Source organism: Cupressus sempervirens, chromosome 10 (genome assembly GCF_028749045.1).
Source record: "Cupressus sempervirens isolate cs-2001-9-10 chromosome 10, ASM2874904v1, whole genome shotgun sequence".
NCBI lineage: Eukaryota > Viridiplantae > Streptophyta > Pinopsida > Cupressales > Cupressaceae > Cupressus > Cupressus sempervirens.
The window spans coordinates 609920405-609992493 of NC_143127.1; positions in this window are offsets into that span (position 1 = coordinate 609920405).

The window sequence follows — 72089 nt, forward strand, 5'->3', positions numbered from 1 at the left end:
CTCTAGTAGAGATACCTAATTTTCTCTTAGATCAATGGGCTAATTAATATCAATTTGATCCCATATCAAAAACCCTTGAGATAGGTCTTGGTACATACTATGTGTTAGAAAAGGATGCTCTTGTCCCCAACCTTATGAAAAGAAAAGAAGATATGAGTGGGATATGGAGTATGTATTTTGATGGATCAAGGAATAAGAATGGATTAGGGGAAATTGTGATGTTGATTTCTCCTACACAAGTAAGGTACTAATTCTCCTCTAGACTCTAGTTTAGTTGTACCAATAATGTGGCTAAGTACGATTACTTGTTTAAGGGTCTTCTACTGGCTCACCAAATAGGAATACAAAACTTTATTGTATATCGATAAAGTGAGTTGGTGATTCATCAAGTGAAAAATGAGAATATCACAAAGAATGGCTTGTTCAAGTCTTATAAATATAGAGTATGAGATTTTCTTGAAATTTTTAATGCATTTAATAGTTAGAGCATCCCTAGAAAAAAAAATAGACATGCTAATAGACTTGAAACAATAGGTGCATCTTGTGATATCTCTAAGAACCTTAAAATTGAAAAGAAGCAATAGATTGAAATGGTAGTAACACCTGCTATCCCTAACAACAACACCAATTGGAAATTTCTTGAATCAAATGGACGAATTGTAACTTTCTTGTAGAATGAGGTAGTATTCTCAAAAGGAACCAATCTAGGTTGGATAACTAGTATGGCGATCAGATCGTTAATCTTAGTTCCAACAAATTGCCTAAGGGTCTCATTACCCTAGAGAGTATCTTCAATTGTGATGACCAAGAAAGAGGTAGAGTCATGAAATACACTTTTGACAAATGTGAGGCCTCGCTCCAACCCATCCTAGCATAGTTGATACATTATTATTTTGATACTAATGACTTGATATGTCAACACACTGTTGAATACATTGAACATTATTATGTTATTCTATGTTGTGTGATGTTTTAGTTTTAGATGTTTAATTATCCTATTTAATGTTTTATAAACATGTATACTAATGATGAAGTAAAAAGAGTGAGTGAAAAATTGGGACTATGATTAACACTTTGATTATACAATTTTAGTGGTTAACTATATGAGCATAAAGGAGATAAATAGTTAATTAATTGAAAGTTATGTTTTGAGTTATGTGATTATCCTGATGAGTTATATGTGTGTATGTGTGCGCGCGCACAATTTTCTTGAGATATTGATGTGTGCAATTAGTGTGCAGGATATTTTAGCCAAGAAATCTAATGGAGAATTGAAACTGAACTCTATGTACTATTTGTGGAAACTAGACTTGAGTCTAATAAAAGATGTAGACCCTGTAGTTTGTATTTTATTTGTATCATGAATTTAATGAATGTATCATTCTATAATCAATAAGTGTTAATGTTTTGTAATAGTGATTTGATAGTGTTGCTCAACATCGGTGACTTGTATATGCATTTCAACATGATAGTTATCATTAATCAAGTAACCTAAAGATCTAAGTTGGACTAGGTTAGTGACATTTTTACTAATCAATTAATAATCAAGATTAATTACCCTAATTAGGATTAGTGATTAATTTGCATTTTTGAAGGTTGTTAGAATGTCAAAAATTTGCAAGCTTTTTGTTAGGTCCCTTAATAGTTCTAGAGGCCAAAAATCATGAAAACTAAGTATCTAAGGGGTATGGGTATGGATTGGGAGAATTTTCCACCCCTCTAGCCCCTTTTATTGACTTTTATGGCCACCCAAATATCCCATTTTTGCTTTATTGTGAAAATTAAATGTTTCAGCATGAGTTGAATAAGTTAAACTCTACATTGAGGTTAACCTTATGAAAAGTTGAGTTAGAAGACTCTAGAAGCCTTTAGGAAAGTGGGGGAGTTATGACATTTTGGAGGTGGTTGAGTTAGTATCCTATTTAGAGGCAAATTTGAGAGAGGAAGAGTGTTCACCCAACCTCTAGTTTTAGAAAGCAATTCAAGATTGAAGGAGAAGGAAGGGAAGCTCATCTCAAATTTTTAGTTGTCATAACCTTATTGTGAAGGTAGGAACCCTTCAAACTCATTTGGTTAATGTTATGTTTCATGCTTAAGTCATTTTGTTTACATTGTATATCCATGTATTTGTTGAATATGTTTGAGACAGATTGAAATGAGTTTTTTTCTTAAATATTTTTTCTTAGTATTTCTTCTTTTGATTTTTGAAAGGATTGTATGGGTTGTATTGATATTACTCATCCTCGGATAGGGAAAAAGTGGTCGTATATGGGAGGAGGTTTTTAGTTGGACTTTGATAGTGGAGAGTCTCTCCTTAGGATGAGGAGAGGGAGAGAGTAGGGTGTTATGGGCCCCTACTCATCAGCATAAAGCATATTTTGAGTTTTGAAATTAAGAGATGGAAGAATGGATGTTCTTGTGATTATAGCCCCGAAAGGGCACCTGTTATGGTGTTGTGACTGATGTCTCCTATTTGAAAAATCTACCTTCTGCCTAGTCTAGTTCAATGATGAACCTATTGGGAAAACCTAGATGGGAGTAAATGTTTGTTTTGTCTTCATATTGATTTGATTGTCTCCCAGTTAGTTTTGTCCTCTCCATGATTACATTGATGTGTTGTAGACTTTGTAATGGTTTTCCTGTTATGGAGCCAACTAGAAAATTCAAAGTTATTATTTGAATTCAATTATGTTTGGAGACTTCTCCTTGGGATTGTAATCCTATATAAAAATGTTATTTTTTAAACTTATTGTTGAAATGGCCATGATGTTAGGTTTTCTTTTTGCTTCTTTCTCGGCAGAGCCTTTGAATCAAGTGGTTCAATAAAATAATTGAGAAGTGGTTGGTCCACATATATTGATAAAAAACTTTAGTATTCTTGCATATGAGATTTCTCGTATTTTAGTTTTGCATATGTTTACTTGAATTTTGACATAATGATATTTTATCTTACTATAGAATTTATATTCTTTGACATTGCATTCATTTGATTAATGTTCATTGGACAAATTGGTGAAATATATAAAGTTATGAAATTTTGAAACCAAACTATGTTAAAGAAAATTTGTATTTGACTGGTACTTCAATTTCATAATTATTCTTGAGTATGAGGAAGTTAAATATTCCTATTCGTAATTCTCAGGCATTACATTTAACCCTATGTTATATTCCAATTAGAAAAAATAAAAATACCCCCTTGTCATAAAAATAATAATTTGCATTCAAATTAACACTTAGAAAAAAAATCATACCGCTTTGTCATAAAAAAATAATTTGCATTCAAATTAACACTTAGAAAAAAATAGACCAAAAAAAAAGGGTTTACCACTTTGAGCAAATATGCCCCCTGGAATTTGTATGGGGAAAAAGTTAAATGTCTTTCTTTCAATAGAGCATCATAAAGAACCTCTTTAAATATTTTACTTGAACATAGATAGATATTTTACTTGAACATAGATAGATATTTTAAATTTTAATTAAAAAAGAAAGAGAAAGGAAATTCATAAAATATATTCCTAATATATATCGTACCCACTAAACTTTTTAACATTAATACCCTATCTTATCTCTTACCAAAATCACCTAAGCTACCACTTACCTTTATTCTTTCCTTATTCCAAGCATTGAAAACCATCTTTTTAGCTGTCATAAACTTGGAATATGGGCTAGAATTAGTGTTTGTAGGCATGTGCTCGTTGCATTAATCGAGAAAGGTAAAAGTTTTTAGTCAAGTCATGTATTAATGGTGCCTTGCTTTATTGTTTAAAAACATTCCCACTTTCCTATTTTTTCGGCCATGCTCCTTTTTAAGCTTTTTCCTTGGTCTTGGATCCAGATGGGGTTAGTTGATGTTAGATGGTAAAGGGGATGTAGTTAGTATTTGCTAAATTAGGTTTTAGTATATTTTATTAGATAATGTTAGAAGTTAGTAAGTAGTGTAAAGTTTAGTCAAGTAAGATTTCAAAAATTTGATTTAAGTAAGTTTTAAATTTGATTAGTATAGTTTAAGTTACTTTTAGTAAGATAGTTATTAGAGTTATATGGTTAAATTGTTATGTTGTTTTAATTTATTAAGATAATTTTAGTAATTAGTATTTTAGGATTATAATTAAAATTATTATTTATTATTATTATTATAAGATTAGTAATTATTATTTAATATTAGTTTAGATTTAAAAGATATTTTGTTTATGTTAGATTTTATTTTAGTATTAGTTTAATGTAGTTAGTTATTGTTTTAAATATTAATATTATATTTTAAAGAGTGTTAACTTTTCTCATTAAAAGTTAGTTGTTTTATTACTTGTTTAAGTATATGTTAGTTAATTTATTTAATTTTAAATAATTAGATGAATAGTTTATGAAAAGAGTTTTAATTAAACTTTAAATGTTAAGCAAATAATTGGATTAAATTAGTATGTTTTAATGTTAGACAATGTTAGTGTTTTAAATAGTCCTTTAATATTAGTAGTTTTAATAGATTTAAATGTTTTGTTGATTTATGTATGGGAAATTGAAAGGTAAATAAAAATAATATATAGTTTTAGATTAATTTAAAATTAACTAAAATATATATTACTTTGTCATGAATGCTCAATTTATATTAGTAATGTTTAGGGTGTAATGGACAACATTAATTTTATTGATATTTTTAACTAGTGGAATTTAAGATCGACCTTAAAGGGATGAGTTAGTTTGCAAGATAGCTAGTGGGGGTTGTTAGACTGGGGTCCATTATAAAAAATATATATATATAATTATATCAAAACCCTATTGTGTCATGTAAGTCTAGTGAACCTTTATCAACATAGTCATTTTATGAAACTTAAAAAAAAATTGTGTGTTTTTGCCCCATATTTTGGGCATGACATTTTGGTCTCAAAGCATATGTTTCAACACTAGGAACCTAAAACCATTATGCTTCAACTTAATCTAAACTTTAAATTTTATAGGATGCCTCCCATTACATGAAGCAACCAATGAGACAGAGGTCATAAGGTGAGAGGTGGTAGAGCAGAGCAGGAGGATGGACAACCATCTCCAGCTCCTCCACCACCACCACCACCTTGACCACCAACACCACCACCATCGAACCTAAATCAAGATATTTTGGTTGCCCTCCAGACATGCAAAGGCTACCACCCATAGTTCAACTAGAGCAGTAGATTCCTAAAGAGGAAGCACAAGGACCTAGAGGAGGTGGGCTTGGTGGTAGAGAGGAGTAGGAGTCCCTCATTGAGGCAGGTAGTGGGATCGAGCGAGTATGAGGGTGAGTCAACACATCAAAGAGGACCACAACTTTGATAGACCTCCTAGACATGTAGGAGATGATATTAGAGAGTTGATATGACTCCAACCACCATACTATACCGATTCCACTGACAAAATAGTAGTAGAGGCCTAGTTATAGAGTCTATATGGTACTTTAGATTATGTCCTTATGGAAGTAATTTGAAGGAATGTCTAGCAGTCCATCAATTAAGGGGAGATGCCTCCAATTGGTGACATCAAGAGGAAATTATAGGGGAGTGAGGATGGATACCCTCACATGGGAGTCATTCTTGGTTAGATTCTGAGAGAGGCACTTGTTCGAGCACATCAAATAGAATCAAATAGAGGAATTTCATTCTCTACATTAGAGGGGCCTCATAATAACTCAGTATGAGAGTAGGTTTCTTGAGATCCTTCCATATGTTGAATACATGAAGGATGAGAAAATGTGAGTACATTGTTTCATCATGGGCCTACATTTCTCACTCTAGGGTACAGTCCGCTTGGCCTTCCCTACCACCTTCAGATAGGTAGTTGAGACAACATTAGTTACTGAGGATACTTAGGGTAGATAGGAGTCATAGGATTGATCTCAGAACAAAAAATCTACCTAACAGAAACCCTATTGGAAAGGAAATTAGAACTATACAACAAGGTCCTCTAAGGGGTAATAGTCTTAGTAGAAAAACCCACAATAGTAGCAAAAACCCTCATAGGGTTATCAAGGCTCCAATCCCAAGTAGTGGTAGTCATAGGGTCCCAAACATGATTAGAAGGTACATGTCTCATAGTCATAGTTGGTGAAGAATCAATAGTCTTCTAGGGGTAGATATAGTGGATCTAGTAGGTTAGGGGGCCCACAATAGTCCAAAACATAGGGTTTATAGTCTTATACTTAAGGAATGTGCTATAGTTGTGGTGGCATGGGTCATATAGCTAGAGAGTGTATGCAAGGACAGTCATTAGGTAGCTAGAGAGGGGTTATTTTAGAGTTGACAGTTGGTGATATGGGTAGATCCCATAGAGTTTTTGTAGTGGTTGAAAACTGCCAGGCTGAGCATTAGGCCATAGTTATCAAGGCTATAGGTATAATACAGGGTCCTATGGTTGCTATTTTATTTGATTTCGAAGCTACTAACTATTTTATATCTCTATATATAGTGAATCATTGTGAGCTAATGGTAGTTAGACAAGATTTCAGTTGGAAAGTAGAGTTAGCCTCAGGAGCCAAGGTATCAATTAGTTCCATAGTTCATAATTGCTAGATTCAAATTGGAGACATGAACACAATGTCTAATCTATGCATTACCCCTCTAGGTTCTTATGATTTTATCCTTGGCATGGATTGGCTTTATTCCCATAGTGCTAAGATGGATTGTTGAAAAAAGAAGGTTGAATGTGTGGACAAATATGGGATCTCTAGAGTGATCTTTGAAGTAAAAAGGCCAGTATCCCTTTGTATAATTTCCACTATTTAGCTTAGATGGTGCGTGTGAAAGGGATGTCAGTTGTTTGCTATCACCATTAGTGATAGAGATAAATATTTAGAGAGAGAGCCATCCCACAAGGATTTCCCAATCTTCTAGGAGTTTCCAAATGTCTTTCTTGTAGAGCTTCCTAGTATGCCTCCACCTAGAGTAGTGGATTTTCATATAGATCTTGTGCCAGGAGCCAAGTGAGTATCAAGAGCACCATACAGGATGACTACTCATGAGCTCAGTGAACTAAAGACTTAGTTGGAGGAACTCTTAGAGAAAGGGCATATTCTACCTAGTGTGTCACTTTGGGGTGCACCAGTGATCTTTGTAAAGAAGAAGGATAGATCACTTAGGTTATGTATTGATTATCGACAATTGAACAAAGTAACCGTCAAGAACTAATACCCACTTCCCAAGATTGATGATCTCTTTAATTAGTTACAAGGTGCATGAGTATTTTCAAAGATTGATCTAAAGTTAGGTTATCATTAGTTGAGGATTGTGGATAGTGATATCCCCACAACTACATTCTATATTAGGTATGGTCACTACAAGTTCACCATGGTACCATTTAGCCTCATGAATTCTCTAAGTATATTAATGAGCCTCATGAATGGAGTATTCCATACCTTTTTGGATAATTTTGTGGTCATTTTACTTGATGACATTTTGATTTATTCTCATAATGAGAAGAAACATGAAGAGTACTCAAGACAAGTGTTACAGAAGTTGAGAGAGAATTAGTTGTACGACAACTTGGCTAAGTGTATATTCTATAGACCTAAGATACATTATTTGGGTCATGTCATATCAGGTGATGGAGTCTCTATAGACCTATCATAGATTAGGGCCATCATGGATTGGCCAACACCCACTAATGCCACTAAAGTGAGGAGCTTTATAAACTAGTAGGCTATTACTAATGCTTTATTGCAAGATTCTCTAGATTGGCACACCCAATCACATCTTTTAGAAAAAGGGGAAGAAGTATATGTGGATAGAGAAGTGTGATAGAGATTTTCAAGAGCTCAAGAGAGCCCTCATGAGTGCACCGATCCTAGTAGTGTCAAATCCTTCTATGGATTTTGTGGTGTGCACAGATGTATCTTTGGATGGTACAGGGGTAGTCCTTGTGTAGGAGGGATGACATTTTTCCTTCAAGTCTAGGAAGTTGAAGACTCGTGAACTCATTTACCCTACTCACAACCTAGAGCTCATAGTAGTGGTTAATGCTTTAGTGAGGTGGTGACACTTCCTTCTAGGTCATAGATTCAAACTTCATTTCAACCATAAGAACTTGTAGTACATATTTACTCAGTTAAACCTTAATGCTAGGCAAAGAAGGTGGATGGAGTTCCTTTTTTAATATGATTTTGATGTTCATTACATTAAGGGAAAGGACAATGTGGTTGTAGATGCCTTAAGTAGAGGGAACCATGAGCTTTCATCTATGACTACTTGCACCAATTTGAGAGAGTAGATCCTACAACACTTGCTAGTGGATGAGCTTTATGCAAAAGTTTGTTAGATGGTGCATTCTTAGAGACCCTAGGAAGGGAAGTATTCAAAGTATTCTTTGGATTCCAATGGAATCTTACACCATAAAGGACATATGTATGTACCTTCCATTGGTGGCTTGCATGAGCTCATTATACTTGAGGCTCACACAACACCTTATGTAGTGCACCCCAGTGTTAAGAAGTTACATGCAGATCTAAAGCAATTATATCACTAGCCAAGCATGAGAATCTAGATTGCTAACATAGTTGTGAGATGCCTCAAGTGTCAAAGGGTGAACATAGAGCACCCTCATCTTAGTGGACTTCTTTAAGCTCATGAGATTGTAGAGTGGAAGTGGGATGCTATATCTATGGATTTCATTATTAGTCTCCCCATGTCATCTTGCTGCCATGATGCCATTTTGGTAACAGTTGACATGTTGACCAAGGTTGCCCACTTCTCACCCATGTGTACTACATACATAGCATGAGACATAGCTCATGTGTTTTTGTAGGATATTGTTAGACTTCATGGCATTCCCTGTAAGATCATCTTAAATAGAGACTCATTGTTCACTTCATCTTTTTGGAGATAGTTATAGGCAACATCGGGAATTAGGCTCAATTTTAGTACAATGTGCCATCCTCATACCGATGGTTAGACCAAGTGAGTGAATTAGGTTTTGTAGGACATGCTACGTATGTGCCTAATGGACCATCAGGTCAAATGGGAGGAATACTTACTTCTTGTTGAATTTTCCTATAACAATGGGCACCATTCCTCCATAGATATGCCACCTTATGAGGCCTTGTATGGAAGACCTTATAGAATGCCCTTGATTTTGGATAGGATAGAGGATCAAGTATCTATTGGCCCTTAGTTAGTCAAAGAGATGGAACAATAAGTGACCCTGACGAGATAGTGCTTAAAAAAAGCACAAGATAGTGCTTAAAAGAGGCACAAGATAGGTAGAAGAAGTATGGTGATGTGAAGAGGATAGATTGAGAGTATCAGGTTGGAGATAGAGTCTTCTTGAGGGTGTGACCACACAAGAATCTAATTTGATTTGGAAAGGGCTCTAAGATGGCACCCAATTTATTGGACCATTCAAGATCCTAGAGAGGATAGGACTAGTTTCTTACCATATAGCTTTGCCACCTAACCTATCATGCATCCACAATGTGTTTCACATTTCAGTACTTATAGGATACATTTATGATGAGTCTCACATTATATATTGGATTGCCTTGCAAGTGGAGTCAGATAGGTAGTTACCACTAGCGCCTATTAGTATTATTGCCTGAAAGATCGTAGCTCTTCGAGGTTGAGAGCTGGAATAGGTTAGGGTCTAGAGGGATTATGATGATGAGGTCACATATTCATGAGAGGAAGAAGCATAGATGTGATCTTAGTACCCATATCTTTTTTATGAACTCTAGGAGGAAGTTCATGCCTAGTGGAGGAGGATGTGAGGCCTTGCCCCAACCCATCCTAGCATAGTTGACACATTATTATTTTGATACTCATGACTTGATATGTTGAGACACTATTGAATACATTGAACATTATTACGTTATTCTATTTTGTGTGATGTTTTACTTTTAGATTATTAATTATGCTATTTAATGTTTTTTAAACATGTATACTTATGATTAAATATAGAAAGTGAATGTAGAATTGGGACTATGATTAATACTTTGATTATAAAATTTTAGTGGTTAAGTATATGAGCAAAAAAGAGATAAATAGTTAATTAATTGAAAGATTATGTTTTAAGTTATGTGATTTTCTTGAGCTACTAATGTGAGCAATGAGTGTGTAGAATATTTTAACTAGGAAATCTAACAAAGAATCAAAATTGAACCTCATGTACCATTTATGAAAACTAATGTTGAGTCTAATAAAAGATGTAGATCTCATGGTTTTTATTTTATTTGTATCATGAATTGAATGAATGTATCATTTTGTAATCAATAAGTGTTAATGTTTTGTAACAATGATTTTATATTGTTGCTTGACACTCATGACTTGTATATACATTTTAGCATGATAGTTAGGATTAACTAAGTAACCTAAAGATCTAAGCTAGATCAGGTTAGTGACCTTTTTACTAATCAGTTAGTAATTGAGTTTAATTACCCTAACCAAGATTAGTGATTAATTTTCTTTTTTGGAGATTGTTAGAAAGTCCTAAATTTCTAAGCTTTTTGTTAGGTCCCTTAATAGTCCTAGAAGCCAAAAATCATGAAAACTAAGTACCTAAAGGGTATGGGTATGGGTTGGAGGCATTTTCCACCCCTTTAGCCCCTTCTTTGACTTTTATGGTCACCCAAATATCCCATTTTTGCTTTATTATGAAAATTGAATGTTTGACCATGAGTTGGATAAGTTAAACTCCACCTTGAGGTTAGTCTTCTAAAAATTTGAGTTAGAAGAATCTAGAAGCCTTTAGGCAAGTGGGGGAGTTATTGCATTTTGGAGGTGGTTGAGTTAGTATCCTATCTAGAGGCAATTTTGAGAGAGGAAGAGTGTTCACCCAACCTCTAGTTTTAGAGAGCAATTCAAGATTGAGGGAGAAGGAAAGGCAGCTCATCTCAAATTTTTAGTTGCTATAACCTTATTGTGAAGGTAAGAACCCTTCAAGCTCATTTGGTTCATGTTGCGTTTCATGCTTAAGTCATTTTGTTTGCATATTTATGTTCATATGTTTGTTGAATATGTTTGGGAGGGATTGAAATGGGTTTTTTCCTTAAATTTTTTTCCTAAGTATTTTTGCTTTTGATTTTTGAAGGGATTGTATGAGTTGTACTAGCATTTCTCACCCTCAAATAGGAAAAAAGTGGCCATGTATAGGAGGAGGTCTTTAGTTGGACTCTAACAGTGCAAAGTCTCTCCTTAGGATGAGGAGAGGGAGAGAGTAGGGTGTTATGGACCCCTACTCGTCAACACAAACCATGTTATTATAGCCCCAAAAAGGCACTTTTTGTGGTGTTTTGATCAACATCTCCTATTGGAAAAATCCACCTTCTCCCTAGTCTAGTTCAATGATGAATCTATTGTGCAAATTTGAATGGGAGTAGATGTTTATTTTGTCTCCATGTTGATTTGATTGTCTCCAAGTCAGTTTCATCCTCTCCATGATTACATTGATGTGTTGTAGACTTCATAATGGTTTTCCTGTTATGGAACCAAGCCAAAAATTCATAGTTGTTATTTGAATTCAATTATGTTGGAAGATTTCTCCTTAGGATAGTAATCTTGTGTAAAAATGTTATTTTTAAACTTATTGTTGAAATGGCCACAATGTCGGGTTTTCTTCCCATTTCTTTCCCAATGGAACCGTTGAATTAGGTGGTTCAATAAAATAAATGAGAAATGGCTAGTCCATGTATATTGATAAAAAAAATTGAGTAGTATTCTTGCATATGAGATTTCTTGTATTTCAGTTTTGCATATGTTTACTTGAATTTTGATGTAATGATATTTTATCTTACTATGGAATTTATATTCTTTGACATTGTATTCATTTGATTAATGTTCATTGAACAAATTGGTGAAATATATAAAGTTATGAAATTTCAAAACTAAACTATGTTAAAGAAAATTCATATTTGATTGGTACTTCAATTTCATAATTATTCTTAAGTATGAGGAAGTTAAATATTCCTATTCGTATTCTTAGGCATTACATTTAACCCTATGTTATATTCTAATTAGGAAAAAAAATTTACGCCCTTGTCATAAAAAAATAATTTTCATTCAAATTAACACTAAGAAAAAAAAATACCCCCTTGTCATAAAAGAATAGTTTGCATTCAAATTAACACTTACAAAAAAATGGGAAAAAAAAAAAAAGTTTACCCCCTTGAGCAAATATGCCCCCTGGAATTTGTATGGGAAAAAAGTTTTGAAAAAATCTTTCAATAGAGCATCATAAAGATCCTCTTTAAATATCTTATTTGGACATAAATAGATAATTCAAATTTTAATTAAAAAGAATAAAAAGAAAGAAAATTCATAAAATATATTCCTAATATCTATCCTACTTACTAAACTTTTAAACATTAATACCATATCTTGTCTCTTACCAAAATCACCTGAGCTACCACTTACCTTTATTCTTTCATAAACTTGGAATATGGGCTGGAATTAATGTTTGTGGGCATGTGCCCATTGCATTAATTGGGAAAGGTAAATGTTTTTAGTCATGTCATGTATTAATGGTGCCTTTCTTTCTTGTTTAAAAGCATTCCCACTTTCCTTGTTTTTCAGCCATGCTCCTTTTTAAGCTTTTGTCCTTGTCTTGGTCCCACGTGAGGTTAGTGGATATTGGATGGTAAAGGGGATGTAGTTAGTATTTGTTAAATTATATTTTAGTATGTTTAATTAGATAATGTTAGAAGTTAGTAAGTAGTGTAAAGTTTAGTTGAGTTAAGTTAGATTTTAGAAATTTGATTTAAGTAAGTTTTAAATTCGATTAGTATAGTTTAAGTTAGTTTAGTAAGATAGTTATTAGAGTTAGATGCTTAAATTGTTATGTTGTTTTAATTTATTAAGATAATTTTGGTAATTAGTATTTTAGAATTATAATTAAAATTAATTTTTATTATTATAATAAGATTAGTAGTTATTATTTAATATTAGTTTAGATTTAAAAGATGTTTTTTTTATGTTAGATTTTATTTTAGTATTAGTTAAATGTAGTTAGTTATTGTTTTAAATATTAATATTATATTTTAAAGAGTGTAAAGTTTTCTCATTAAAAGTTAGTTATTTTATTACTTGTTTAAGTATATGTTAGTTAATTTATTTAATTTTAGATAATTAGATGAATTAGTTTATGAAAAGAGTTTAAATTAAACTTTAAATGTTAAGAAAATAATTGGATTAAAGTTGTATGTTTTAATGTTAGACAATGTTAGTGTTTTAAATAATCCTTTAGTATTAGTAATTTTAATAGATTTAAATGTTTTGTCCATTTAATGTATGGAATATTGAAAGGTAAATAAAAATAATATATAGTTTTAGATTAATTTAAAATTAAATAAAATATATATTACTTTGTCATGAAGGCTCAACTTATATTAGTAATGTTTAGGGTGTAATGGACAACATTAATTTTATTGATATTTTTAACTAGTGGAATTTGAGATCGACCTTAAAGGGATGAGTTAGTTCACAAGATAGCTAGTGGGGGTTGTTAGACTAGGGTCTATTATAAAAACAAATAAATATCAAATTATATCAAAACCCTATTGTGTCATGTAAGTCTAGTGAACCTTTATCAACATAGTCATTTTATGAAACTTGAAAAAAAAATATGTGTGTTTTTGCCTCATATTTTGGGCATGACAACAAAGATGATTATATGCCAATTGTGGTTGCTAATGGAAAGACCTTAAACATAGGGAAGGTATGCTCTAAAGCTGAGAAAAAGAATTTCATTCACCTATGTCAATAATTTAATGATATATTTTATTGGACATATGATGATTTAAAAGGGTTTGACCCAAGGTTGTTTCAGCATACCACAAACTTAATTGACAGTGTCAAACTAGAGAGACAAAAACAAAGGCCATTTAATCCTAAAATTGAGCCATTAATGAGAAAAGAGATATCCAAGCTGATTGAGGCTAATATAATTTTCCCTATCAAGCACTCATAATGGGTAGCAAACCTTGTCCTTGTTAGGAAGAAGAATGGAGAAATTAGATTATGTGTGGATTTTTGGGATCTTAACCAAGCTTCTCTTAAGGATCACCATCCCCTTCCTTACATGGAGCAGATACTATCTAAGGTTAGTGGTTTAGAGAGGTTCTCATTTCTTGATGGATTCTTTGGTTACAATCAAGTATAGTCAAAAATTCTGATAGATACAAGACTCCATTCACTACCAAATGAGGCACCTATGCTTATAGTAAAATGCCTTTTGGATTGACAAATGAAGGTTGTACATTTCAAAAGGAAATGGAGATGGCCTTCAAAGACATGATTGAAAATTTTGTATTGGTTTACCTTGATGATATCATAGTATATTCAAAGAATGTGGAAGATCATTTGGTCATCTCAGACAAGTGTTCATAAAGTGTAGAGAGTTTGGGCTATCCCTTAACCCAAGAAAGTGTGTCTTTTCCAACAATCAAGGAAAATTATTGGGATACATTGTATCAAAAGGTGACTTAACTATTGATCTAGAGAAAATAAAGGTGATACTTGATCTCTCTCTTCCTAGTCATAACAAGGGTCTACAAAGTTTTCTTGGTAGAATAAATTTTGTGACGAGGCTTATCCCTAATTTAGCTACTATGGTAAAACCTCTTACAACCATGCTTAAGAATAATATGGTCTTTTCATGGACCAAGGAAGGGAAAGAAATTTTTGAAGAGATCAAACTAGCCATGACCTTAGCTCCTACTCTCATCAACCCAAAATTTGAGAAGGAATTCTTTCTTTATACTTTAGGTGGTGAATCAAGTATTTCTACTATCTTGACTCAAAAAAATGATAAGAATGAGGAGCAACCCATTGCCTTCTTTAATGAAGGGCTTAAGCAATATGAAAACAAGTATAGTTATGTAAAGAAGCAAGCCCTTACAGTCATCAAAACCTTGAAGAAATTTAGACACCTTCTATCTCATAAAAAGATCCATTTGTTAGTATCCCATGCTAGTGTAAAGGATTTCCTTTTGAGCAAAGAAATTAGTGAGAAGAGAGCTGGTTAGATTACCAAAGTAATGGAATATGATGTTGACATCTAGATTACAAAGTTGGTAAGAGGGAAGGGATTGTACAAACAAATGGTCTTATCTCAAGAGCTAAATGAGTTGATTACCATGATATTGATAGAACAACAAGAAATAAGAAATGGTAATCCAAAGAATTGGATGAACAAAATGATGACCTTCTTGTTAGGAAAAAAATATCCTCAAGGGTTGGATAGGAATAAAAGGGGACAGTATAGGCTATAGTCAATTCCTTATGCCATAATTGGTGGTATCCTTTTCAAGAGATATTTTAATGGAGACCTATTAAGATGCATTGATACAGAGCAAGCTAGAATAATGATCAAAGATCTACATGATGGTCCTGATGGTGGCCACTTCTTAGCAAGGACAACTGTAATAAAAATCATGAGGGCTGGTTACCACTAGCTATCCTTTTTCCATGATTGTCATAAGTATGTAAGGAAGTGTAAAAATGTGCCTTCTTCTCTAGTAAGAAAAAGCTTGCATCTCTTCCTCTTCATCCCATTCAGGTGGACCAACCTTTTTTTCAATGGGGATTGGATTTCATAGGCCCTGTCAATCCTCCTTCCAACTTTGTTCACAGGTGGATTTTAGCTACTACAGATTACTTTACTAGATGGACATAAGTAATAGCATTAAAGGATGCCACATGATCTTATGTTATATAATTCCTTGATGGAATTGTGTCATGGCCAAAATTTATAGGCAAAAAGCACACAATTTTTCTTTTTAAGAACACTATGATTCAATAAAATAATACGGTCAACATGGTTAGATGTTTAACCACAATGGAGTTAATTTTTGGAGGGGTTTAAGATTTAGATAGTCAAAGGTAAGATTTAGATAGTCAAAGGTACTGTAAAGCTAAAAGCAAGATCACCATAGATAATTAACAGGTTTATGACTCAGCTTAATCCTTTTGTAAAAGGGATTATATGGGTGAACTGAAAGTCTCTTAGTAAATCCATTAATAAAATTAAATGACTATTCCATTTAATAAAGTCATAATCTATCAATTGTTTTAATAAATACTTTAAAATGAACCAATTAACTAGTTCCTTTCATTTACTTGATACATGAACATCGTTACGATTTTAATCCTTTAACATTAATAGAATTTGATGCTTTAGAAGATCAATTTAAGTCTAACTATTCCACGTATGCTAACTATATATGTTTGAAACTTGAATCCAAAATCTAATCTAACTTGTTAACTCATTATTTACAATTGAAATTGTTGTCTAGAATAAATTCAAAATCTATAACTTAATCTAAACTTCATTTGAAACTATCATAATTTTAAACACATTAAAAAAAGTCCATATTAAACTCAAGCTAACAATGCTCACAATTGTATAAACTAACTAATAGAATATTAAAATTTTGATTTAAAACTTTTAAATTAGAACTAAATAATAACTTAATAACTAAGTCACTAATCTAACAACAATTTAAAGCTAATCTTATTTAAAACTATTAATAAAGTTATCTGAATTAATAACGAAACAATTTAAAATTAAGATGCTATAACAATTAAATTAACTAATAATCAAGTTCCTAAAGTACTAACACTAAGTAGGAACCACATTAAAAATATTATCAAATCCTATTCTAACTAAAAATAACTATTCCACTTTCTAAAAACTCAAAGTATCTACTAAATTAATGTTAATATAATCTAAAACTAACAATACAATCTAACTTAATAAAGTATCCCTACACTAACCTACACTACCTCTTTATCACACCCTACACAAACAAAAGAGAAAAAAAAACAATTGAAATATGCATGATAATTTCCCCCCCCCACCTCCTCCAACCCTATATACCTACGTAGGCCTACCAATGAGCTAGTTGAGGCCTATGTGGGTAGGCCTATCCCCTCCCTATCTTGCGTGGGGAAGATCCCAAGTGCAAGGTCAGCACATGAAGGGGGAAACAAATAAATTAAGGGGTTTTGACTCCCCATTCATTGCAAGTTTTTTTTTTTTTTTTTTTAAGAATGAAAACTTCATTGCTCCCTCACTAAGATGACAAGACACTTGTACGTGGGCCTTCAATGGGGAGATTAAATAAGTTAAAGAAATGGGGGGAGAAATAAATTAAGTGGGTAGGATGAATTTTTATTTATTTATTTATTTGGATTTTAATATAAAAGTGGACATAAATTCCTATGCTAGTACCATGCCTCCTAGCGTCTAGGAGTTAATGTAAAAGTTTTATGATTGAGAAATGTCACCAAGCATACATTTAAATATTTTTAATTTTACATGTAATTGATTTACATATTCATTTTTTAAGAGATTTAATATTGGTCTTTAATTGCAATCCAAGAGGATAATATAGAGAATATTCTCTGTGACCTTGGGGAAGATTAAATTTTTTCCCATACATTTTCTAGAGAGTTTTTTTTAACTCCTATGAATGCTTTTTTTTTTGCCAATTTTGACTAACTATTGGCATAATTTTCTTTGCTATATATTTATTTTTATGTTAAGAGTGCATTAGTACCCAAGGTGGTCTTAGTTTTAAAACTTTCAATTTTAGAGGTTAAACCTCTTTGAATCGCTTCAAACTGAAGTTCAAAATAGTTCAAAGCAGCTCAAAATGGTCCAATATTCCAAATTGTTCATTCAACAGGTTTAGTTCAATAATTTTAGAATCTCATCATTTAGGTCTAGGTTCTGCCAATTCAACAGTTTCGAGAAAGTGCAAGGTATAGGTCAAGATGGAGATCAGTTCAATGGCTTAAAGATGCAAAGTGGTTCAGAAATTTTAATATGCAGATTCAAAGACAGGTTTTGGATTCAATGTTTTCAAGATCTATGATCTGGTGCAGAGGTGTAAGGACCATTTAATTTAGATTCAGAGTTTTTGAACCATTTCGAACTGAAGTTCAAAGTAGTTCAAAGCAGTTCGACAGTTCAAATGGGTTCAAAAATGTAGATTGGTTAATTTAGAATGGTCAATAATCCATGTTCAACTTAGTACTCGAATCCAATCATTGCCTATAATTCAATATTGGTGAGCATAACAATTTCAGAGGAAGCAAAAGTGTAGATCAAGATGAAGATCTATTTCGATGGGTTCAGTCACAAAACTTCAAAAGCATAGAACTTGTCATTTTTGATCTCAATCTACATAAGAAGTTTTACAAACTCAAAATCCATTTTAGGGGCTTGGTAATCTTAATATTTAGATGATTTGGTGGTCTCCAAATGCAATGTTCAACCTTATTCAATATTTTGTTGATTTCTTCAATCATGATGGAAGATCCTTTCGAGGAAAAGAATAGAATTATAATGGATTATGGGAATTGGACATTTAGAAACCAAATTATTTAGAAGGCCAAACCAATCTCAAGTGACATACAATGAGCTTACATTAGAATTCATCCATCTTAATATGGAACAAACATATACAAGCAAAAGAAATCCTTGATTCTCTGATGGCAGAAAAATAGTCATATTTCGGGGGTCATATCTCAGAATTCAACCATTGGATCAAGCTCAATTTGGATATGTTTTTAAAAACCTAGTTCTCTAAATCTTCACCAAATATTTTTTTCAGATCCGATATGGATCAAAAGTTACAGGTTCTTGAGTGCACCACTGTCAGATCAGAAATAACAGTGATGACAGAAAATAGTCATATTTTAGGGGTCATATCTCACAATCTCACTATTTTATTGACTTAAATCTTGGATATATGTTGTGAATGCTAGTTCTATAAATCCTCTCCAAAGCGTTTTGTAATATTCACTATGGATCAAAAGTTATGGATTCCTGTTTGCACCTCTATCGGCTCAGCAACATCAGTTACAAAATTCAGACAATCAAATTGGGTTTCAGTGTGGGGGGCATAACTTCCAATAAAACTATTGGATTTGGCTCAATTTCAGATATGTTTCTAAGAAGAAAGTTATTCATGATCTGACCAAATCATTTTCCAAACTCATTCCTGGTTAATGAGTTATGACCGATTGAGTGGGGCACTATCAAAATTGTCAATGACAGTTACAAAATCATAATAGAACCTCATCACTAGCAAATGCCACTTGTTAGCATGAGTATACCATAGGGGCCATGAATTTGAAAACATAAAAGACTATTTTTATAATTATATAAAAACCAAAAGAAAAGGGAAAGCAAAAGGTTTTTCAAGATTTAGTTAAGAAATTAAGAAGCCGTGGGAAAGAACAAATTAAATAAGCCAGCAATAGAGTAAACAAGGGGTTCCATTCTTCCTACTTCTAATGGTAGACTTTGTGCTCCAGAAGGGAAGGAGATTTTGCAAATCATTTTATTTCTTGTGAGAGAGAGAGGGCAGAGCTGATTTCCTAAACTTTGTGTTAGAGATAGGAGATCTTTTGATTTGTTAATGCAATGTTAGAGGAAAGAGTTTCAGCTTTCCTTTAGATAGTGATTTTTGGATTGTAAATGTGTAAGAAGATCTTTGTGTCTTTTTCATTTAGAGAAGGGAGTTTGGAGGATATTTGTATTAGAACTTTGATTACGATGCATTTTCTTCCACTAATCACAATCTTTGTGTTGTTTTCAGTTTTCTCTGAAATACATTTCATGGTCACTATTTTCAGATTATGCTATCATTTCAAGATATCTGATAAAGCTCTGATTCTTCATTTTCTCAAAAGGATGGAAATTACTTCCTTGATCTCATTTACTTTGTAATGCAGCATTTGGGCATGTGAACTTTGTGTCATCCAATGTTCTTTGTTGTTATTTCTTTTCAATAATCCTAGTTTTTGCATCTACTTTGTACATGTAGGCAGATGTTTGTAATCCTTTTGTGCTTTCAAGTTAAAAGAATCCATATTTTAATTCATTGCAAATCATATACAGGGAGTTGTACTTGATAAAATTCAGAGGAAAGTTATCAATCCAATGATAACATGTCCAACTGTTAGTGCTGATTAGTCTTCTCATTTAGGAATTCAGGGTTATATTCATATGTATTTTCTTGGAGGACAATTTGTTCACTAATAGATTTTTGGTGACTCTACTGGAGAGGAAATGAAGATCATTGCCTAATATTGTTTCCTTAGTTTTATGGTTATCTCTACATGTAGAAGATTGGCAGCTCTATAGAAGAAGAATACCCAGTAACCTTCATTATACATTATGAAATCTTAAAGGATTGGGTTCTAGCAAGAAATGAAGATACCTCAGACATCTTCATCTTTATCCCATCTTTCAAAGATAATCCTATTAGAGAGCTAACTGAAGAGGTTGCAAAACAAGTAGACTGGCTAAAATCCTTTTATGGTGCCATCCTCATAAAGAAGAAACCCCAAGTGCAAGATCTAGAAAAAGAAAGACATGCATGTCAGAAAGAAGAAATAGGTGAAGTGGAAGACAAGCTGGAAGAAGATCCTAGTAAAGAAGGAATAGGAAGCCGACAAGATGATGAAGATCTTGATGCTTTTCAGCCGCATGTGATTCCCATCTCCACATCATCTCTAGTAAGTCCAAAAGTTGAGGTAAAGACTTTAGATTGCCCATCACCATTTTCAGCTGATGAAAATTTTAAGTGTATTCAAAAAGAGGATGATGCTTCTTTTCATTTGGCTTCATTGGCTATGGATAGTTGTATCAAGTCTTTGCCTATGATTTCATGTCATGAGGATAGTTCATCTCTTGATGCCCAAGAAGTGAGTAAAAGATCTAATTTCCCTCTTATGTGCCAAAATGAAAATGTGGACAGCATTGTAGTGGTAGGGAATCAGTTAAAAGATGTAAATGATGGAGGTATGCAAGATAGAGAAAGTATATTATGCTCACCTATAGAAAATGTGGAAGGTTTTGGCAAGGAACTATGTTCAAATAATGATAGTCCATCAAAATCTTTCCTCATAAATGACTCTTGGCTATCCAAGGAGATTGAAGAAAGGATGGTTAGTGGTTTCCAAGAGACTATAAAGATACGTGATGAAAACCATATCAGTTTGGCTGAGGTAAAACATAGTTCCAACATGGTACCTGTGATTTCTACAACTAATAATGTAGATATCTGCTTTGTTGATCTTAAAGTTGGTCATAATATGCTGATTGATGAGTTGGGAAATAAGCTTCATGCATTCTATGAGAAGTATAGAATAGAAGTTCCTATGTTGGAAAAAGCTTCTCTTTTCTTACAAGTTGACAATAATATCCAATGCCATACACAAATGGTGAGTTTTATGATAGCATTTCCAGATTTTGTGTGTCTTCTTCTTGAAAAGGTTTCTTCTTTTCAAAATTTTCAATCTGAAGTAAAACTCAGCCAGATGCATGTTGAGTATCATTTCTTGAATGAAAGAGAATATTATGATGAGCTATGGCTATTTGGAAAGGAATGTTGGATCAGCATGCGTATGTACATTGCCAGTTCAAAGTTTGGCATTGAAAGGGTCATCAACAAGCGATGGTTTGAAGTTTTTGCCTTAAGGTATGATTTGCTGATATGGAAGGGCTCCTACTTCTAACAATTGGTAAATGGATTTGTATAATTTATTCTTTCTTCTAGTTCTCTTGGTAGGTTCTTTACCTACCTTTGTAAATATTGTAAATAATTTTTTGGTGTGCGTAGCAGTAGTTGGAATAATGTGCAAGCCTCGTGCTTGCTGGTAGTTTAGCTATTGGTTATTGGTTTTGTTTGTTGGTTTTTCCCTGCTCCCCTCCACCCTCTTTGCAAGCAACTCTTGATCTTATTTTGCTGAATCTATTTGCCCAATGGATAAGGCACTATTCTTTCCCAGAGATTGTTGGAGTTCTCTAATTTTGCATCAAAATTAGTCCCAGAGTTAGAGCCTCTATTAGTACCCAAGGTGGTCTCAGTTTTAAAACTTTTAGTTTTAGAGGTTGAACCTCTTTGAATCACTTTGAACTAAAGTTTGAAATAGTTCAAAGCAGTTCAAAATGGTCCAATATTCCAAATTGTTCATTCTGCAGGTTTAGTTCAACAATTTTAGAATCTCATCATTTAGGTCCAGGTTCTGCCAATTCAACAGTTTCGAGAAAGTGCAAAGGTATAGGTCAAGATGGAGATCAGTTCAGTGGCTTAAAGATACAAAGTGGTTTAGAAATTTTAATATGCAGATTCAAAGACAGGTTTCACATTCAATGTCTTCAAGATCTATGATCTGGTGCAGAGGTGTAAGGACCATTTAATTTAGATTCAGAGTTTTTGAACCAGTTCGAACTAAAGTTCAAAGTAGTTCAAAGTAGTTTGACAGTTCAAATGGGTTCAAAAATGTAGATTGGTTAATTTAGAATGGTCAAAATCTATGTTCAACTTAGTACTCAAATCCAATCACTACTTATAATTCAATTTTGGTCAGCATAACAGTTTCAGAGGAAGCAGAAGTGTAGATCAAGATGAAGATCTATTTTGATGAGTTCAGTCACAAAACTTCAAAAGCATAGAACCTATCATTTTTTATATCAATATACATAAGAAGTTTTATAAACTCAGAATCCATTTTAGGGGCTTGTTAATCTTAATATTTAGATGATTTGGTGGTCTCCAAATGCAATGTTCAGCCTTATTCAATATTTTGTTGATTTCTTCAATCATGATGGAAGATCCTTTCGAGGAAAAGCATAGAATTATTATGGATTATGGGAATTTAAAATTGAGAAACCAAAGTATTTAGAAGGCCAAACCAATCTCAAGTGACATACAATGAGCTTACATTAGAATTCATCCATCTTAAAATGGAACAAATATATACAAGCAGAAGAAATCTTGGATTCTCTAATGGCAGAAAAATAGTCATATTTTGGGGATCATATCTAAGAATTCAACCATTGGATCGAGCTCAATTTTGGATATGTGTTTGAAAGCCTAGTTCTCTAAATCTTCACCAAATATTTTTTTCAGATCTGATATGGATCAAAAGTTACAGGTTCTTGAGTGCACCACTATTGGATCAGCATTAACAGTGATAACAGAAAATGTTCATATTGTGGGGGTCATATCTCATAATCTAAATGTTTTATTGACCTAAATCTTGGATATTTGTTGTAAATTCTAGTTCTATAAATCCTCTCCAAATTTTTTTGTAATATTCAATATGGATCAAAAGTTATGAGTTTCTATTTGCACCTCTATCAGCTCAGCAACATCAGTTACAGAATTCAGACAATCAAATTGGGTCTCAGTGTAGGGTGCATAACTTCCAATAAAACTGTTGGATTTGGATCAATTTAAAATATTTTTTTAAAAAGAAAGTAATGCATGATCTGACCAAATATTTTTCCAAACACATTCCTGGTTAATGAGTTACGTTTGATTGAGTGGGGCACTATCAAAATTGTCAATGACAGTTACAAAATCATAATAGAACCTCATCACTAGCAAATGCCACTTGTCAGCATGAGTATACCATAGGGGCCACGAATTTTCAAAGATAAAAGGCTATTTTTATAATGATATAAACACTAAAAGAAAGGGGAAAGAAAAAGGTTTTTCAAGATTCAGCTAGGAAACTGAGAAGCCATGGGAAAGAACAGATTAAATAAGCCAGCAATAGAGTAAACAAGGGGTTCCATTCTTCCTACTTCCGACGGTAGAATTTGTGCTCCAAAAGGGAAGGAGATTCTATAAATCATTTTATTTCTTGTGAGAGAGAGAGGGCAGAGCTGATTTCCTAAACTTTGTGTTAGAGATAGGAGATTTTTTGATTTGTTAATGCAATGTTAAAGGAAAGAGTTTCAGCTTTCCTTTAGATAGTGATTTTTGGATTGTAAATGTGTAAGAATATCTTTGTGTCTTTTTCATTTAGAGAAGGGAGGTTGGAGGATATTTGTATCAGAACTTTGATTACGATGCATTTTCCTTCGACTGATCACAATCTTTGTGTTGTTTTCATTTTTCTCTGAAATACATTTCATGGTCACTGTTTTCAGATTATGCTATCATTTCAAGATATCTCATAAAGCTCTGATTCCTCATTTTCTCAAAAGGATGGAAAATACTTCCTTGATCTCATTTACTTTGTAATGCAACATTTGGGCAAGTGAACTTTGTTTCATCCAATGTTCTTTGTTTTTATTTCTTTTCAATAATCCTAGTTTCCACATCTACTTTGTACATACAGGTAGATGTTTGTAATCCTTTTGTGCTTTCAAGTTAAAAGCATCCATATTTTAATTCATGGTAAATCATATACGGGGAGCTGTACCCGATAAAATTCAGAGGAAAGTTATCAATCCAATGATAACTTGTCCAACTGTTAGTGCTGATTAGTCTTCTCATTTGGGCATTTAGGGTTATATTTGTATGTATTTTCTTGGAGGACAATCTGTTCACTAATAGTATCATAATCCAAGGTTGTGCATAGGGTTATATTTTGTCTTTCATCTTATAATTTATGTTTCATCTATTCATTATACCTCAAGGTGTATGATCTTTTTTTGAATTCAAGGAAGCACAAAATCTCTAATCAAATTGATTTTATTTTTGTCCATTATGAAACTTAACATGGAGAGAGAGATAACTTTGAGATCACAAGGTAGGAATTTTATTACATCTTAATGCTTTAACATCGAATTGAAATTTCAACATATCAACTTGCTTTTCATTAACATAATTGAAAACTTGGAAATCCATAATTCAGAGTCATTATCTATCAATCTATTTTCTCACAACATATACAAAATTTGAAATCACATGAGAGAAATACAAGGAGGCTTTCATAATCTCTTTTTATTCTTTCTCTATTATTCATCCTGGTTCAAGGCTCCATTGGGAAAGAACTAGTAAGAAAAATTGATGTCTTTTCCAATACATCAAAATTCAAATACATTTTACATAATATTACAATTCAAAGAAATCTCTTCAAAATCTTTCACAAGTACTCTCTTCTAACACCTTCAAAACTTGAAGGAAACACAAGGAGAAGACAAGAGCTGACCCAGTGAATCATCACAACATCAAGAACAATTCAAGCATGCACCCTAACCCGATTTTGTACAATAGGTCCAAAAATGGAACTTGACTAGGGGGAGGTGGATTTTCCCAAAGGGAGACGTCAATCACCATGCCATAACATAGCCCTTTCAAGGCTAAAACTTCAAGAACTTCCATTCTTCTACAAGGCTGTTTTGAGGGTAATAACACAAGGATTTTCATTCCTTTCCATATTCAAGAATTCACAATATCAAAAAAGGCATGTGATGACAAGTAGGGGCCCATACACCTTACCCTCTTTCCCTCCTCTCACCATGAGAGGAGACTCTACACCATTGAGTTCCAACTAAGGCTCTACCCCCGTACATGACCACTTCTTCCCTATCCAAGGGTGAGTAATGCCAAAACAATCCCCATGAAATCCTCTCAAAAAAAAATCATCAAGACACACATAAGAATGGATAAAGAACAAACAAAAATCCCTCCAAATCCATCCCAACACACAAGCAAGCAAAAACAAGAGCAACACAATACTTTATGCAAGATTCAAGCATGAAAAACATGAAGAACAAAACCAAAAGAGTGAAGAACTCCTACCTTCACAAAATGTTATGGAAAAATGGTAAGTTGAGAAGAATCTTTCCCCCTTTTTTTTCCCCTTCAATCTTCAAACTTTCTCTAAAACTAGAGATTGGATAACAAACTCAAAACTCCTCCCAAAATCCTCTAAGTATGATCCTTAACTCAACTAGACTTCAAGCAAAATCAAGATGGAGTTTTGAGTACAACTCAAGTAGATGACAATCCATTTTCGCAACCCATCAAAAATAGGGCTTTTGAGTGACCCTAAAAGTCAAACTAAGAGGCTAAGGGGGTGGAAAGTACTCCCCACCCATACCCTTACCCCTAAGGAACTTAAATTTAATGATTTTAAGCTTTAAAGACTTAATAGGAACAATTAAAAGCTAGGAGAATAATAAAATCAAATAACAACCTTTTAAAGCTAGACAATGCAAGGATAGCATATTTAAACAAGGGGTTCAATTCTATCTTTCCTTTAGGTTTCTCGGCTACATGTCCTGCGCACTCATTGCACCCATCAGTAGGTTCAAGAAATCACATGCATTATGAAATTTACATATCAGAAAAATCATATAAATTAAAACATCCATTTTTCTAATGATCAATTATTTATCTAATTCTACTCATATTTTTGACCATTTGAGTTATATAATCAAAGTGTTAGTTTTGCATTCATTTACTTTATCATCATACATGTTCGTAAAGCATTAAATGAAAAAATCAAATATCTAAAAGTAAAGCATCACACATCATAAATATCATAATAATGTTCAGTGCATCAAATAATGTTCTGACATATCAAGTCATGAGTATCAAAATAATAATGTATTATTGGTGCTAGGATGGGTCAGAGTGAGGCCTCACAAATTGTGACCAGGTTTGGTGCCCCTTTAGCAATTATTTTAGATAATGAAAAATATTTTTTAGGAGCTTAGATTTGTGCATGGGAAGTTGATCATAATATCTAGTTAAGCACATCCTCAAACTACTACCCTCAAGGAAATGGATTGGCTGAGTCATCCAACAAAAACCTAATCAGGATTATGAAAAGGACTATAGAGGACAATCAAAGATGTTGTCACCAAAAGTTGAGGACAACACTGTGGGTTGATAGAATAACACCTAAGAGGGCCATATGAAATTCACCCTTTATGTTGGTATATGGCAGGGAAGCAAGGTTTCCAATTTCATTAGAGTTTCCATCCCTAGAACTATCTCATTAGTTGAATTTATGAAAAATTATACGATGATAGTAAGAATAGAAGAACTGATGGAACCAAAAGAGAAAAGGAAACAAGCCATGGAGACTCTAGAAACACATTGAAAATAGGTAAAAAAGAGTTTTGATAGGAGGGCTAGGGTTAGAATCTTTAGAGGAGGTGATCTAACATTAAAATGGGATGCAAACAAGGAAAACTTAGGGAGGCATTACAAATTTGTTTCTATATGGAGTGGCCAGTATGTTATTACCAATTGTAAAGAGGCCAACACTTTTTAGCTATCTAGACTTGATAGTGAAGTTCTCCCAATCTCAGTCAATGGGATTCACCTTAAACCTTTCTTTTGGGTGATTTTAATGTTTTTTCCTACACATTAGACTAGTTTTCTTTCTTTTCAATAAGTGCATGGGCACATGTGTTTTGTAGAGGTTGCCGGAGATTTTTGGTTTCTAGTTCCAATTGTAGAGAGGTAGTTTTGAGGATTTTTGGGTATTTTTTTGTGGCTTTTAGGATTTTCTCAGGTAGATTTTCATATTTTTATGACTCTATAACCCAATGGATGCTTCAAGCCACTAGTCTCTACATAGCTAGCTTGCATCCCCTCTAAGTCACCATAATTGTTCGCCAAATTTGCCTTCCTACCAAAATCACCACATTTGGATTTAAAAGATAAAAGACCGCTTCCCAATTTTTTTATTATTTAAAAACCATGGAAATATGAAATAAATGAAATTAAAATCTTATAATATTTCCTTAAGTTTTCTTTTGACACTCCCATAATTTTCCACACCTTCAAATCTTGCATAGATCTATAGTGGACACTTTAGCACTTACTCAAAAAGAATGACCATTACATAAAGTGGGCAAGTGCCTCACTACCATGTGGCATGTGGGTCCATTTTCTCTTTATGGGCTATAGTAAAGGAGGTACCATGCAAAGAACATGCTATTTTTTATGATGCCATATTTCTACGAAGTCACCGTGGTCACTATTTCACCACCAAAAACTGTGAGAACTTCATCACACATGACATAGTGACCTCTTGTGAAATTAAAATGTAGTGGGACCTAACTAAAAGATGACACTATATGAACCACAAGTCATAAAGAGACCTACTAGCATCTCAAGATGGTATTACATTACATGCCATGTGAATTCATACTCAGAAATGAATATGTGTAGATTGGTGTTGTCAAATCTCTTCTCAATCGATAGTCGGTGCCATGTCACTATAGGAACTTGCACAACCTTTAGTGCATGCAACATGGCTACTAAAGGAAATTTAGAAAGGACCCAACACAATTGCAATAAAATAATCATAAGATATGCACTATCAAATCTTCCTAGATCAACAACCTTTGTATCCCTACTTTATGAAATTAAAAGAACTTTAGACATTGTGGGAAAGCCACTTTCCACCATGTGGCATGTGGGACCTATTTCCACTATGGGCCATAGGGTAGAAAGGTTGTCAAAGCACATTGGTGGGCTAGTTTCATTTTCATCGTCAAATGCAGGAAGATCAATGGATGGTACTTCACCATATTATAGAAGTGTCTAAAAGTTAAGGAAAGTGATAATGTGCCTGGTTGACATGTGGACATGTGGGGTCAACTATTCTAAGTGGTGCTAGTTGGATGCTAGGCCATGCTGAGTTATCCATGGGCCCAATATATCAAGTGGGATAGGCATGATAATGATTAATTTTTTTCAACGATCATTGATCTTTCATAAATTGATGACTAGTGCTCTCCCACTTTATGGAATTGTAAGAACTTTAGACATTGTGGGGAAGCATTTGAAGGACATGTCCTTGTGGACCTAGTTTGAAAGAAATGCAATCACAGTTAAAGCTAATTGTTATGTGACATCATGATTAAGTAGGAAGTTGCCATAGTTAGTAGGCTTTATGGTCAAATGTATGAAAACCTCATGAGGTGGCTTAACAATATAAGATTATTGTCCCATGTGGCTTATCTTGGTTGCAAGATTTAGTTGACATATTGACCTTGCTATTTCATGAGACAAAAATAGGGGGAAGGAATGGTTCTTGCATGATCTGATCTTCATGATCATTTCCAACCACTATCCAATGAATGTCATGCCCAGTGAATAATGGAAGACACTTCACCACCTCTAATTTTATCCATCTAATTGGTTAGAGTAACTTAAATTGTGACATTTTGTCTTGTTAAGGCTCTATGTTTTAAAAATATCATATTTCATTGTATTTGAATCTGTGCCAAGATTAGATTTTCTCCAGATCTACATGTTTTCTCTCTGCAATCTTAAATGGAAATGGTTGAGTTTGGTTTAGAATAGAAAATATCTTAATTATGTTTGAGCTACAAAGGTAGTCTTTGTAAAAAAAAATTATGGTTGACCCTTCTCTATTTTCTCTACAAATTCACTGTAAATTCCCTTTGCCTTTGAACCTATATGACATTCTACCTTATCTCCTCCAACTATTGATTTATTGTGCAAGACCTATTTACCTCTCATTGGTTTATTGTGAATATCTATAATTTTGCATGACTGTATCTCTTTGACCTATGGATGATATATAAATGAATTCTATTCTTCCTTGTGTCATTTATTTGGATTTTCTGATCTACATTTGATTATTAGATTAAAACAAGTCTAGATGTGTATATCTTTTGGTGTCATGATGGTTCAAGTGTGCATGTATGGGTGGATATTGGTTTGAACACTCTAATTTGGTGCATCACCCCTTAGGTTAGAATAGGTAGATTTACTTTCATGCATTCCCTCTCCCTTTTCCTCTCCAAGAGTAGTTAGGTGCCTCCTGATAGTAAAGGAAGTCACCCTTCTCTAGAGACTCAACCTCATAGTTAAAGTCCCATGGCTTGGAGGTTGTTTCCATGTTTCACAAGGTTGTCCATAGGTAAATACTTTGGACAAGGGTGCAAACTTTTGTGACAATAGGTCCTTTAGTTGGCTTTAAAAACTATCCAAAACACCTAGTTGGGCTCTAAAATCAGATGCACTAATTCTCTATTCCACATTCTTGCACCCTATGAAATCTTGTATCATGATGATCATTCAATCAAAAGATATTGACCATCAGAGTTGCCTTCTTAGAATTTCCTAGAAGAAAACATGTCAGAAAACTATAAAATGCATTAGGATTTGGCTTCGAAGATATGTCAAACTAGCACTTGAGGCAACAAAAACAAGGGAATTGGTTCATTGTCATAAGGAGAGTATAATATTATGATTTGGGATCATGATGAATAATTGGGTGCATTTGGAAAATGGTCAAAGTGGGCTACTTAGATTTGCATAACTAGGAACAGTGGAAGAAAATTAGTTGTTGCAAATAAAATGGACCTTGGAAAGTGTGCAAATAGATTTTCCAAGACTTACAAGCTAGTAAACTTAAAGAAATTTTAGAGTAGAAAACAATGGTACAATACATTTGATCTCATCTATCATATATTCATAGTTATGATGTCCCAAACAGGGATACTAATCAATTTGCAGTTCTTGACACTAGTAAAACATCATAAATTGCATTTAGAATCGTGTTTGAAAATTGATCAAATGGATTTTTCATAAGCTCAAGTATAAAATATAACAATTGTGTGACCTCTTAAATGTAATTCAAAAGTAATTTTATCATTTTGGTTAACCAAGTCAAAGTTATAATAAGTCAAACAGGGCCTCCTACAATTTTGAACAATTTACATTAGTGTGACAACAATAAACAACTAACTTTGAGGGATTTGAAACCTAGTCAAAACATGTCAAAATGACTTGATATCTAAAATATAGGTTCTCTAATATGGATATTAAATATTCTCAAAGTAGACAGTCATGAAACATAATTGGGTGCAAGATATTCAATTGTAAACAAGACCTCATGTTGCTACTTGACATAGTAAAAAATGCAGATTTGGATAGTACTCAAAACTGAACTTCATAGAATGACTTACAATGGCAACTTATCTTCATGAGATGAGTGAATATGCTAAATACAAGGCATTAGAAACATTAAACACATCTTAGACCTGTCATGACTCCAAATTTAAGGATATATGAATATTTGAATAGCATATTATATAATGATAATAATTAAGAATAATAATAAATATTATAATTACATTATGAAACCAAAGAAGATTATAATGTATTCACATTTGAATATATATAATATTAATAACTAATGATAATAATAATAAATTGATTAATAGATTAATCAATATAATATATATTGATAATACAAGAATTAATATAAACAATAATACAATATGATATTATATTTATAACAATATATATTTGAATATGTTATTATAAACATACAATGTTATATAACATATTTAATACTTATATCTTGTAAAAAATATAAATGATATACTTATTAATATAAATATATAATTAATATAATATAACTATATTATTATTGATATAATGAAAGGACGTGACCCTTATAATAAAATTATATATATATATATATATATATATATATATATATATTGAATCAACTTTGGAGAAGAAGGATTCTATAGGAAGATTATCAAAGTGGTACGGATGAAAATGGGAAAATATATAAATGTCCCAAAAAAGGGTCATTACAATTGGTATCAGAGCCTGCCATCCTACCATCCTGTTGAGTATAGCCATAACCAGAGGTTTAATCAAAAAAAATTTGTAGAAAGACAAACATATTCTATTTCAAATCTTCCATTCAAAAGATGAGACATTTTGATGAAGAGAGTGGCAATACAAGGCCTTCTCTATCTGCAATGAAAATTCAACACAAAGTAATCTACAATGACGAGTTCTTCAGGCCCCACTAGGCAGAATTTGAGTTCATTATATTTCTGGAGTATAGATTGGATTGAGAATTTAAAAGGATTGAGATCCTTGCATCTTTCAGATAGAAGAGAATGTGTGCCAAAGCTCTCAATTTCTAGCTCGCATTGCCCCAATCTTGAATCTGTCAAGCTTGAATCCATGAAAACTTAGATTGAAGTGGATTTGAGGGATCTAATAGAATTAAAATCTCTTATATTCCAATCTTGTAGAAGACTAACAAAAATATCCGGGCACTTTGATATGGCTGAAAAACTAACAACATTGAAAATTGAGGATTGCCCACAACTAATGCATTTTCCAAGTCTTACACGTCTGAGTTTCCTACAATGGGTTATCAATGATGGATGCACAAATCTGCACATTATATGGTATTGAGAATTCAAATGATTGAAATCTTTGCATCTTTCAGCCAGCAGAGGAGGTGTGTCCAAGATATCAACTTTTGGAAAGTGTTTTTCCAGTCTTAATCTATCCACCTCGAATCCATGAAAAATCTAATTGAAGTGGATTTGAGATCCATTGATACTCTTCATTTCCACATAGTAAGGTCTTGTGGTGAATTGAGAAGGAGTAAATTTTAGCAAAAGAAAAATAAAGCAAAGGATAGATCTCAATTGCACCATTATGAATTTGCTCCAGTTAGTTGGGAAAATATGGATACTTGGTAATCAAGATTTAAAGAGGGAAATTTTGACAACCAATTAATATAAGTACGAGCCTAGACATGACAATGAAGAAATCAATAAAGAATAAAATAAATGAACTACTATTCAAGTCAAATGATGGAGGAGATCAAACATTGGAATAAGGAGGAAAAGATGATTAAAATACCAGTTAGAATTCCATCTAAAACTCTAAAGCATAAAGTAATAAAGCCAAAATTATAATGGCTACATCATAAGAGGTACATGGTACTAAGCTAATATATTTTATTAACTAAGGTAGTTATCCTTGTTATTTAAAATAGTTGTTTTATGTGTTGGATATATTTGTTATATAATATTTTTTTTCATATTATTTTATATTTATGTGTATGAACATATTTATATATGCATAATTATAACAAATATTCCAATTTGAATATTACTAATATTAGAAATATGATTTTAATTGAAACAATGATAATTAATGATTTGATAATATAAGAGTAACTAATATGTTAGTTGATATCAATATAGTTTAATGGAATTAATTAATAGACAGTTGTTTTCAATTACAATATTAATGTCGAAAGAAATGAAGGATAAAATAAAATTTTGTTGATATGAAAATAAAGTATATATTATCCTTTGATTATAATCTATTCATTATAGTCTCTCTCTTATTCTTTATTTTCTATTAGAATTATGTGCCTTGGTCTTTTCTTCAAGAAATTTCTTGCAGGAAAAGAGGGAGATTAAGATTTAGAGGGAGCTTCAAGGAAGTTCAACCATAGTTAAAATATGAAATTGTAAGTTTTCTTAATTAATGTAATCATAAAAGTGTAAAATTGATTATTTGAGAAATAATTTAGGGATTTCAAGTAGCTTTCCTATGGAGTCTTCAATCGAGAAAGGTCTATAAGACGCCTTATTGTAGTACTAGTTAAGGCAAAGACTATATAGAAACCCTACTGTATTTAACTTTCCTATGGGGTCTACAATTAAAGGAGGTCTGTTAAGATACTTTATTGTAGTATCAGTTAAGGGAAAGACCATATTTAACTTTCCTATGGGGTCTGCAATTAAGGAAGGTAGTTAAGACACTTTATTGTAGTATCAGTTAAGGGAAAGACCATATTTAACTTTCCTATAGGGTCTGTAATTAAGGAAGGTCTGTTAAGACACCTTATTGTAGTATCAGTTAAGGGAAAGGCCATATTTAACTTTCCTATGGGGTCTACAATTAAAGGAGGTCTGTTAAGACACCTTATTGTAGTATCAGTTAAGGGAAAGGCCATATTTAACTTTCCTATGGGGTCTGTAATTAAAGGAGGTCTGTTAAGACACCTTATTGTAGTATTAGTTAAGGGAAAGGCCATATTTAACTTTCCTATGGGGTCTGCAATTAAGGGAGGTCTATTAAGACACCTTATTGTAGTATCAGTTAAGGGAAAGGCCATATTTAACTTTCCTATGGAGTCTGCAATTAAGGAAGGTCTGTTAAGACTATAAGGGTATCTATCCTTCCTATGGAGTCTACAATCAGGGAAGAGCTGCTATGATACCCTATTACAGTACTAGTTAAGGGGAAGATAGTAAGGGAATCCTACCACTTTCCTATGGAGTCTACCATCAGGGGAGAACACCCTATTGTAGTACTAGTTAAGGGGAAGATAGTAAGGGCACCCTATCAACTTTCCTATGGAGTTTGCAATCAAGGGAGAGTGGTTAGGACACCCTATTATATTGCTAGTTAAGGGAAAGATAGTAATGACTCCTTTTCAAAAGAACCTTTCTAGCCAAATAAGAAATCCACTAAGTAGACCACCTTGTGTGGATGCCTAACACCTACCACCGAGGCCAAGGGGGCCAAAAGTTCCGCTCTTAGGCTTAACATGGATTTGGCTTGGATTAACTTATTATCATTCAAATTTCTTTGAATTTTATATATATGCATGTACTAATGCTTATTTTGTGGTTGTAGGATTCATAAGCCTAATGAAGAAGTATAGTCATTGTGCATTGTTAATTTTAGGATTTAATCAAGGCTATGTATGATGTGTCTACATTGTGTCTTCATGCATCAATGTGTATGCCTCATGTTTTCTTTGTGTCCTCATGCATTCATATGTATACCTTGCATTCAAATGCATACTACATGTGTGGCTCTTTACCGAATAGAATGAAGTAATCTTATAATTAAAAATTTGAATAGGATCTAGTAGTCAATTTCATTATATAAGGTGGAACAAATATGAAAATGATTATTGCTTGAGGACAAGCAAATTCGAGAGGGGCGGACTTGTCATGACCCCAAATTTAAGGATATATGGATATTTGAATAACATATTATATAATGATAATAATTAAGAATAATAATAAATAGATAATAATAAATATTATAATTACATTATGAAACCAAAGAAGATTATAATGTATTCACATTTGAATATATATAATATTAATAACTAATTATAATAATAATAAATTGATTAATAGACTAATCAATATAATATATATTAATAATACAAGAATTAATATAAACAATAATACAATATGATATTATATTTATAAAAGCATATATTTGAATATTTTATTATAAACATACAATGTTATATAAAATATTTAATACTTATATCTTGTAAAAAATATAAATGATATACTTATTAATATAGTTATATTAATTAATCAAAAACTTATTAATATAAATATATAATTAATATAATATAACTATATTATTATTATTGATCTAATGAAAGGACGTGACCCTTATAATAAAATTATATATATATTGAATCAACTTTGGAGAAGAAGGATCATATAGGAAGATTATCAAAGTGGTATGGATGAAAATGGGAAAATATATAAATGTCCCAAAAAAGGGTCATTACAAGACCTGAAAAGGATAGCCAAGTACACATGCATTAAATGCACTTTAGAGGGCTCAAAAGCTTGGAATGATACTCAAATTGGGAAGGCAATTTTGAGTCCCAACAGTTTCCTTGTGGTTTTGGCTGCTACTATTGGCCTCATCCTTGTTAATCTGATTATCACTTTTTCCTCCATAAGACAATTGCAAGATCTTCCACCATGACCTCTTCTATTATTTTTGTCATCAAAATTCTTATTCAAATTTTCCTCAACTCTTAAGGAAAAATGATATGCCTCTTCAATACCATTCATTCAGAGTAGATTCAATTTCTCCTGAGTGCTTGGAATCAACCCATTAAGGTAACATACAACCTTCTCCTTGATAGCTTTTTTCTAGCCTATTCTAAGGAGAGCACAATAAAACTCTTTGGTATACTCTTAAAAAAATCTTCTTACTTGCTTCAGCCCTTGCATTTTCTTCTATAGATCAAGTTCATAATTGATAGGAATGAATTTTTACTTAAATTTAGTTATCATCTAATTCAATCTTGTGATTTTTTTGTTCCCTCTTCTATTTCTCTCCAACTAAATCTTTTGCCACCTAATCTTTGCATGACCCTTTTGTTTGGCCTTTGCAAATTTGACCCTATCCAAATCTTCAATATCTTCATACTCAAAAAATATCTCTAATTCATTGATCCAATCAATCAATTTCTTCGAGTTAAGATTTCCCAAAAATGTGGGAATCTCAAACTTAGGTCTTTTCCTAATCTTGGAAATGGCCCTAAAAAGTCTCTCTTTTTCTAGGTTCAAAATGACCTCTTCTTTAACATTTTCTTCTTCTTCTCCATCCTCAATTTCATCTCTTATGACAATATTTATTCATCTTTGCATTAGTTGTTCCAATTCTTGCATCTACCTCTAGAGGGCTCTAAAATCCTTAGGCATAACACCTATAGCTCTTCCACCACACTCTCTTCATGGATGCATTTTTGCAATTTCACTAAAACCTAGTGAAAATTTCCTCAAAATCAATGATCTATCCAAATTCTTAGCCCAAACCATGGTCTTGATGAATACTACCTCCTTGTCATTGATTTGTTTAAACACTTAGGAACTCCCACTTTAATACCAATTAATGAAGTTTGATCCCCTTAATACCACAAAAAAAGAAAAATCACAGAACAACATGAATTGAGAATACAAAAATGGGCTTCTTATTATCATCATAAATGTAAAATTATATAATTACATTATGAAAACCCACATGAGGGTCTTCCTTATAGTAGTCTGTAAGATAGAGCTACAACTATCACCTAGAGCTATCCTAAATATCCTATGAGCCTTCCTTATATAAGCACTTTTAACTACTAAAGAAGGTTCTAGACACTGAGCCCTAACCATTGAGGCCAAACAAGCTCATACTATATTATTCTATTATAGTTTATTACATATGATTCACTCAAGACAATTTAAAAATTACATTTTTGGATGGGTCCACTTCTGGAGAGCATAAGTAGCAAACCATTAACCTGAAGAGCTATTATGACCCCATTCTAAAATCCTTGGCTAGCGATCTACATTGGTTGATTGTGAAAGCACCCATTTTCCAAGCTTTCACCTTGTTATGGAGCTATTTAGGCCTTCATCTCTTGACCTAAACTTTGCATATCCAAAATTCATACCAAAATTTTTTATGACTACACCAATACATATTATATGACAATAAAAATCAACTCGTAGGCTAATATGTCTAAGATGAACGTCCACATATAAGATTATAAAAATATAAATGCATATTAATAACTTACTAAAATTTGAAAGATCCCTCAAATAGAAAATCTATATAGGAATATCCCTTATTAAAAACACAAAAATTGGAAAACTATAAATAGAAATATTTTTTGGTGATGCAATATTTCCCTTACACCCAAGATGCTCTTGCATCAATTCATGTCAGATTTTTGCTAGTTCGACTAAGCTATTAAGCATCATTTTGATATCTTAGGAATGGTACACTAATGTCTACCTTTTGTGCATGTTAAAATAGCATCCTTCTCTTCATCTTAGTGGTTTGATTTTCCATAATGCAATTTTTTTTCCTAAAATAGGTATGAAAAATTAGATAGATCTATATATATCTTGCATATTAGGGTTTGGCTTTTTGAAATTTTTTAACCCTAGGTGAAACCCTATTAAAATAAAATTTATGCCTTAAGTAGACCTGTTAGGTCATGTACTTCTACTTTAAAAAAAATTAGCTAGTGAATCTTTTTTGAAAATGGTATATTCTTTTAGGAAACTTTTTAAGTTCTTCCTTTCTAGTTTTGTCTTTCTTGGAATTATTTCTACCATCAAATATTCCTTTAGATCCATCATGGTAATCATGTCACTATCATGAGCTACAAGATTTTTATCCTACGTGACATGGCAACCATTGTAAAATAGAAGGATGATGAGGTGAATTTTCGAAAGACAGACATTGGGTTATTAGTTTCTTTTGAGGATTTTTGTGGTGTGACTGGATGTTAGAGATGTCAGATATTGGAAAAGGGGACTAGTTGGAATATGCTCCATTTTCTATCACTAGTTCCTAAGAAGTCATGGGAGGTCGCTATGTCATGATAAAAAATGTAGGAATCCCATCTATAGTGACATGGTGATCTCTTGTGAATTGCAAAGCACAGTGCACAAAGGGTGGTTATGATGCTGAAAATCTTGCTTGGATGAATTAAATCTTGCCAATATGGTGATTATTAGATGTGTTAGGTGAAATAAAGCAGGAAAAAAAATAAGAGCATGTTGTTTTCATTTTCACGATGATGACTTTTTAAGAATGCAGTGATTGCTATATTGCAACTTGAAAACCCATGGTTTGCACCTGTAGCAACATAACACCTTCCCAAAAAAGTGAAAATAGTGAAGCAAACAAAAGAACAAGTTCCATAAACTGTACTATCATTAATGATGCCATGTGATTATTATGCATTGTTAGAAGCATTGAATACATTGATAAAGCTAGAAATGAGTGGTCTTTCTTCGTGCCAGGATTTTTAAAGTTTTAATGTGGTCACTATGTCGGCACCAAAATATGAAGGAGTTTTGCCAGTAGTGACATGGCACCTTACTAGGTAAATGGAACATGATAATGGTCTATATTGAAAAAGTGGGTACCAAAAAATCCTCTCATAATCAATAAGCCATGATTATCATGACACGTGTATAGTAATTAATAGGGTGCTAGTTATGAGAACATGTATATTTTATGTGCCAGATTCTTTTAAAGAATGTAGTGGTTGCTATGTCATAATCAAAAAACTTATGTTTATATCGGTAGCGGGGTGATCCCACAATAATGGGTTCCACTTTTTGACCAATTTTGACACTGAAATCAATATTTTTGCAACAAACGTCACATTCAAGTGACTATATCTCCAAAACTATAAATAATTTCAAGATGACATAAACTAGTGATTTTGAGTACTTTGTTCCTACTTTGTAACCATATTTTTTAATCTAAAAAAAATAAAAATTATTTATGTCAATTTTTTTTATCTCTAAAAAGTGGTACATAATAAAATTCAATATTTTAAAAAGTGATAGTCCGTTTGACACACATAACTTTTTTTCTAGAAATGATAATGAAGTAATTCTTTCAATATTAGATTTGTAACATCAATATCTATAGGATGCATTTGGTTTGATTTATTTTGGTTGAATATTGTATAGTTTATGAAGTTTTGAAGTGACATGAACTGTAATTTAGACATACGTTCCATTTGACATAGATAATTTGAAGTCAATTTATCATAAACCATTTTTTTTTTTTGAATAGAAAGGTATCTCAATAAGCCAGTTCCTCCATATTTTTCAAAAAAAAAATGACCTAATTTACTAATTTTCCTGAAGTGTCAAAGTTGGTTGATGTTCAATCGGTAATGAACCTATAATGAGTTAAACTCGTATTTGAAAGTCTTAATGATTAAATTATGTAGTAAAATTATAGTAGTTGGAAAGCTTGCTCCGAGTAGCACATTTTGACATGTTTTAGTTTACAGTAGTAGATCATTCTCTTGCAATTATGGAAGTTAAAGGAGCAAAAAAAAAAATGAAAAAAGGTTAAAATTTTTGTGATTTTGCATGTTCATGCGAACATGGCATTCATGCGAACATGTTTGCCATGTTTGTGCGAACACATGTTTGCACGAACATGCTTATCATGTTTGCATGAACATATTTATCACATATATTTGCATGAACATACGAAATATGTTCCCATTTTTCCCATTTTGAAATTTTTTTCATTTTTATTCATCCCACTAAATTGGAACCCATTATTGTGGGTTCACCCAGTGACATAGCACCTTCCTAAAAAAAATAAGATATGGTGGAGCTCGATTTTAAAGAGTATCACTCAAGAGGTAAAAATTATAACTAATTTGCTAGCATGTCACGATAGTGTTATATCATGTCCTATGTGGAATTGCACTTAGACTGAAGACATATGTTAATCAAAGCCATGAGATCAAAACAAATCGACAGTAGGAGCTAAGTCATTATAAGAAGTTCTAAATTTTTTAATGGTAGCAACATGGTGACTAAAAGGAAAAGAAAAGGGACCCGCCACCATCACAATAACATACTTGTGAAATATATACCATTAGATCATGAATGAATCAATGATGGTCACTATATTGCATAAGGAAATTGCTCACAAGTTATGCATAACAATCTAGTAAGAAGGTGACATGTGTTCATGAGTATAGTGGATCGAAATCGAGTTGCCAACAATAGAGAGAAAGGCTTATGTAGACAATTTTTATTGGGTTGACTACTAACCTGGCAAGTGTAAGCTGATGTCATTCATAATTTTATTCCTAAATCATTAGATTTTTTAGAATCGATGGCGTGTTTTGAAAATAGAAGGTGATGCCATTCTATACTCCTTATCATTTGTTTATGAAGATTAAAAGCTCTTGTGTGAACTAGAAATAGAGTATATTGCAAATATTTCACCATTTCTTCTCTATGTGAATTTTTTTTTAGACTTCCAAAGAGCTTAGACCTATTGAGAAATTATGCTTTGTGTGATCATAATGTAACATAATTTTCATTTGTTCATAGTATATTGTAGAATTGTAGAGAGAAGGTAGTGAAGAACCATGTAAGTTCCTTAATTTACCATATATATCAAAGTATTATAGTACTTTGTGATTTTTAGCCATCATGCCTCCAAAGAAAGTATTCTTGGGTTAGGTAGACTATTTATCCAAAAACATACATGATGACCTCCTTGAATTATTGCCCAACTCCACAAACGAGTCTGCTCAAGTAAAAAAGTTAATTTCTCTAAACCCTAGACTCAAGATTGTTGATGGACTACATGATAAGGGAAATTGGGTTAGAGATGCTACTACTACTAAAATAGGGCTCTACCTTTTCAAAAAATGGTTCTTGGAAAGAAAAGTGTTTGCTCCTCATGAGAACATTTGGAACTTTAACTTGGGAAAACTAGTGGTCCCTAGTGTTTTTATGGATTTTGACCTATTAATGGCTATTGGCCTAGTAATCAGGGTAGTGAGAAGGATGGATCATGAATCTTTGATCAAAATAAGCCCTAAGGAAATTCAAGAAGTTTTGGTCTAGAGCCACTTTTAGATTATCATATACCTATCAATCTACCAGAATTGGAAAAGGAATATCTATCTAAGAAGGATATAATCTGATAGGGTGCACTAAGGGCACACATAGGTTCAATTGGAAACTTTCCAGTAGTAATAACATCTACTAGGGAACCTTTTAAAAAAGAGTTTTTCACTTCCTAGGCTGTAGAAATATATATGACTCTGTGTAGGGTTTTTTAAGAGGATGAGTAGAATGGTATGCCTATAAATTGATGGTTCAAATTTCCTCTTTTGGTGTTGATATTATTTTTGATTTTGCATCCTTTATAGTAGAAGAAATTCATATAGGCCTGGTTGGAATTGCCAAGAGCAAGGAAGAAAATAATTTTGGTCACTACTCATTGTTGATACATATGTTCTTGTTTAAAGGTGCAACATATTTTGGGAAGGAGGTGGTTTTAGATAGAGAACATGAGGGAGAAGCTCTTCTAGTCTAGTTATAGAGTGTAGATATGACTTGGGATGCAAAAAATGCTAGTTTTATTAGATTTGATGGGTACTTTTCCTCAAGGCTAATGTGCCTCATATCAAATGACAATCCAAGAATCCCTAGGAAATTAATGAATTTTATTAGGCCCATGGATAATCCTTCTGTTTTGAAAGTATCACATAACTGGGTAGATATCATACCATACTCTATTTCAATTATGTTTAGATTTTATAGTTTCTAAGGAATTCCTCATGTATTGCCCTATGAGGTACCTTTGAAGGTGGGGATAGCTAAGATGTTGTGGTAGCTAGGAGGATTAGAGGAAGTCTATTTGGTCAGAGGAGGTAGAGGCTCAATTTTCCCTACTTGTATTCTAGCCCACCATTTTGTAATTACAAAAGGTGGTTAGTTTTTTTTATACAAATTTCTAGACCAATACAAGATGGATGTTTCTCATCCTCATTTTTGTGATATTGAAGGAGTTTATGATTTGGCCTTTAGATTTAGGACTAAGGTTGGTTCCGAAAAGCATGAACCTTATTTCCCTGAGGATATAATAAGGTATGAGTTCTCTTTGTAGGAGCAAGTGACCAAAAAAAGAGAAATGGATATTTTTCCTGAGTTTTGGAATTTATTCATTATTTTGATAAAGATTATAAGCCTCTAGGTGATGCAAAAAAAAAGGTGGATAGAATAAATAAAACCATGATTACTTTTCCTAAAATCATGGAGGCAATGAATGAGAAGAAACAATTTTTTATCAATTCTTTTCTAGAAAAAGCTAGAGAGGTCATGAGGAGATTGCCATTCACTCCTACAACTGGAACAAGGTAGTTGATTGTCCAAAAAAGACCTGGCTACAATGTGATTCAAAATAAGAAGTCCACTATGCAAAAAGGAAAAAAAATAGTAGGGTCAACTAGTGTTTTCCTAGAAGAGAGAGCTAATGATCCCTTAACCAAGAGGCAAACAATAATAAAAGAATAGACTCCTCACATTGAGGAATATTCACCTACTCAGTCCCCATTGAAAATTGGAGATGAGCAGCTCACCAAGGATCAAATGGAGTAGTTGAGATCCCAAGGGGGAGTATTCATCACCCAAGTAGAGCTAGATGAGGGAAATCCTCAAGAGCCTCCAATGCCAAGCCTTGAATTGACTATGGTAGATTACAAAGCAAAGGAACTAGACCTTATAATGGAGAAAGCTTGCCATGAATTCATGTCATGTGATGATTTTTTTAAATCAAGAGTGTTCTCATCAATTTTCTTTGGAGAGTTAACATGGGAATATTTGTAGAAAGATGTCATAAGTTGAGAGTAGAGCATCCAAAGATGGAAGAGGCAGATGCACAAAATTAGATTTAAGAGGAAATGACACAAGAATTCAAGAACCTGACCTCTGAAGAGGGGAGCCAAATGGTAAGAGCATCTAGTATTTTTCTTCTATCCAATTGGGATATTTTAGATGCTTTGATTTTTAATTATATTTTAGGTAGATTAAGTCTACAAAATTAGGTAAATAAGGAAATAAAAGGTGCTAGGTTTAATGAAGGCTAGGCCACATTGGTTATTTGGTCACTAAGAAAAGGGTGTGGAGTTAGTTCCTCATAGCCTAATAACACCAGATTAATACACAACCTGATTATAAAGAGAGTAGAAGAAACTTCTAGTTTTGAAGCTACTCAACTAGGTGTTGGAGTATCTAATTTGACTCTAGCCACTACTACAAGAGATGAGAAGGCTAGGTTGGAATTACAAGATAAATATGAGAAGGTTTTAGAGGCATATAACAAAGAAGTTCGAAAAAGAATTGAACTTGAGAATAAAGTGATGGGATGGTCCACTAGGCCAAGGATCACATACCCTCACCCACTAGTGGAGCCTTTTAAATTCACTCCCCTTAAAGAGATTCTTGATACACCACATAGGCCACAATATTATACAAATGAGGACTTTGAAGAGGAGAAGAGAAAACTGTGGGCACTACATGTAGAGCTAAATGTGCAATTTGAAGACAAGCTAAGAAAGGGCCTCATGTATTGGGTTGATAAAATTGAATGGCCCTTGTTTTATGATCAATTAGAAAATAAAGTGAACATATGGGAGGAAATAAAGGCCAGTGAGGAAGCCTTGAAGCCAATTGTCAACAAGTGGACTAAGAAGAGAAAAGGGGTCACCTTTTTATGTTATTCTATCATCAAATTTTCACATGGCCACGTAGAAAGGACTTGTGATGTTGCTAATGATCTTTCAAAATTTGATGATAGAGGAGTTGAGCTACAAAGAAGGATTGTTAGTTACCTAGAAAAGTATAAAAGTGTAAAATTTGATTTTTTCCCACATGTTTTGAATAAGAAGAATAAATTGAAAAGTAAGGAGGAGTGGGCCAAAGAGTTGGATGAATTTTTTTTTTTTTGAGAATGAATAAAGTCATTAATGAAACATGACATGTGTTGTGGGCAACCACGACTGAGGAAATTATAAAGGCCCAATTATTCTTTAATTCTTTGAAGCAAGATTTTATTAGAACTAGCAAAGTGGTTGAGTATGTAATCAAGAAGCAAAATGATATTTTTCAGTTCAATTAGCCAAGTGAAACACTTTTTGACAAGTGGATGGCAAATATTGCTTCTGATAAGTAGTCAGAAGAAGTTAAAATTGATAATAATGAGATGGATTAGGATGATGTAGATATTATTGACACATCATCAGGGGATCAAAGGAAAGAGAAAGACAAATATAAGAAACCAATTGCATTTGTAGGCATAGAAGCCCAAATTGATTCAATGGCAAAGGAGGAAGTAAAAATAACTATTGTTTTATTATTTCATGATGATGTTGATGGGAATCATCAAGTTGAAGAGAGCTTGCCTAAATCAAAGGTAGAAACATCATTGTTAGTTCCATTAGCAACATCCTTTGAGGGCCAATAACAATAGTAAAGCCAATCATCAATTCTTTTAAGACAAAGAAAGCATAAGAACAAGAGGAATAAAAAAGTGGTCCCATAAAGGAATATTGAGATGTGAAGTTTTCTTGTTGCACTTTTCTTTGTCTTTTGTGATAGAAATAGTAATATATCTTTTTTCTCGGGAAAATTGTTATTTTCTCTATACCTAAGGCTTGTTGCATCTCATTATATAAGTGAGATCCTAAGGTCATAGAAAGGGTCTTGAATTTTGTAATTTTTCCTTCATCAAAAGTACAATAGGTCTAGCTTTGTGTGCAATCTTCTGAGTTTATTTTCTAGCTTTGTAATTTTTTTATGTTTTGATATCAATGATAGAATTAGTAATATATTTTGAGTTTCATTATGTTCCTATTAGTTATTGTGTCAGTCTTTTAAAAAGATAATGTAAAAGGGCATGTACACTACATCTGTGTTGTCAATCTTTGTCTCTATTTTATGAATTTTCTTACTTTGAGATTAGTTAAATAAGATTTAGTTGATTGAATGCAGTCTTGATAGGTTAGATATTGATTCTATTATTGCTTCTATTTAAAGGAATTCAGGAAGTAGTTCAATGAAGCAGTAAGGTCTGTGAGTTTGCAAGAAGGATATTTCATAAGAATAGAAATTGGTGATCATAGCTAATATAATTCATTTACAAGTTATGTGAATTAGATCCCCTACTGAAAGTGGACTCTGTGCAACAATGAATAAGGTACTAGTCATATAAACTAGAAACAAATTAGAATAAACTTTGTTGCATCTATCCAATTTATATTCATTTTTTATTCAATCAAATGTTGTATCAAGTGCATAAAGGTGGTCATCATCTAATCTGTGGGAATTTATGAGTTATTATTAGCTACTATTGCTCATCTTTGTTCAAAATTTATATTAGAGAAATTGGACCATATATACTATTTCTAGGGATTAAGGGTAAGATTCAAGTAAATATTTGAGTTGCTAAGGTATTCCCACCTTGGTTTTCTAGAGCCAGAAGTGTAGGAAGCATTTGTGCTTTGTGAAGTTGGCCCAAAGACATAGTTTATTATACTAAATATGAGCATTAGTTACCTCTAGATATAATAAATATTATTTTCTATTATGCTAAATTAAGATACAACACATCCATGGCAACAAAGATTGCACCAAAGATGGTGACATTAGAGTTTCAAGGTGCACCAAGGAGTCCCATTTTATTGACAAACATTTAGAAATGTGTGACATAAAGCTAGGTTATATAGATTAGAATGAATTCCTATTCATTCACAAAAATCTAGACGAGAGATTAGAGATGATCTCATCACTCATCTTGAGTGGCCTAGTGAACACAACATAAAACTAAGTGGTAGTATAATTCTCTAAATTTATTATGGCATTGTCTTATTGTTATATTCTTGAGGAGAAGGCAGTAAAGAGTATTATAGAGGAAATTATCCTTGATATCTAGCTAGATAACATTGAAAATATATTTCACCTTCTTCTCATTGATCAATACCAAAAGAACACTTATAACATAGTTGAAAGGTTGCATTAAAAGGATAAGCAAGAAGCTAAAGAATTGGTGCAAATAAAGTATCTTCTCACTAGGACCCCTCCAAATAGTAGATATAGGAAATTTGACATGACCCATGGATAACTGCCATATGACATAGGATACTACATAGTCCTTTTGAGAAGAGTCATGGGGCTCTCAACAAAAATTCATTTAGAGAATTGAATTTTTCATTTCATAGAAACCATTAAGAGAAGGGGATCATAGAATTACTAGGGCACCATCATCAGAATTTCCCTACATGATAAACTCATCTCAGTAAAACAAAACCCTTGGTTCTACATGTTCTCTTATATGATCTACTTGGTGGTAGCCCAACCAACAAACTATCTAGGATTGGTGAAGTGGAGGAGTATGCAAGACCCTAATGCATGGCCTTATGTTTTATACCCTAGTTAGTATGAAACAATCTCTTGGATAAGAGCCCATAATATAGATTGGTGAATGGTACTTTTAGTTTCTTTATAATCCAGTTCCTTCAAGGGGATTATGCAAAGAGGATATTTATAGAAGCTACTACAAGAATAAAACAAGTGGATACATTTGGATAGTGTTGGGACTCAAAATTAAAGCCCTAATTTGAAGTACAATTCTAAAAATCAAGCCCTATAAGTGCTTTTTAATGCATGTTTACCCAACTATCTATTTGAACCCTAATAGGTGTTTAATGTTTTGAAACCTTGATTTCAATATAGCCACTTGTCCCATGAAGGTTAATTTCCATTCTGTGTCATTCTCTGAAGTTTTGTTTTGAGAAATGTTCAAATCTATGTTTTTGTTTCAGTGTTAAACAACAACAACGGGCCTGGTTTGCATTTGAATATCTCATACCAAAAAAATGTCATGACTCACTACTTTGGGAGCATTTAGTATGCCTATAAAAGATCATATGCTTCATATTTCAAGTCATTTTCACATGTTTTGACTAGGTTTTGAATCCCTCAAAGTCAGTTTTTTGTTGTTGTCATTCTGATGTAAATTGTTTAGAATTCTGGGAGGTCCTATTTTACTAGTTATAATTTTGACCTAGTTAACCAAAATGAGATAATTCCTTTTGTCTTGCAGTTATGACAAATAAATTTCATCTTTTTTTAAACACGATTCCATTTACAATTTGTAAAATTTTATTAGTATCAAGAAGTGTAGATCGGTTGATACCCTTATTTGGGATGTTATAATGTAATGAACCCTTTTTGGGTCATTTTTTTATCTATGAATTTTTCTTTATTTTTATTCCTCTTGCCATATTTTTGCTTATTGATAATATTATGGGGGTGATTCTTTTGATTGCCAAGATAAGACCCAATTTGGAAGTTCTAATATGTTGTCGTTCTATGTGAATCTGATTATAAGCATAGCAGGTAAAGATGTAATAATTATTACTTTTTCAATAATCTAATTAGTTTTCCTTTGCTAGATATCTGAGGTTGATAGCTACCAATCTGTTTGGCTGATTAAATGGTAAATAGTATATGATCCTAACTCATAATTCATTGTACCAAATGTTCAATCTCTTTCTAGTTGTGTCTCTATTTCTTTCCTTCAATGATTCCATCTCTATATCCAAGTTCCACTGTGTGCCGCTCATTTGAGATTTTCTCTACTGAGTCAGATACCCCTGCTTGATGTATGCCTACTGATGAAATTCTTAGGAAGATAATTATTCATGCTCCAATGTGTTGTCCTTACTGAAGATATTTCTCCTTATCAAAAATTAAGTTGATCTTATGCCTCCCATCCCTTATAGATTATATGGTTGTGACCCTTAGTATGAGTCATAGGTCATATACATTAAATTAGTTTACATATGTTAACATTATATTTAGTTAATATATAGTATATACTTTTAACGATATTTATTTATTATAATATTATACAATGGTTTGTTCTATATATAGTCTTATAATTATTATATTTTAATAACTCCTCTTAAGGATTATCATTTAATATTTATAATAGATTATTATTATATATATAATAAACTATATTTCCAATGTTTACAATTTATTTATTATTAATTCTATGTCATATTATTATATTAATGATATATTACATAATATTAGACTATTTACTCTTATATTTATATATTTATATTGTACTATATTAGATATAATATTATATTGAGTAATTAATCAATCTATTACCTTTAGATATTAATACTATTTATATCCAATGTGATAATAGTTAGATATATTATCATCTTATTGATTTATATTGTAATTATAACATTTATTCACTCTATATATTGATATTATTATTGTGAATAATAATTTTATTATATTCATATATATGATACAATAATTAAGTAAAATAAATAGACCATAAATATTTATAGTTTATCAATATTATAGTATATGAATTATTATTATATTTTATCCAATAATTATAGGATTCTCTTTAGGAGGGGTCATGATAGTCCACCCCTCTCGAATTTGCTTGTCCTCAAGCAATAAACATTTTCATATTTGTTTCACCTTATATAATGAAATTGACTACTAGATCCCATTCAAATTTTTACTTGTAATATTACTTCATTTATTCTATAAAAGAGCCACACATGTAGTATGCATTTGAATGCAAAGTATACATATGAATGTATGAAGACACAAAGAAAACATGAGGAATACACATTGATGCATGAAGACATGAAGTAGAAACAATGTAAACACATCATACATAGCCTTGATTAGATCCTAAAATTAACAATACACAATGACTATACTTCTGGATTAGGCTTATGAACCCTACAATGACAAAATAAGCATCAGTAAATGCATGTAAATATATATAAACTTTAAAGAAATTTGAATGATAATAAGTTAATCCAAGAAAGTTCCATACTAAGCCCAAGAGTGAAACTTTGGCCCCCTTGGCCCTGGTGGTAGGTGTTAGGCATCCACACGAGATGGTCTACTTAGTGGATTGCTTGTTTGGCTAGAAAGGTTCTTGTGAAAAGGAGCCATTACTATCTTTCTCTTAACTAGCACTACAATAGGGTGTCCTAACCACTCTCCCTTGATTACAGACTCCATAGGAAAGTTGGTAGGTTGCCCTTACTATCTTCCCCTTAACTAGTACTACAATAGGGTGTTCTCCCCTGATTGCAGACTCCATAGGAAAGTGGTAGGGTTCCCTTACTATCTTCCCCTTAACTAATATTGCAATAGGGTATCATAGTAGCTCTTTCCCGATTGTAGACTCCATAGGAAGGATAGATGCCCTTATAGTCTTTCCCTTAACTAGTACTACAATAAGGTGTCTTAACAAACCTCCCTTAATTGTAGACTCCATAGGAAAGTTAAATGTGGCCATTTGTAATGTCCCTGGTTAGGGCATTAGATTATAATTCTGACTTTGCATTTTTTTGTTTATTTTTTTCTAATACCTTTTCTCATTTACATAATCTTTTGGAAGGAATATTTCTCTCTCTCCTTATTATGATCATCGTAAGATGGTAGATTTATAGTGTAGAGGGCACATGAAACAAGCTCCAAGTAGTTCTAACAAGTGCTCAAAATTACTCCGCCTCTCCCTCCACCAACTCCCCACCTTAGGATATCATAATGTGGATGAGAAGATGAGTATTAAATTTAATTTAATTAGTTCATTTGAATGATTTCTTCTTATAGTACACAAACAACTTTATCTCTCCTTGTTATGATCATGTTGATGGTAGAATGACTGTGTAGAGGGTGGGTGAAACAAGCTCCAAGCGGTTTTGACAAGTGATCAAAATTACTCTGTCTTTCCCTCCACCAACTCCCTATAAGATTCCATAATTTGGATGATAGATAGACTCTCTATACTATAATTGAAATGTATTCTAATTACTATGTTTTCCTTAAATCAACATATTTATATTTCATTTTTCATATATTATGATTTCATTTCTTTGTAACTAGAATCATTGATAAACTATTCAATATTCTTCACAATAACAAATGTGTCAGTAATAAGAAAGTATCAATTATTTCATAGCAATATATGCACAATATATATATCTTACCTCATTACCCTTATGTGTGGAAGTGGTGATTATAGGATATTTAGCCATTATTTAGTCTTAACTACATTAAGGATCCTTATAGATTCAACCACTTTTGCTGAATAGTTCCCCACTTCTAGGTGAATTAAGCACTTTTGGAGATAGGTCAATCATGGAGATGTACTAAAATATATTTTCCCTAATGATTTCCCTTTCTTTACAAGTTTTCCTCGAATAAAATTTCAGGCTCCTTACCTTGGAAGTGTCAAACTCCCTCTGAATTTGATATCAATATCCCCTTTCCTACAAGACATACTTGAAAGAAAAGATAAAAGAAACTGCTTGTAGAGAAAAACAAGAAATAAGAGGAAGATTTATATCATACTCAAGAATAAATAATTCTGCACAATAAATAATTCCAATATATATAATAATCTAATTGAAATATATACTTTAATACATATATTTCCAACATTTTATTTCCTTATAAAATAACTAACTATGATTATGAAATTTTGATTAAAAAATGAATAAGGAAACATTACACACATAGTCAATTATCTACATAACTGAATAATTTAGTATTCATCATTTAATGATAATATAATAGTTCTATCGGTAATATTAAACATGACTTTCTTATTTATCATTAACTCTATTATATTCATGTTCATATAATGTTAGAAATAATAGTAATGATAAATTCAATAACCTTTATCAAAATATATGTAACTCATGCACTTTACACTTACCTGTCTGCTAATTTTAGTGATTGCCAACCCAACATGAGCGGTCATTGAGAGTTTGATGTACATACCATCTATAATTGGAGGTGTTATCTACTCAAATGCCAAAAACAATAGTGCCATCACATCAAATGGGGCACAACATGCTTAAATATATTCTCCTTTATTAGTCATAAACCTCTGTGGATTTGGTAGTGGCAACTATTGCTGTTATGATTGAATCTAAAGAGCTAGCACCCAAGCTTTTCTCATTATAAATTGTTGCTACATTTGACTATGAAGAGTTGGATCTAATGTCTCCTTTCCTCCATTTTCCTTCTATAATTTGGTGCTAGACATTGTACGAGACTGTGGCAATTCCCTTCATGTAACAATCATTGGCATTTTAGCTTTGGTGCAATAGAATGCATTGTGATGGGATGAGTTCATCCAATGACATTATTTTGTCTTCCACGAAGAAGTTGGTCCAGTTGGTGCAAGTCTTAGAATTATATCTTCAATGCATACTTCCTCACTATACATCATATTCTATGTCATTTTATCTCCACCTAGTATGTTATTATCCCAATGTGGTTGTTATCTAGAAATGATATTTTAGTGGAGAATGTTTATGTATGCCTTACATATGACATCTAAAGTAATGTTTTTGATAAGGTAAACAGGTTTTAAGGGGTCCTGAAACCCATAAGTTTAACAACAAGAAAGGCTGAAAATAAGCGAAAAAATGCCCAGCCAAAACATAAGCCTTACGGCTGAAAATAAGCCCAAAGGCCCAGCCCGAAACAACTGCCCACTAAAAAGGCCAGAGAACCAACCAGAAAAATAGAGACCAGACAAAAAGCCAAAGCCAGGAGAAACAAAAACCAAAGGATAGAGACCCAAACTAGCAGACTACTTCTCCATCTTGAGCATGGTCTGGGCAACTTCGGCGCACTCTTGTTGCTCTTCTGCCTTATGATCCTGGGTGTTCGTCAAATCCTGCTCCATAGTGTTGTCCTTGGCTTTATCCACATCTAGCCTATCTTTGTCTCTGTTCTGTTTATCATCTTCCTCCATCTGGTTCCTGTCTTTGAGATTTTCCAAGAGAGAGAGGATGTTGTCGTTGATCGAAGCGAGGAGGGAGATCATTTAACTTGCCAGGTTGTGATTGTAGTTCTCAATATTTTTTACTCTCCTCTCTATCAGAGTCTCCCAGGTGTTCCGGTCGCCTTGGCTTTCTGCACCTATCTTGCTCTTGATTTTTTCCATTTGGGAAACCCTATCTCTGACATCCTCAAGGTCATGGAAAAGCCATTTAATTGATCTGAAGTTGTCGATCATGCTATTGCGGCCATTGTTCAACAGATTCATGCCCGTTTCTCTTGCATTATCAGAAATAGCCACCATAGCCGGGTTAATTAGCTCATTGAGTCTAGGCTTCTCGAGGTCGTCCACCAAGAGTTGGGGGTTCATCGCCTCTCTGTAGATTCCCATAGTGGCCGTTCTCACATTGAAGTTCTTCCAAGCCTTCCTTCTGTTATTAACTTGCACTTCCCCCTCAATCTGTCCAGAGTTGTCATTTTCCTCCAAAGGAGGCTGAGGATGTATAGGGGAGAGGGGAATGGGCAGAGAATCCTTTCCCTGACTACTGGAGCGCTCCATGCTCTCTCCCTCCCTCTTCTGTCTTTTTCTCAGTTTCTCCTCATCCAACTCCTCCTTTGAAACCTTGTCAGAATCATCAGTATCCATTTCCTCCTCCACCTCAGCAGAGCCAGTTTTAGCTGGGGTATGACCTCTAGGGCTCTTTCTGCTGGGTAATTTGATAGAGGGGTAATCCTTCTTATGGCTTTTAGTCTTCTTACCTGAATGCTCAAAAACCTCATCAGAGATGATGCTCTCGACATCGTCAAAATCTGAGGAAAAATTGGAGCTACTCTTGTCAACATCCGCCCCCTGGATAGGGTTTTTGCTAATGGTTTGAGCATGGAAATGCTCATGAATCAGAAGCAGAAGACCCTCATCCAGTGCTGGGTTGACGGTAGCTTTCTTTTTAAAACTAGAAATGGCCTTGTTCATCGAGTTAAAAAGATAATACGGGAAGGAGATCTTACTACCATGGCGAAAATGATTCAGAATCACAAAATGGTGAGTCCTAACCCTATCAAACCTGGGGTCTAGGGTTATATATTCAATGATAGCATAGAGAACATACTCCAGAGCTTCTTTATAGTATCCGTTACAAAAAATGTCTCTTTCTTGCCCAGCTTGTTCAGCTCTTCAGTGTTTTTCACAAAATCCTTGATCACATTAGAAGACATCTTCTTGTCTCTAAAGAATTTATGCCCCTCCATCGGAATCCCGGTGACTTCAGCAACCACATCCTCAGTAATTTGAAAGTAGACCCCGTTCACCTTAACCTTACCATTATTCCACGAATTCACCATGCTGTTAGTGATCTCAGGATTCGAGCCATGAAGTTTCTCGAAGAAATTAGTAACCCCACCCTTTTCCAGCTCTCTCCAAACTTTGGCCTTGTTCTTCCACTTCTGAACTTCCCCCACCGGCTCCTTTCTGCTCCTCTCACCCGTCATGTTTACCTGATCAACTTCCACAATTCTCATGAACTCTGAACTGTGCAAGTTATTTGCATTCGAAAAAATGGTGATGTTTCTTTTATGATACCCATGAATATACCCCTTTCTAAAAATAATGGTATCGTCCTTTTGAACGTGTCAAAATGTCAGAGGAAACCCCTTTTGCTGGTGAAAATCACGATGCCAATAATGGCACTTACCATTTATTAAGCAATCTTTATTATCCATAATTGCATTGGATTTGAGCCGTCCTTCCCAAGATTTTATCTTGGTCGATAAGAAACTTTGCCTCCGCCGAAAAATCTTTTTCGGCATGCCAGGTCAGATTATTGGTGGCATTAACCCCTTTATTAGCAAATCAATTAGCGACTAGGTTTGCCTCTCTATAAACATGAGTGGCGTGGACCTTATCGAACTTTGTGAGAGTGGCGCAAGTCTCAAAAATTATGTTCGCAATCGTCCATGAGGGAGGGGAAATACCATTAATGGTATTAATAATGTTTTTGGAGTCCCCCTCAAGCCAGAGTTTAGTAATCCCGGCTTCAAAAGCCAACTTGACCACCTTAGTCATAACTCTTGCTTCAACCAGATGAATAGTCTGGATTCCCAGCGAGGAAGCAAAGGCAGCTATTCCCTCCCCATAGCTATTTCTTATGATTCCACCACAACCTGAAGGGCCTAGGTTACCCTTAGAAGCCCCATCAAAGTTGGCTTTTGACCAACCATCTGGGGGGAGAAGCCAGCTAGCATCCTGCCTTTTGAGGTTCCTGTCTTTTTCTTTAGCTATCTTTCTATCCCCTTCTTCTTCTTCTTCCTCCTTCAGCACTTGGAGATTTTCCTTTATATTCTTTGAGACCTTCCTGCCAAGGATTATAGCCGGCTCCTCTCTGTCTCTAAATATTCTATTATTCCTTTCCTTCCAAATTCCCCAGCAAAAATGGGGTAAAATCCAGTCTGAGTGATCCTACCAACCAGCAATCTTACAAAGACCTTTCCACTGATGGAAAAAATCCACGAGATTATCCGGTTTGCACCAGAGGGTTTCATTATCATGTGTGATGACATTCCACACCTCCCTGGCATAGTCACATGAGATGAAAATGTGATTTCCAGTCTTAGCCTGATTCTTACACAAGGGACATCTACTAGGCATAACATGTCCTCGCTTCATGAGATTGTCATGAGTAAGGATTTTATTCTGAAGAGCCAGCCAGTAAAAAATGTTGATCTTTGGAGTGAGACCCGAAATCCAAGCCTCCGCCCAAGGGGCCTTCTCATTTAAGCTCCAAAGGGAATTGTAGCCTGAGGCAATAGAGTATCTTCCATTGGGATTATCCCTTCAGACCAGCTCATCCCCCAAATTGATAGGAATCATGGAATTGAGCATAAGCATTATAGGAGTCAAGTCCTCAAAGATGAGGGATAGGTCACTCCATTCCTGGCCATTCCAATAATCACAAACTTTGGACCCAATTTGATCAGTACAAGCTTGCAACCATCTCTCAAAAATAGGGTTATTGATAAGTGGATCTTGGGAAAGCCATCTATCCGACCAGAACTGGATGTCCTTCCCATTTCCCAATTTCCATGATATCCTGGCCTTAGCCAGGTCCCTGGCTTTCATGATCCCATTCCAAATGTTCGATCCTTTTGGGATATCTTCATTAAAAAGGGTGAAAAGAAGAGTGGGTCTTCTAAGGTACTTGTTTACCAGGGTGTCCCTCCATTCACCGGTGCTACTGAAGATCCGCCATATTTGTTTAGCTAGGAGAGCCTTATTGAGGTGGGTGATCTTTCTAATGCCCAGACCTCCGTACCTCTTAGGGAGGAAAACCTTCTCCCAAGCAACAAGAGGGTATCTTTTCTTCCCTTCATTACCATTCCAAAGGAAGTCTCTCTGGATTTTCTCCATTCTTTCAGCTATTTTCCCCGAAATTCCAAAGAGGCTCAGGGCGTAGATTAGCAGATTTTGAAGAGAAGATTTGACTAAGAGGCATTTCCCCGCTTGACTAAGAGAGACCCCTTTCCAACCAGCCATCTTCCTATTGAATCTGTCCAAAATACCATTCCAAAAAGACTCCGGGGGTGAGGATCCCAAAGGGAGACCAAGATAGGTAGAGGGGAAAGAGCCTACCCCACAACCCAAAATCCTGGCAATTTTTCTTTGTCTAACCTCAGAGGTGTTGATGAAAAAGAGCGAATTTTTGTTCCAATTAATCAGCTGACCTGTCCCACTGGAGTAAGTATCAAGAATCTTCTTCAGGGCTCTGGCCTCTTTGATAGAAGCTTCCCCCCCCAAGATAGTATCGTCAACAAATTGCTGATGAGTGAAGGGAACGCAATTAGAGGAGGGAAGGATCCCTTTGATACAAGCCTCACGCTTTCTACAGTCTATAATCCTTCCTAAGCATTCAGCTAAAATGATGAACAAAATGGGCGAAAGGGGGTCTCCTTGTCTGAGGCCTCTAGAAGGTTTGAAAAAATTAGAAGGGACTCCATTAACCAGAATAGCCAAGGAGGAGGTGGACACCAATTGAGAGATAATTTTGCAAACTTTACTATCAAAGCCAAAAGTCGAGAGGACCTTCCCAAGGAGAGACCAGTCCACCCTGTCATAAGCTTTAGAAAGATCTAGTTTGAGAAACATACCTTCCCGTTTGGATGCCTCAAGAGAGTGGATGACTTCGTGCACCATCTGGACAGAATCCAAAATTTGTCTCCCTGGAACAAAACCCGATTGATGCTACGAGATTATCATGGGCAAGATCTTGATCATTCTTAAAGTGAGAACTTTAGAGATGATCTTGTAGAGTGAGTTGCATAGACTAATAGGTCTAAAGTTGTCCAACGAGTCCGCCCCAGGGGATTTAGGAATGAGAACCACAAAAGTCGAGTTTAGCTCCTTGAGAATAGATTTGGCTTCAAAGAATTCCTGGACAGCCTGAACAACCTCTCCCATGATCACCGGCCAGAACCTTTGGAAGAAAAAAGTGAGAAAACCGTCCGGGCCTGGAGCCTTGTCAGCAGGCAGAGAAAAGAGAGCCTCTCTAACTTTCGAAGCATTAGGAATAGCACAGAGCTGTTTATTATGGATAGGTTGAATGAGCTGAGGGATACAGTGTAACAAATCCTCCTGGTCCAAATTGGAAAGCATTGGGTCCTTAGAGAGAAGGCTAGAGAAAAAGGAAATAGCTTCTTCCGAGATGGCAGATTCTTCAGTTAACAACTCTTGCCCCTTTCTGATACCATAGATCCTGTTACTAGCACGGTGCTTGAGGGTGGTTAGGTGAAAAAACTTAGTGTTCCGATCTCCTTCCTTTAGCCAGGTGATCCTCGATCTTTGCCTCCAAAATTTTTCTTCCTCATTAATAATGTTATGAATTTCAGACAGGGTCTTGAGCTCCAAAACCCTGTTGGTCTCAGTGTAACCTTCCTTCTGAATGCAATCTTGGATAATAGTTAGATTATCAAATAACTCTTTCTTTTCATGGAAGATATGACCAAAATCAGACTTGTTCCAAATTTTAATCATCCTCTTCACATTGCTAAGTTTTCTGGTGACTCTGAACATGGCTGAGCCCTCCACCTCTTTCCCCCACCATTTCTTGATATTATCTAGGAGGTCAGGGTGAGAGGTCCACATTTTCTCAAACCTAAAAGGATGTTATCTCCTGTGTACCAGAGGGGAAACTAAAAGAGAAATGGAAGAGTGGTCCGAACCAATTCTAGGAAGCAGAGATAGTCTGCAGCTGAAGGATTGAAGCCAGTCCGAAGATATAAGAGCTCTATCCAGCCTAACCTGAATGCAATCATGGCCTTTTCTCTTGTTTGACCAGGTAAAGGATCCGCCCTTAAGCTCTACGTCCATAAGGGCCAGATTATTTATGAAGTTAGAAAGATCCTGTTTACTTTCCCAATCTAGGGGCATACCTCCCTTTTTCTCTTTATCTTCTAGCGGTGTGTTAAAGTCTCCCATGATTATACCTTTCTTAATGTCACAATCTTGCACCATATTACCAACTTTGGTCCAGAAGTTTTTTCTATCTCTCTGATTATTGGGGGCGTAAATATTCACTAAAAACCAGGAATCATTGGTGTGCAAATGTTGAACTCTGCAAAAAAGAATGTTATCTTCATCATACTCAGCTACTATATTGAAATACTTATCATTGAAAAGTAACAGCAGTCCTCCAGATGCTCCTTCAGAGTTAGAGGCTATGCCCTTCATGCTATTGTTGAACTTAATATTTTCCATCCTTTTCTTCTTCATTTTAGTTTCCTGGATTAGAAACACATCAGGCCTTTGGTCCCTTATCATATTTCTAATAACTTCTTGCTTGTGGATTCCATTGAGTCCACGAATATTCCAAGATAAGATCTTCATGATTTAACTACTGAACATGCTTCCTGGATGGTGCGTTGCGTACCATCCTTAATGTTTCTTTTGGCTTCCTCTTTCTTGATTTCATTCTTGTTTTTCCTTCCCACTAGGTTAGATTTGTGGCCGAGATCAGCCTTGGCCATGCTTCTAGTAGAAGGGGGAGATACCGGAGAAGGGTCCCTGCTATTCTTCTTCTTTCTACTCCTGACTTCTATCCAGGGATTCTCTTCTCCCTCTAGTCCTTTGTCCAGCCAAGCATCAATTCTCGCCAAATCTTCCATTGTCGATGTAGACAGCCTCTCTATGATTCTGTTTACTATTGAAGGGGGGGGGACAACACACCGGGTTAGGGTCCTGGGACATGGGTTCCCCCTCCTTTAGTTCTTCCATGGAGTTCGGGACAAAGGATAGTTTCAAGTCATCCTCCTGAGAATCCAGAGGGGGAAGAGTCATATTTTCACCTGTCTCCTCAGGTTTCTTCTCAGATTCCTTCGCATTGGGGAGAGGTGTTGAATCGTCTTTCACTCCTTTCTCTTCTCCCCCTCCTACATTTCCAGTCGCCCGAGGAGGCCCTGATTCCTCTTGGGGCGCATTAGGAGCAGTATTTATTTTTCCTTCTGCCTCTCCATTTTCCTTGACTTGCGATGCTTTTTTCCTCCATTCTTTTTTGGGATCTAGAGAATCTTTTATCCCCCCTTGTGGACGAGCCTTTCCCACCGTACTCTTCCCTTTGAAAAGTGGGCATGATCCAGCCTTGTGGCCAGCCTTCTTACAATGGAAACAAGCAAAAGGCACACTTTCATAGTCAATCTTTTGAGATCTATTTCCCAAACGAGATTGTAGTTCTAAAACTTGAGGCATGTCCTGGCCTTCGATGACTCCTACACAGATTCTTGCGTAGTTCAATCTTTTCTTAGCTGCTATGACAAGTTCAATGGAGAGGAGCTCTCCAAAGGTCCTGGCTATGCCATCAAAGACATCCTCATGCCAATATTCCAAAGGAAGTTTCAGAAGTCTTAACCAAACTGGAACCTGAGATTGGAAATCATTGTTCAAATCCAAGTTGGATGTCCATTTTTGCAATATTAGGTTGGATCTGCCCAAAGACCAGTTCCCAGCACATAGTATACGAGAAAAATCTTCCGAGCAAGAGAACTCAAAAGACATGAAGCCTTTGGCCATAGCAATCACTTCTACATGCCCTTTAAGGTCATTTTCTCCTGGTAAATGTCCTCACTACATCAATATTAGGTCTTGGCCCTACAAATTTTCCTACCAGAGTGTTCGCCATGCTTAGGATATTGTGGTCAATAATTTCCCTAGGGATTTCCAGAGCAAAAATACCTTTCTCCTTATCAGATTTGTCAATGACTTTTGGGAAAGATGATTTACCTGATGGTTTTATCCCGAATAGATTCGACTAGTGTCCCCATGCCCCAGACGGCCCACTGCCCACATGGGGGGGAGGGGGAATCTTCTCACCTGGATGGGGCATCATAACCCATGGGTCCCCATCCTTTGAGGCATCCTCATCTTTCCCCTCCTTTTCCTGCCCTGCGCTTGCTGCATGCCTTGCTGCATGCCCTCCTGCAGACGTGCTCTCCTGTCTCCCGCCTTTCTCCAGATTCGAAACAACGTGATTTGAATTGCAGTTCCCGCCCGCTCCATCCCTCTCTCTCACCGTGCCCATCCCTCGAATGTTCTGATTTTTACATCTAAAGTAATGTTTACATCTAATACAATCAACGTATAAAAAATGTGTTGAACTTTCAAATGTGTTCTTCTATTTCCAATGTTATTTGGTAGATTCATAGACAATGGTTTTGATGGAATGCGACAAAATTGAAAACTCTGCGTAGTGAATATGTTAAAATTGGGGTTTTATAGTTTAGGTAGAAAACTATTTGACTTAACACCTTCCTTGTAAGGGCATGATAATAGAAAAAGAAGCTCAATTGTTTGATAGATTTCAATGAAACTTATCCTCTATTTATTAGACATTAGTTTTTATCTCTTTATATGATTTGATGATGGTGAAAATATAAAATCCTTAATGCTCTTCAAACTAAATTGAAGGAGAATATAGGTATGTGTTGGTGCCGAGAATATGGGTGTATCCATATAGTTTCCCCCAAGGTAGTTTGATAAGTTTGTAATGCATGCGATTAGTGACTAGCGATGGAATAGAAATAGATTATTTTCATGTTTCCCCAATTTATTCCATCCATAATGATTTGTCTTGGAATAGGGAATTAAAATGATACTTTAACCACATATCTTTATTGAATGTCCATTTAGATGGTATATTGGACATGTTATAGATTCAAATATATTTTGTGTTTTTGACATCTTCCATATCTAAATTTTGGTGATTGAATATATTTCTTGCTGGCTATGTTCACTGTCCTATCCATACCGGTTGGCCATATGTCCTTCAATTTCTTATTGGCTACTTAAGTGTAGACCTTTCTTCCTATTTCCCCCAATCTGTGGGTGTGTTTGCTGATTTTATTTCCATTGAATGTTGTAATATATATTTTCTAGTTCCTCTAGTTGATGGTTTGATCTCCCTTCTATCTTGCAAGAATTTTCCAAAAATTGATCAGAAGGTTGTTGCGTCTATAGTATCATTTTTTTTATTGGTTATGTTGCTGCAATTTCAGCAACAACTATTTTGGGAGTTTTTGTTCTATGGATGCGTAGCGGCTTTTGGATGACAGGTTCAGTGAAGATAATTGCAGGTAGAGTGTTGTTCAAATTTGTATATATATTTTTAATGTTTTTCCCTTCACTTATATTCTCATAGTGTTTTGGCCCTTTATCATCATCAACCATGTTCACAAGATAAACAGGTGCGTTCTTTCCTTTTGAAGATGATGGGGACACAACCCAAGCACAGAATGGACACAATAGGAAAGGGAAAATTTATTAACTTTGTAAATAAGCTAATAAATTTAGTACAGAGAAACTAGACTTCAAAACATGCCCTATGGGTTTACAATAATATAAATCTGGAGATAATTTCTCCTTTCAGTACCTCCTCTCAAACTCCACTTCGAACTACCTTTTACAATGCTAGAAATCTTCTTAAATAGACCCCGGAGGGTTAAGGATTAGGAATACATTCTAAAAAGTGCTAGCTGGCATCCACTGACCAATTAGAAGGCTCTAGAAGCTGCATTAGAAGTTGGTGCAAATCTAGAAGAATCTAAAAATGGTAACCGAACTTCTGGGAGGCATAACTTTTGAACCGTAGCTCCGATTGACAAACCGTTTACATTTTTGGAAAGCTCTCAAAGCGCTCTATAGCCCTATGGACCAGATTTGCTTGTCCCCCATTTTTTGGCCCTTTTGAGGTAATTTAATGCCCCTAACCTGACTTTGAAGCATTCTTAGGATGTCTTAAGAAACTAAAAAACTGCGATAACTTTCAAACCATGGGGCCTTTTGACTTGATTCTTTTTCTGGAATGCTCTAAATTACAATGACAATATTTTGACCAATTTACACCTTCTAGTTCACCAAAATGATGGCTCAATTACATACTCCTATTTTTTTGACATTTACACGAATCCCAAGGTGATTAAAAACTCTAACCCAGAACATGAATAGTGGAACTGTGAGAGTTGGAACCTTTGTTTGACCCAAATGGGTATCTAGAAATGAAAACACATGAAATAGAAACTAAGTCTAAGTACATTTTTTTTGGTTGACATAGGATTGCTCGTATACCTCTAGATGCTCTTGCATTAGAAGAAATGTCTAAAAAATAAGTCCTTGCCTTCAAGACGGATTCAATTTCCTTTAATAGCAGCCTTTAATATATTAGATGAGTTCAACCATGTCTGGTACTGCATCTTAATCAACTTGTGGGGACTATAGTTTACAATATGGAGCTAGAACATGGGAACAAAGATACTCTCGTGACATCAGTATTGTGTGATAATAAATTGAAGAACTGGCCCGCAGCTCTTCAACATTTACCCTTGCTGATTGCCAGGCATAATCTATAAATTCCACTAAAGTTCGCTTCAGCTCCTGCGCCTGCTCAGCCATGTAGACATGCCACAGCTTCACTTTGTTTTTAATTTACTAACTTCACAGGATGGCCATATCTAGGCTCTAATACCATTTGTAATGAACCCTTTTTGGGTCATTTGTTTATTATGACTTTTTCTTTATTTTTATTCCTTTTACCATATTTTTGCTGATTGATAATATTATGGGGGTGATTCTTTTGATTATCGAGATAAGACCTGATTTGAAAGTTTTGATATGTTGTCATTCTATGTGAATCTAATTATAAGCATAGTAGGTAAAGATGTAATAATTATTTCTTTTTCAATGATCTAATTAGTTTTCCTTTGCTAGATATTTGAGGTTGGCAACTGCCAATCTATTTGGCTGATTAAATAGTAAATAGTATATGATCCTAACTCATAATTCATTGTACCAAATGTTCAATCTCTTTTCTAGTTGTGTCTCTATTTCTTTCCTTCAATGATTCCATCTCTAAATCCAGGTTCCACTATGTGCCGCTCATTTGAGATTTTCTCTGCTGAGTCAGATACCCGTGCTTGATGTATGCCTGCTGATAAAATTCTTAGGAAGATAATTATTCATGCTCCAATATGTTGTCCTTACTGAAGATATTTCTCCTTATCCAAAATTAAGTTGATCTTATACCTCCCATCCCTTATAGATTATATGGTTGTGACCCTTAGTATGAGTCATAGGTCATATACATTAAATTAGTTTACATATGTTAACATTATATTTAGTTAATATATAGTATATACTTTTAAAGATATTTATTTATTATAATATTATACAATGGTTTGTTCTTTGTATAGTCTTATAATTATTATCTTTTAATAACTCCTCTTAAGGATTATCATTTAATATTTATAATAGATTATTATTATATATATAATAAACTATATTTCCAATGTTTACAATTTATTTATTATTAATTCTATGTCATATTATTATATTAATGATATATTACATAATATTAGACTATTTACTTTTATATTTGTATATTTATATTGTACTATATTAGATATAATATTATATTGAGTAATTAATCAATCTATTACCTTTAGATATTAATACTATTTATATCCAATGTGATAATAGTTAGATATATTATCATCTTATTGATTTACATTGTAATTATAACATTTATTCACTCTATATATTGATATTATTATTGTGAATAATAATTTCATTATATTCATATAAATGATATAAATAATTAAGTAAAATAAATAGATCATAAATATTTATAGTTTATCAATATTATAGTATATGAATTATTATTATATTTTATCCAATAATTATAGGATTCTCTTTAGGAGGGGTCATGACATATAACTCTGAATCCATGATAGATAATATTTAATGGATTGCATTATTGCATTCTACTTTAAACATTCTTCAAGTTTTCCAGTTTGTAACTCTTGATGAATCCATCTGCACACTTTTTCGGGTCCATTTTGTTTGCAAAAGTCACTTTTCTGCCAATGTTTCTAGTCATGGAAAAGAAAATTTATCCTTTTTGACTACTCACCAAACATGCCTTATTATTTTTCATGAGGAAAAAAGATAGATTTATACTCTCCTTGTGATAGTGAACCAATGCCCCAGTTTTCACACCCTCAAGTGTTAGTATACCCTTTTTTCAAAGCCAAATCTAAACATGATTTATTATTTTCTAACATGTTTTCTTGTAGGAACTTCTAAGAAGGAAGTTTCAACCATAAATATCTTTTGACCCTAAATTCATCATGGCACATGATTCAATAAGGTAAGAGTATGTGGAACAAAGAACTAGTACACCTATTTTTAGAGCCTAGCCAGGTATTTTGATCAATTTTTAAAGTTGGTCAGAGGATCCCTTGGCACAAAGTTGACAACTTATAGGAAGAGGCAGAAATGAGTTTCAAAGTTTTGTTCATTAGTCAAGTTTCATTTTAAATCAGTATTGGGTGGTTAATGGATTGATTTGACAATTCAGTCATTTGAAAATGAATTTTTTTTAGCAAGAACCACTTTGGTGCCCAGCTAATTCCACTAGATTGATAAAATGTTAGTGACTAAAAGATGTCACAATTGATTTAAATTGTTATGTTGTGTCAGGTCATGATGATGATACCTATGTTTTTAGACATTTTCAAAATTTGATTTATCCTCACAAGGAGAGCTAAATACTAGGAGCATTCAAGGATGGACAAATTATCTTTATTTATAGATAAGTAGAATAGATGAGGATTGGCAAAAGGATGTACGAGTATGTTGTTTAGCCTAAATTGTAGAGAAATGGGTGACAACAATAATGTACTCATGGATTGGTCTTCCATTTCCATAAATATGAACACATCTATTGCATTCATATCACCCCTCTTTAACTAAAGTCCCAACATGTAGATCATCTAAAGAATATAAGTGAGTTGGCAAAGAAAGATTACAAACATCTTGTTCATGGAAGCTCCAAAGGAAGAAGGCTAGGTAGATGAAACAATGATAAGAATTAAATTCTAAAATCCTATCTTTCATGATGCAACCCCTATTAAGGTACTCAAGCATTTCAAACATATGTTAAATGCAACAATGAAGCTATAGTCCTTGATGAAAATTAGAGGCATCACAACAAATTGTTTAACAAAATTCCCCTAGGAATACTATTAAATTTGACTTCTCATTATCTAGAAATGAGCTCTCCATTTTGGACAACATAAGGCTTTTCAAAGTATGGTCTTGTGACATAATGTCTAAGGAGGGTGCTCATGAAAAAGAATATTCCCCAACTCCCCAAATCATATCATATTTTTCTTAATGTGGAGCAAGGAACTAAAAATTGTTAGTGGTCGGTAATGTGCTGAAATCTCTTGTGTAGAGGGTATTTGGAAGTACAAATTAGCATCATTTGAAGCTGAGTATGGCTATGTGGAGGATGTGAGGTGATTGGAAAAGGAAGCAAGAGTTGCCATCCATGCCAAATAAAGAAGAGAGGAAGGATTTGTGTAAGGGAGCATTGAAGGGATTAAAGAAAGTAGAGAAGGATATTAGAACATTCACACCATAAGAATGAGCCTAAAAACATTTGAAATTTCATCGATGAAATCTACTCCCATATACCTACCACTAAAGTTTCACTGTTATATGTCATGTGGAGTGTGGACCAAGATCAAAGACAACAACATAGGTTTGGAAGGAGGCCCATAGCTTTGGATTTTTTTGAATCTATTGAAGATCCAATTGATCTTAATGAATTAGAATACCCCAATAAAGTTAGCAATGGGAACAACAGCATAAGTACCACCTATTTTTTTTCCAAAGTGTTAAATTTGTGCTTCAACATTGTGAGGAAGTTACATTTATGGACACCCAACAAATAGATGGATTCATAGTTTTTAAGAAGCCCAATGAAATCAATAGTTAGACCATGGCATTGAAGGAAAAGCATAAGTTTTAGAATTCAAACCTTAGGAAATTAGTCCCACATTGGTCATATGGTGACCTTGTTATGTTTTTAAATACCAAATCACTATATTGCAAAGTGTCTTTAAGACACAAGCTTTTTTAAAGGCAAGACAAATATGCTTGCATGGTGGGCCTATTGACTTGGCAAAACAAGACACATTTTAACCAAAATGTGCCAAACAAGATTATGACATCATATTGATTGGATCCGACCAAAAAATGAAATCATGACATGTAGTGATAGAAGGATGAGTCTTGGAGTGACACATGGTAGGCTGACTCAACTTAGCACACTTCTCAAGGTGATGAAATGGTAGATAGTACCATATGTCATGATGTCTCTATGCCATAATGATGTGGCACCATAGTAAGGTGTCATGTGACATAGAAACTGATGACATGGTTAGATGACATGGTGTGCTATAGAGATAATGACAAGGTTGATGATGTGTCTTGAGGTGCCACATGTCATGATGTTTCTTTGTCACAATGATGTGGCATCATGCTGAGTAGGATGGTGACATAGAAACCATTAACATGGCTGCCATGTGGTAGAATAGGGACCAATAGGATAGTGACATGTGGTACCTAGATGGTAGATATTAGGTGGCTATGCAAAGATGGGCCAATCAAGTGTGACATGTGTCACAACTCGATCAAACTGATTGACCTAGATGGAAAATGAGGGAAAATCCAATAATGCAAAAATTCAATATTTTATTATTTCTCCAAAAAAATCATGTGTAGGAATTTTTAAATCAAAAGGATTATAAGCTAAATTTTTAACTTTAGGAGGTTTTAAAATTTTGAGAAATGAAATGCAAATCAGAGAGCCAGTAGATGAGCTTGATTTCAAAGTGGGATTCTGGGCATTTTCGATAAGTAGATATGGCACTATAATATATCGTCGAAATTGAGAGAGAATGAAATTTCCATTTTTGGAGCTTGTTTTTGCACAAGAAGCCTCTAGTTAAAGTTATGTGAGGGCTTTTTTGAGGTGTCCACTTTTCATTTTTATTTAGTTGGGGTAGTTTAGATTTGATTTCCAATGAAATGGTGAACCAAATGAACATAAAAGGTAGTATGAATGTAGATAGTGGAAAATTTTGTTACCTTCAAGTTAGTTGAATCAAGGTATTATCAGAATTTGAGATGCATTTTAGATATTTTAGCAACACAAGGTTTCTCATCATTGAAGAAGAGATATTTCATATTTGTTACAAAACAATGATGTAAATCATATGAGATTTTAGTTATAGAGAGATGGGAGATTTTTTACAATAGTAGGGAATGAAGATTCAAGTGGACATAGGTCACTTCTAGATTAGATCTAGTATTTCATTCTTTTTTTATATCTTTATCTTTCTAATTCATTGTAGGGTTTGGTTACAATTTGTTTGTGAGACCACATTGTTTGATCTAGGGTTGTCATTCAATCACATTCTTTAGCATATTTCTCTTGTATGAATAGTAGCAGTTAAGCTAATATAGATAGTTCTGATATACTTAGTGGTTTTATCAATTTTTTACATGCATCTTGAAGGTATAGTTTCAAAGAAATGAATACAATGAGCAAGAATATCCTTAGTTTCATTCTAATTCTCATCTCCTATATCCACAATCTACAATATTACATGGTTTAGGACAAAGAACTTAGACCCATTTGCATCCCTATAAGGTTGTATGTTTGATATGGTGTGTTGTTGGAATAAAGAATCAAGTAAGTGATTGATTTATTTGATAGGGTTGCTGGTTATTGGAGAAGAATACTTCATGATAATGAGGTCTTAATGAACACTGATGTCTGATTCACAAAGTGATATGACAGATTTGATATCTTGATGTATGGACTATGTATGTGGTATCATAGATGTATGTGTGTGATTCATGGAATCACCCAATAGATAAAGCACTAATCAACTATAGGATCAACTTATTCTTACTATTTCATATTTGGGGTTTTCCCAAAATCAAGTTTAATCAATCCTCCATTTCCTTTTTTGTTTAAGATCTAAAAGGATGCCCTCACTTAGCTTGTCAATTTCTTAGGTCATGTTATTAGCTATTTCATGTCTAGGACCTTTGCATAAGTATTATAATATTAAGGGTTTTATTTGGGTTTTTATATTCAAGTTTATGTTTTAATAATGGTACTGTACAAGTGAATTTGAGTTCCACTCACCTAGGTTTTGCAAAGTCTGAAGTAGAAGGATGGTCTAGCCTTATAGTTGGCCAAGTGTCTAAAAGGGTATGTTGAAAGTGGGAAGTAGCTTCCCCTAGATCTATTTTATTCTCATCAGGGTAATTTGAAATTTTAATGTTTCCAAAACACCAATAGATATCTAGGACTCTCCTATGCCATAAAAATCTACTACATTACCCAACAAATAGGTTTACACTATTAGAGATTTCTAAACACTTAGCTTCGTCTTATGATCGAATGAGGATGATACATAAGAATACATGGGTACGAGAAATTACTATAGGGTCTTTTGAGGTGAATAATAAGAAAAACATTTCCACTTGTGAAATTAAATGGGACCAATACCCTTTAGATGATTATCTGATAGCTCGCCCCTACTTTGACAACATAGGGATGGTTCAACATCTTGTAAGAAAGGAGGTCATACCCAATGCAACTAGGATCATTGAATGAACTATGTGGATGACTATGAAGTTTAGATTAAGAACAATTGTAGGATGAGCCTGTCACTAGTAGAGAGGATACTTGACTTGATTATACCTCTAAAGGTATGGAAAAAATATAGCTTATATGTACTAGACCCCCTCTACAATGGTGATAGAATCTTTGAGCACCCATAATGAATGAAGAGATAGGTAAAAAATAAAATTATGACATCCAACATGGAGCTAGGCATGTCATAGAGCTCCCAAAAGATTGGGTCAAAATCCTTTCCACTTGGGACCTATACCCAATGTTCTAATTCTACAAGCATTTGTAAGGCTTTAAAAGGGAAAAGGGACCAAGGTTATCATCCCTACATGTCAAGAGAAGTCCCTAATAAAGCTTGAGATCATGTCTCAAAATGAAAGAGTGGTGGCATACCTCCATAGTAATAGGATTAAGGGGAAGAAGAAAATAAAACTTTCATACATAGAGGAAGCTCATCCCAAAGAAACTCTAGTGCAAAGAAAGGCCTCCCCATTAATTCCAAAGGAGGGTAAAATGGAAATGGTGGTAGTCAAGATATAAGGAAGGAAATGAAAGAGGAAAAACACTTGTCCTCAAATTTTAGAGACCATACCCAAGGCTAAGAATGAAGAATAGGAGGAAGAAATTGAATATCTCCCACTAAACATGAGAGAAACTAGTCATAAGGGCCATTAAAGAAGAGATATTATCAACAAAAACTAATTTAGTTTGAAGAATCCATTGACCAAGAGTAGGAAGGACATAATGAGTCAATAGAATGGGATGGGTCAGATGTGTTCAATCTTTTAATTTTTGACTTCATGTTGACAAGGACTCATTCAAAGGACAAGAGTGAAAAAGGGTATTCCTCTCCAAGAAGTATTATGAAAGGACAAAGATCAATTTCCTCCATTTCTACAAGGGTCATTAGGAATACCTTCTACACATTTAGGAAATTCACCATCACCACCTCCATCTCCACCTCCACAAGAAAAGGATGCTACCCTATTGCCTCTTTTGATCAAAAAGCCTTAGATCCAAATAGTAGAGGGGGATGCATATGTGTGACTATACACAAATGAAGTTTCAAAGGAAGCGTAGATTGTTGGGGAAAGAGAACGTTCTCCTATGAGAATCATAATAGCCACTCCAATGGTGCAATATCCATGGGTAAAAAAAACCCTAGAGAGGAGAGTTAAGGGAAAAGGACCATCTTTAGAGACAAACTCATGTTCTAGTTAGTATATATCTCCTAAGGGTACTAATCTAGTATGTTTGAAACAAGAAATATTAACTCGTCAAAGGAGGTATGTAGAATATATAAAAGAGGAAGGGTTGATTTCATTGACATATGTAGAAATCATCAATCACAAGGACTACCATATGCATGAAGTAGTATTTGGGAGTGCCATGAGAGACACAACCAAGGTTTTCACCACCATGGGCATGAAGAAAGTGTTTCAACAATTGGACTAGGATAAGGGAGAGATTTTGAGATTGAGGAAACATAATAATCTATTACAAGAGTATTTAAAGGAGATAGTAGCTACTATTGACCTAGATCATCCTAAGATCACCTTAGCAACTTCCCTCAAGAAATGAGCTCTGGCCCCTACACAGAGTGATTCATTTTTGGATGCATGTAAGATATGACATCATAGTTTTGAGGATGAAAGAGTGATAATAGTAGAGGTAAGCATATGCTACATAGTTTAAAAAATAATTTTGATTGATTAGTTAAGATGGTTGATCAACATTTTGGGTTGATGGATGAAGTGTCCACTTGGACCAATAACTAGGAATAGTTGTAGACCGTCAAGGGTCAGAGATACATGATTTTGTTATATGAATATATGAATAAGGAATTGTATAAGATATATGATTGGATAGAAAAGATAATGGTCATTAATAGGCTTATGATAAGAGTCTATGAAGATATCCAAGATATGAAGAAGAGGACTCTTGACTATTTTTTGGAAGTAGAATATTATAGCAAGCTGATAGCTTAGAGATTTTTGGAGGCAGCTCTATATTGAAATTATACTCAATTGAAATAGTCATATAGTAGTTTTAGGCATCATTTGAAGTAGTGACCTCCTAAGATGACATCAAAAACATCTTGTAAATAGAGGATACACTAAAAGAGTTGGGATCTAAGATGGAGGACTTTGTAGAGATTAGATAGGGGGTCATTGTGTTCTGTAGGGAAGTGAGGACTAAGTATGCATCTGTTAATCTTAGATTAGTTTTTCCATATGAGTGACTGCACACTTATTCATATTCATAAAGTGTATGCTAAGTAAGTAGTGTATGCTGATTATAAGTTGTTAGATAATGCAAGCTAAGCAGAATATGTAGTATGTACTGAGTAACAAGTAGATAGTTAGTACTGAGTCACTCTAGTGCTGAGAAACTAAGTATATGTCGAGTGATTCAGATGTTGAGTCATTTATAAAATGAGTTAAAACATTGAAGATGTAGTGGATCTTGAGCATCAGAGGCTTTGAGTGTCAATTAAATATTTTTGGACATAGTTGTTTGTAATGGCACAAACTCCTACGTAAAATTTTTTTGGCCAACTTAAGGATTGTTTTGTGATGCTAAATGATAAGAAAAAATATATATTGAGAATCCCTATGTTGTACATGCAACCAATCAAATTGAGGGATGTTATAAGTGGAAAAATGAGTGAATCACAATCATTGATTCTTACCTAAACCTAAGTCACCTAGGTCTTCTTAAGGAAGGAAAACCCTAAAGATTTGAATAGAGAAAAGAGAGAAGCTTGCATATGTAGAAGGTGTATTCATGGTGACTAAGGAGTTGTGGATTGACATATGAATTATAGAATTAGTTAGAGAAAATAGTGGAAAGAAGAGAGGATATAATTGATACATCTAGTCAAAGATGATCAAGTACATATCAAGAAAGAGGTGATCTATTATCTAGTAAAGAAGTGCTAACTAAAGGATCAAGGCTAAGATGTTGTAATAGGTAAGTCAGCAAAATTTCTAATATAGTAGCCTTAACTGGTTTCAAGTTCTAGTAGAATTTTGTATAAATCTCTTAAATGAGTGATTACATCATTTTAAGTTAATTTCCTTTAACCAAGCACACTTCTAACAAGGTGTTGAAATCCTTTAATAGGTTAAGACCTAACAATCTTTGTAACTCTTTAACATGGTAGACCTTTCATAGGGTAGATCATAGTTTATGATCAAATATTGTAACCTTCATTAGATAAATTTTATAATTGTGGTAGTGAAGATTTATGGGTGTCATCCCCACCCTACTTTTATACTCTCATGGTAGGGTTTCTAGATAAATAGATATTTTTTGTCATATATGTGTTGAATGTTTATTGTTTTCATACTATGAATGAACATGCTTAGTTTGGTATTTTAGTTTATATGAAAATTGTTAGATGGATGTGTGGTCAATATTTTAAAGGATAAATTTTTGAAGGACTAAATCACCCCCTCCCCCATCTCAGAGTTCACTTTCCCTATTGTATTTCCAATAATTGGTATTAGAGCCTTATTCTCTAAAAAGGAAAGCTTTGCAACTTTGAGGAAATATCTTGAAAATGGAAGTCTACAAGTTGGGAAAAGTCATTGAGAACCACAAGATTGAAATCTAGCTTACCCTACATTAGATGAATGAAGAAAGAGATGATTTTAAGAACTCATTAAAGAGAAGGAAAAAGATAGCTATTGAGGAGAATGACACACATTACCAAGAGGAAGACACTACTAAATTGTTTGCAGATGGAAACTCAAGTGTATTTGATGTAGTAGTTGTAGATCTGATGGAAAATAATGGTGCCTTAACCAAAGAGGTTGGAAATGTTGGAATATTGGAGAGATTATTAGAATATTTTTTTGATGATGATATGTCACATTCGTGACTAAGTTTTAAATTGATGTCAACATAGCATATTTGATGTCTTCTATGGTATTTATAGAAGAACAATAGAAAGATCAAGTTGATACAAATGGCTAGTTGAGCATGATAACTACCCAAGGTTATGGGAGATACATTTGAGTATCTAGCATATGTAGTTAATGTTGGAAGAAGAAAGGATAAGTCTAGAAGAATTTATGTAATTTTTGGTGAGATTTTTTCTAAGATAGAGTTTGCAGAGGCATGTTCTGGTAAACTTGTTATATCTCTTAGTAGAGTTGATATCCTAAGGATCAAAGTTGAGGACATGGTGAAGACATGGCTAAGCTTGCTCATCATAATATTGTGTGTACAAAAATTTATTTAAGTTGCAAGATAGAAGATTTGTGTTATCACTAAGTATAATATGTTCTTAATGTGGTCCTAAAATAATTAATTGAGAAGGACTAAAAGTTGACTCAAGGAATTTCTTAATGGACTAGGTATAAAGGAAGGATATTTACCTTTATCATGTAATGGATATATGAAAATTATGAATGTTTGGAAAGTAGAAAAGAGTGTAGAATGTGATGTTGTCGAGAGTAGTGTGGAAGTGAAGGAAACTTCATTGCTAAGGTTTTTCCAAGTGATCTGAGGTTTGGTATTTGGATGTAAGGTTCATAACCTAGTCTACAAGGTTTG